This window comes from Cannabis sativa, chromosome 9 (genome assembly GCF_029168945.1).
Source record: "Cannabis sativa cultivar Pink pepper isolate KNU-18-1 chromosome 9, ASM2916894v1, whole genome shotgun sequence".
Taxonomy (NCBI): domain Eukaryota; kingdom Viridiplantae; phylum Streptophyta; class Magnoliopsida; order Rosales; family Cannabaceae; genus Cannabis; species Cannabis sativa.
In genome coordinates, this window is record NC_083609.1 from 27,695,847 (window position 1) to 27,767,935 (window position 72,089).

At 33.7% G+C, this 72,089-nt stretch overlaps 4 protein-coding genes across 6 annotated transcripts; 2 read left to right on the forward strand and 2 right to left on the reverse strand.

Moving 5' to 3' along the window:
* Positions 1-108: 108 nt before the first annotated feature.
* On the forward strand, positions 109-1,209 carry LOC115722907 (tetrapyrrole-binding protein, chloroplastic). Its single transcript, XM_030652277.2, has one exon. It carries the CDS (start codon positions 271-273, stop codon positions 1,123-1,125), a length of 855 nt encoding a protein of 284 aa, XP_030508137.2. The 5' UTR covers positions 109-270; the 3' UTR covers positions 1,126-1,209.
* A 26,543-nt stretch (positions 1,210-27,752) lies between these two features.
* LOC115722985 (probable anion transporter 4, chloroplastic) lies at positions 27,753-31,554 on the reverse strand. 3 transcript variants are annotated; one of them, XM_030652379.2, is made up of 9 exons: positions 30,867-31,554; positions 30,373-30,599; positions 29,903-30,269; positions 29,641-29,685; positions 29,404-29,550; positions 28,853-28,990; positions 28,735-28,768; positions 28,308-28,487; positions 27,753-28,038 (listed from the first exon to the last, which is right to left on the reverse strand). In XM_030652379.2, exons 1-9 carry the CDS (start codon positions 31,329-31,331, stop codon positions 28,031-28,033), a joined length of 1,611 nt encoding a protein of 536 aa, XP_030508239.2. In that variant the 5' UTR covers positions 31,332-31,554; the 3' UTR covers positions 27,753-28,030. The 3 variants fall into 3 exon arrangements, with proteins under 3 accessions (XP_030508239.2, XP_060959567.1, XP_060959568.1); XM_061103584.1 differs by lacking the exon at positions 27,753-28,038 and having other exon boundaries at positions 28,089-28,487; positions 30,867-31,536; XM_061103585.1 differs by lacking the exons at positions 27,753-28,038; positions 28,308-28,487; positions 28,735-28,768; positions 28,853-28,990 and adding an exon at positions 29,042-29,188 and having other exon boundaries at positions 30,867-31,540.
* A 3,193-nt stretch (positions 31,555-34,747) lies between these two features.
* On the forward strand, positions 34,748-35,699 carry LOC133031334 (uncharacterized). The gene is made up of 3 exons (XM_061104816.1): positions 34,748-35,058; positions 35,154-35,518; positions 35,633-35,699. Exons 1-3 carry the CDS (start codon positions 34,852-34,854, stop codon positions 35,697-35,699), a joined length of 639 nt encoding a protein of 212 aa, XP_060960799.1. The 5' UTR covers positions 34,748-34,851.
* A 775-nt stretch (positions 35,700-36,474) lies between these two features.
* Positions 36,475-41,904, reverse strand: LOC133030751 (uncharacterized). The gene is made up of 2 exons (XM_061103582.1): positions 40,224-41,904; positions 36,475-39,545 (listed from the first exon to the last, which is right to left on the reverse strand). The coding sequence occupies exons 1-2, from the start codon at positions 40,419-40,421 to the stop codon at positions 39,159-39,161; spliced, it is 585 nt and encodes a 194-aa protein (XP_060959565.1). The 5' UTR covers positions 40,422-41,904; the 3' UTR covers positions 36,475-39,158.
* Between the last annotated feature and the right edge of the window lie 30,185 nt (positions 41,905-72,089).

Consider the following 72,089-nt stretch of genomic DNA (forward strand, 5'->3'; position numbering starts at 1 on the left):
TTTTGTAAGTAAGTTAATGGATGAGATGCATACACGTGTATACATAAAGTAAATAGAGAATCATCGTATGAAAGAAACAAGAGGGGATAGAGAGAGAAAATCCAGCCTCACCCAGTGGTAACCAATCAGAATCCAGCATTGTATTTCAGCTGTTGATTCCCCCTTCTTTACTTCCTATCTTATCTCTCTCACTCTCTTAAATGTTAACTTAAGAGTAACAACAAACACCATCTCCTCTCTTCACTCCTCTCTCTCTTCTCTTTTCTTCTCATGGCAACGAATACAGCTCTCCATTACTCCATACCACCCAACAACCACTCTCTTCTCAAGCACACCCCTCCTCCTCACCCTCCTTCATCTCTTACCTTCCTCAAACCCACCACCACCACTAACACCACCACAACAGCACCACCTTCACTCTCTCTCTCCTCCACCTCATCATCATCATCGTCCTCCTCCACAATTACATTCTCCCTCTCCCCAAACACCACCGCATCAACAACAACCACCACTGCAACCTCCACATCCTCTCCCTCTTCCTCCTCCTTCGATGACCTCCAGCGCTACCTCGCCGCGGCTGATTTTCGGCAAGCAGACGAGGAGACACGGCGGCTTCTGATCGTACTAGCAGGCGAAGCGGCTCAGAAGCGAGGGTATGTGTTCTTCTCAGAGGTTCAGTTCATATCGAAATCGGACATGAAAACCATAGACGAGCTTTGGAGAAGTCACAGCAACGAGAGATTCGGGTACAGCGTGCAGAGGAAAATTTTCAAGAAGGTGAACAGAGATTTCACTCGATTCTTCATCAAACTCGGGTGGATGAAGAAGCTTGACACGGAGGTGGTTCAGTACAATTACAGAGCTTTTCCAGACGAATTCATTTGGGAACTGAAGGACGATACTCCCGAGGGGCATTTGCCATTGACGAATGCTCTGAGAGGTACTCAGTTGCTTAACAGTATTCTCACTCATCCGGCTTTCGTGGAGGATGATGATGAAGAGAGTGAGGGAGAAGAAGAAGAAGAAAGCGGCGGAAGAGTGGGGGGTTTGTTGAATGGAATTGGGAAATCCAAACCCTCTTCTGCTACTTCTAGTGCAGGTTTTAAACCAGATTACAGCTTTTGATTTTTATATTTATACCACACAAAATTGGTGATTTGGTTCTGTATTTAAGTATAATTAATTACATTGATTATTGTGCTTTTTCCATATATATTATTATTATTATTATTATTTCTATTACACAGAATGGTTTTCTATTTCTTTCTTTTTGGTTTATGCCTTTGTAATGTCATAATTATGTATATAATATAAATTGATACAAATGGGGACAAATATTAAAAAACATGGAAGACTGTGTCCAGTAGGGACACAAAAATGCATAGCCGTTTTGTACTTTTCGTTTCGAGAGGGAGAATCTTCTTCAATAAGAATAAGTCTTGCTTTGGTTTTTAAAGCCTTTTTGTAATTTTTGTTTTTTTGTTGTGTTTTTTGGGAATTTTATTTGCCCTTCATAAAATTATAAATACACCTTATTATTAAAAAAAATATAAATTTAAATAATTTTTAAAAATTACTCTTGATATTTTTTTTTAAATTTTTTCCTCACATTATTTTATATTAATTTCAATACTTATTTTGCTTTCATTTTCATAATTTTTTCTAACTTATGTATATTTTTTTTTATTTCTTTACTAAGAAAATCTCAAAAAAAATTTATTTTATTTTTTTGTTATAATATTTAAAATATAATTTAATTTTGTTTGATAGGTATATTTTTTAAGAATATGAATTGGAAGAAAAAAGTTGAAAAAATTTAGTACAATTAAAAATATAAATTTTAAATTAAATTAAAATTATTAAAATAGAGTGCTTTTAGAAAATTTTAGAGTGTAAATAAAATTTCCCTTGTTTTTTGTTTTCATAGATTGTAAATTAATCGAGGTTTGATTAACTATATGAAATGATGTCGGAGATGAAAACTGAAAAGTTAAGTGGGGTAAAAATTTTAAAATAAAAGTAAAATTTTTATTTTTAAAAAATAGAAATGTGCTCTATAACTACTTTTGTTTTTCAATTTTAAAAACAAAAAATAAAAATGTCTTCTGTAAATTTTATTTTCATTTTTATTTGTTGATTTTATTTAAGTCGAGTCCAAAGCGGCTCCGAGGTCGGGATCAGGGTGGGTCCAAGTCTGGGACCAGATCCGGGGTTCCGTTTTTAAGGTATAAGTTGGGGTCGCAGTCTAAAATATTGATTAAAAAACATTGTTTAAAAAAAATTTAAAAGTAATTTTTTTTGTTTTTACAATTTAGATTCTTGATTAAAAAATAAAAAAGTGAAAATAGTTATATAGAAATGATTTTAAAAAATATTTTTATTTTTCTAATTTAAAAAATAATAAATTAATTAAAAAAATATTACTAAATGCACCATATATATTTTGAGCCATACACACAATGGTAGAGCCAATCCACAAATTAAGAAATTACAATATATACTATCTTTTAATATTTTTTTTTTCAAATTTACGGTTTGTGTTTCTAAACGGTTGCAGCGCTAGTTGTAATAGGAACTGTAGAATTCCGTAAAAACACAAAAAAAAAAAAAAACTGTTTTGAAGTGTAAAAATAAAAAAATCTCTTATATTTATTCTTATAATTATTTTTTACCCATAAAAAAATTACAGAGATAATTATTTGGACACGTCAATTGTATTTTATTTATGTAAATAGGGATGACTTTTTAATTTAAGTAAATAGGGATGATCTTTTAATTCATAAAAATAGGAAAATATATTTTAAACAATATTTATATTAAATGGTTTACGATATAAATACTACGTTTAATTTTAATTGTAAATAAATATGTAAATTTAATTTTTAATGATAATAATACTTAATTTATATTTTTTTAACTCTGTAAGTACTGACCGTTAAATATCAAGAGTCGTGTCATATTTTTATTGGTATATTTAAATTATTTAAAAAAAAATTGAATGATTTAAACTAATTAAAAATTAACACATATCAATTTATTTAACATTTAACAAAGGGCATATACCATTTTGGACCCTGTGTTTTGCAAAAGTTACAGATTGGACTCTGTGTTTTGTTAAATGACAAAATGGACCCTGTATTTTTTAAAATAGTAAAAATAGGACCCTGAGCTTAATTTTTGACAACTTTTTTTTTAATACAACCAACTTGAAGACAATGTTTAATACGAACAGATACAAAAAATGTAAACAATTTTGTCATAGCACTTTTAGATCGGATTATAATTAAATTTTTTTTTGACAAAAAATCAATTCAGGGTCCTATTTGTACTATTTTAGAAAATACAGGGTCCATTTTGTCATTTAACAAAACACAGGGTCCAATTGGTAACTTTTGTAAAACAGATGGTCGAAAATGGTATTTACCCTTTAACAAATAACTACAAAAATTACAAAATTATAAGTTACTTATTATTATTGTTAAAAATTAAATTTAAATTAAATTTTATATTCATGCCTCAATTACAAATTTATATTCGGTATATATTAGATTCGATAGACAGCTTTTCTTCATGACTTTCTTTCACATGACACACGCACATCACTCTTTTTCTTTAAACAAAATAAAACTTGTGTATCATCACTTTGTTTTTATTAGTTTGTTTTGTTTTTTAATAAATACATACATATATTATATTTATTTTTTTAGATGAGAAAACTTTAATATTAGAAAAATAAAGAAAATATTTTCTCTCTTTTTATTTATTTATTTTATAAGACTTTTTTGGGAGCACATTTTGTTATTTGAGTTTATAAATTATAATATTACCATTTACTCTTTAAATTGATCCTTTTGACAATGAACTATGAAGCATACAATTTTTTATTGTCTTTGTAAATGATGACCAACTTGTAACATTTTTGTTTTGTTTTTTTTTTTTTTGTTTTGTTTTTTTTTTTTTTTTTTTTTTTAACAATGAACAAAATTTTATGGAGAAAAAATAAGTGTTGAGTACATCATAAAGAAGAGATCGAAGATCCTCCATTCAAATTAGCTCACCATCCACCTTAAGTACATGCACAACTAATTCATGCATAGTCATATTAGCCGAATGATTTGCATGAATAAGAGACGCCTTAAGAAAATTAGACAGTAAACTAAAAAAAAAAAATAGAGTCCCTAAATCATTACAGAAAGAAAATCTCTTAAAAAAGATAGAGATTAAATCTAAACAATCATGCTCCAAAGAAATGAGAGGGAGTCCAATTCTAGCAACCAATCCAATGCAACCATTATAAGAGCTATAACTTCTGCCTGAATAACTATGAGATTTCCTTGAGTCCATTTTAATCCAACTAAGAAAGCAAGAACTGCTGTTAGAAAAGTTGATACCTACACAAAAACATCAAATAAATAAATTTAGTAACTTCCTAAATAAACGATAAAATAACAATTTTAAAATTATGTCATATAAATTAATACTATAGTAAAATTTTGAAGAAAGAGAATTATAATGAAACTTATTTAATTAGTAAAATAAAAATATACCTATATAAAATATATATAATTTAATTAGTACACTACTTACTGGTAATATTCAAATAAGAATTTTTATTTAAACAAAAATATTATATTATGAAGAAAAATTTATCTTTACCGACTGCGGAACAAATCTTGTGTAACTGCTACTTCATGACATTCTTACGATAAACATAAAACAGTCACCGCCAAAAAAAATGATACCAAACAAAACACACTGAACACATACTACTAAACTTACAAAAAAAAAGTTACAACACAAAAATACATCACAAAACTTTATGGAAAACAATAATTTTCAATAAACGTTAAAAGGTAAAAAATTAATCAATTAATTTTTGAAAAGCAAGACACAAATTAATTGATTAAAAACTATACACAAAAAGAAAAATAATTAACTTTAATATTAAGAAAATTTAACCTTAACTACTATGAAGACTTCTTCTTTTGTTATTTTATATGTAAAAGTTACTAAATGGTATAATATATTGGATATATCTATAGTAGGCACTTTGGTTTTATCCTCTGGTGGGAAGTTTTTACAACTATAGATAATAAATCTAATGGTGATAAATAGATGACTCGATAACAATAGTTAATATTTTGACTACACTAGATTATTTGTAAATTTATTTTTTAATAATATTATAAAAATAAATAATAATTTAATAAATCAATCAAAAAATAAATTAATCTCTTTACTCTCTCTCTCACCTCTTCTCTTTCTAGTTTCTTCCATTGAAGCACTTGTATGGCTTCCGTTTTCAACTATATCATCCACATGTAAATCATTATCCAAATTTTCGATCAGAGCTCCCATAATTTTCCCATCCACCGACCGCATTGCTTCTCCCTATGGTTATCTTCTGGACTGCGTCGGTGGATTCGCCTCCTCCAACTGCCAAGAGTGGGAAGATTACTGATAAATTTTTTTCTCAGGCACTAATTTTAATTTTAATTTTTTATTATTCTATTTGTTTATCTAAAATTCTCAATCTACAAAAAGACAATACTTCAATAGAGAGCTAACTATGAGAAGAAAGAAATGTAATATTGTAAAAGAAAAAAAAAACTATGAAAATTAGAAAGTCTTTTTTATGGTTAAAAATTTTTACAAAAAAAGAAAATAAATCTATTTATTTTATTTTAATATTTGAAGAGACCCAATTATTTTTGTTTTCTGTTTTTTTTTAATAACAAAAGAGACTGAAAAAGTTTTTTCTTTTTACTGGTAGAGAGTTCATCTAAAATACCTTTAATGTTAAGTTATAAAAAAAATAAATAATTAATGTTGTAGTAAAACCTTAATGTGGTGAAGTTTGCAAAAATGAAATAGATTTGTGATATGAGTTCCCAATAAAAAAAAAATTATGAAAAACACTCATGATATATTTTTTTTTGGTGAAGGAAAAACCCAAAATGAAATATCAAATGTTAAATTTTTTTTTATTGTGTTTCATTTAAATTTAAAATTGGTATAAATTTGAAAAAATATGCATAAAATACCCTAATATTTTATGCCTAAACTAATACATATTAAAATTTAAAACATATGACCACTTTATCAAAAACCCAAAAATACCCCTCTCATAACTCAACCCCAACTCTCTCTCTTCCTCTATCTCTCTCGGTTCTCTCTCAATCGAACCACTCATGAAATCAAAACCCCCCTCACCACCGCCTACAACGCCGGCCCCCTCCCAAATCAAAACCGAGCACTTCTTACCGCCTACGGCTTACATCGCCGGTCCCATCAAAACTGAGATGTCCAAGGTAAGCTTAGGCCCCTTTTTTTTGTCATTATTATTTTTTTTTTTTTTGGGTGATGTATGATTTGGAGTATTGATAGGTATTGATTTTAGGGTTATAATATATAATGTATGTGTATATATGTGCACCGTGAGTTTTGTTAGATTTAAAGTTCGATTTAGGTTCAGATCTCCGATTTGGGGAAATCACGATTTGGGGAAGACGATGGCCCGATGGGGACCCTGATTGGGTCCGATGCATGTGCAAAAAATCATTTTTTGTTGGGTCCGACTAGTCCCATGTGTAACCCGATGGGGTCCGATGCATGCTTAAAAATCAATTTTTTGTGTGTCCGATGGGTCCGATATGCCTGATTTGCTATGTTAAAATTCAATTTTTTGTATTGTGTCAGATGGTTCCGATTTGGAACCCAATGGGTCCGATGGGTATGTTACATTTCAATTTTTTTGAAATATGTCTGATGGGTCTGTTGTGTAACCCGATGGGCCCGATTGCTGTGTCAAATTTCAAATTTTTTTGCATTGGGTCTGATGTGTCCGATGGTGATTCTGATAGGGTCCGATGCCTATGTGTTTTTTATTTTTTAGTGTTTGGGTCCGATGGACCCGATGGCATTGTTAAAATTTTAATTTTTAAATTTTTCTAACTTTCATTTTGTTGTTTTTTGCAGAGACCTGCACATCTAATAATTTCAGTGTCGGAGCATTACACAGGTCGTGTCACATGACGGGGCGGTAGTTATTACTACCCAAAGATTAAGGCCAAATTTGAAGAATTCAAACTATGGGATAGGGTGAGTGAATCCCCTTTCAAACAATTTATCGAGAGAGAGCCTTTACAATTTTCAAGAGCATTGATTCATCAGTTGATGTTGCACAAAATTAAATCTGACAAGCCGGACGAGGTAAATTTTTACGTGGGAAGGAAGAGATGTAGATTTGGTAGGGTGGAGTTTGGTTTGATGACCGGGTTAAACTTGTCGCCCGGACCTACTAAGGAAGAAATTAAAGAGAAAGGAAGTTCGGACTGGTTTATTATGGAATATTTTAACGGTAATCCTTCCATCAACTTTGGCCAACTGCGCAGAGTTTTTGAGAGCTCCAAGAAGTTGATGATGTCTACAAGTTGGGGATGGCCTTGTTTGTTATGGGCGTCCTCACTGGTAAGGAGGAGAAGACTGTCGTTCCTCCTTTTATCGTAAGAATGGTTGACAACCTTCCATTCTTCTACGAGTACCCGTGGGGAAAGATTTCGTACACCAAGCTGATGGAAACTTGTAATAAAGACTACTCGGATGTGAAGAATAAGATGCTTAAGAAGATTAAAAAGGGGAGTTACTCTGAAGGAGGAAAAATACTCATCTTATGGCTATATTGCAGCGTTGCAGTATTGGGCATACGAGGCCATCGTGGAGTTGAGCAACGAGTATGCAGTGAAGAAGTCGCATCGCTTTCCGAGAATGGTGAACTAGGAGAGTAAGCCAAAAACGTCACTCAGGAAGGACAAAGTGATACGATTATTTTCTAGAAATGTAAGTTTCTTACGCTTTATGTTTAATTCATGTTAATTTCTATCTATTAATATATTTGTTTTATTTTTCAGTTGACAGTGTACTCTATGTTATGTCCCCGAGCGAATGAGATTGAGTTTGTGAGTTACATCACTGGCGGTCAGGCGCCTTTATTTGTTGACTTGGAGGAGCTTGTGTTGGGTGAGGATGGGTAACCAACACAGGATGCTTTGCGAAGCCAAGCCGAAAAGCTTGCCTCGACATTAGAAGAACGAGCGGATGCAGCCCGAATATTTAGAGACTCTACACCACTTGCACCGTCTCCACCACGTGCACTGTCTCCACCACGTGCACCGTCTTCAGTACCAAATGAGTTTGGTGTTGCCCCATCTGCAGCATCACAGGATCCTCCTCTTCACCCATTAGCTTCTATTCCCAGCACCTCAGAGGCTCGCGAACCAGTATACCCTGCCATTTTGGCAAGGTTGGAGACTGTGGAGAGGGAGCAGATTGCTTTGAGGGAAGGGCAGACCGCTCTACTAAGAGGACAAACAACAATTGTGGATCAGTTGGAGACCATAATGAGACTCCTGCAAGATCCTGGAAGGCCGACACCAGATACACAGTCACAGCCACAGCCACAGCCACAACCAGAAGAAGAGGCTCAGTCACCGAAAAATGAAATCATTCTCCTAAATGATTATAGACCAGATTATGATGATATGTTCTGTACACCTGAGAACACGAATATCACCAGCATCGGGGATACTCAAGATTCTAAGGTACAGGTGTTAGAGACAGCTCCAAAATTAGTGGAGAACCGGAGGAAGAGAAAGCGGCCTAGGTGGTTCGATGAGTACACTGAAATGAAGAAGAAGTCCAGGGCATTGAAGACACTTGTGAATGTGGACCCACTTAGAGTCGTTGATCAGAAGCTGCTCACGACTTTTCACAATTGGATTCTCAGCTAGATTGGGAACAAGTACCCGAGAGAGTGCTTCTCTGGTAGACACGATTCATCTTGGTTCGTCGAACTACATACTCCAAAGACATGGCTTGGAGACGATGTAAGGTGTTAAGACTTTTTTACGTCTTTGGTTTTTAAAGACTTTATCTAACTTTTTTTATTTAATATGTGACATATTTAATTTTCATGTTTTAGCATTTGGATGCGGTATTTCATTTGATGAGGAGGCGACAATTTATCTGGAGGTGTACCCAAATAGATGTGTCATCATGCCGTGTATTTTTGATGGGTTTTGTGCCCTAAATAAAACCCATTTCAATATAATTAGATTTACTAATTATTAAAGATTAGAAATCACATTTTATGTTGCATGGTTCACATGATTTATTTCATGATTATATTTAATGTATAAATTTATTAAGTCCATAACATATGTATTTGTAAATGATTATAGTGTTGTCAGCACAGTGGAATATAATCATGATTATATGTTCAAAATTTTAATTCCCTGATTTGTCAGTTCGCTGGATTTAGACTGGCATGATAATCAACGATAGGTATGCTTAGACCTTGGATAAGTGTTATGTCCTTTCCAGGGCATTAGAAAAGTTTACCAGTATCGGATGTATGGAGTATACATTGGAAGGGACCGATATTGATCTTGTTTAAGATATTATAGTCTTACTGTTGTATCTTTCTAAGTCAATATCGCGGGTTGATCTTAGATCAAAAGATCTTAATCCTGACATGCTTAGGTTCAATCTCAGAAGTGCTATTCATGTTCTTTGATTTGTTAGTTAAGCCTACTTTCTGGTCAGGGTGATACGTACATTTTGGGAACATGGTAGTATGATTGAGTGGGAGCGCTAAACATAAATATGGAATTTATAGCTTCAATCAGGACATAGAAGTGAAACGATGATTTCCTTCGAGCTTGGCTAAATAGAGGTAAATGGAAGAGCTCTTGTTTCAGTGATTATATTTTAGTACAAAGAAACATCATTTACAGGAATCTAAGTTTTTTAACGATAAAATACATTGAGGAGTGAAACGGTAAATTTATTCCTACTCGATGTAAATCATCTATAGAGAATCTTTGATTATTGAGATTAGAACGATGGTTAAATGTATATAGCGTATCTATATCGTGGAACATATAGAGCTTTCTATATGACTGAGACTGCAATTCCAAGTTCTATGAGTGGATGCAATAAGGAATTAATAAGTTAGGGAATTTACTCGGTAAATTCTAGTTCGGCTTATTGGAAGCTCGGTTGTATAGGCCCATGGTCCCCATACTAGTTGAGACCATACTGCTTGTAAGACTCAGATAATTGATTTTAATTAATCAATTATAATTCTAAAATTAGACTATGGGTCCATTTGGCACAGCTTTTGAAAAAGCTAAAAGCTGCTTTTCAAAAAAGTTGTGACAAAAAAGTGTTTGGTAAGCAGTTAAAAAACAGCTTATTGAAGAATTTATGGAAAAACTACAGCTAAAAGCTAAAGCTGGTACAACCCAACTTTTAGAAAAAGCTGTTTTGATTAAAAGACTCTATAATCAATTATTTTTACTAAAAATTTATTTGATTATTTATTATATATTATAAAAAAATAAAAAAATAAATTTAAAAATAAATAATATTTAAATTTCTAATTTTTTATTTTATTTTAAAAAATATTTTACATTTATATTTTTATTATTAACAAACAATATCAATTTATGTTTCTTATAAACTACAATTTTATCTTTTGCAAGTGATAAAAATATAATTTAAAAATATTAAAAATTATTTTTATCAAATGCATATAAATTTATACTATAGAAAAAATAATTAAAAATATATAAAAAAAATTAAAAAATTTATATAACATATTTTTTAGATATATATATTTGTGATTATAATGAACTAAATTAAAATATTATCATTATTATAATAGAATCTTAACAACTCACAGCACTTTAAAAATTATAATTTACCAAACACTCAGCTCAGCTTTTTTCCACAGTTCTGCTACAGCTGCTTTTCCCCACAGCACAGCTGTGCCAAACTGGCCCTATGTCTAGTGTATGAATTTTCACTAAGCAAGGGCTTAATTGTGAAGAAAATAAATTCTAGGTTTTATTTATTAATTGAAAGAATTTATTATGTATAATTAATAAATATATTAAATGACAATTTTATTTGATAATTAATTTTAATTATTAAATAATTGGTTTTGGCATTTAAATGGTTAGATTGGAAAAATAGCATTTTTGAGAAAATAAGGAAAATTTGTCAAAAGTAGAAAATTCCCAAGTGGGGCCCACTAACTATGGCCGGCCACTTGATGAGTATTTTCCACTTAATATTTCTATTATTTTAATGCCTAATAAATCCTATCCTAAACCTAGATGGTTGCCTATAAATAGATAGTGATGGCTCACACTTAAAAAAAAATCACCTTCAGTCAAATTTTCCTGAGCCTTCTATTCTATTAATTTCGAACCAGCCACTTCTCTTTCCTTCTTCATAATTTCATACCTTGAGTGATAGAGTGAGTGCCCACACACATCAAGTGGTATCTCAATCATAGTGTGTAAGACTGTGAAGAATTCAATCAAAAAGAAGGAGAATCAGGCTCAGATCTTGGTGATACTCTGCTAAAGAAAGGATACAAGAGTTAGAGATCTAAGCAGAAAGAGCCATTAATATTCCGCTGCACTCAATGTAAGGTTTCCTAAACTTTATATGTGTTTATTTACATTGTTTTAGATATTCATATTGATGATGTAAAATAACATACTATTGGATTTTATGCCCTAAATAAAACTCCAATTCAATGTAATCTATTTTATTCAACATCAATAAAGAAACAGAAGTATTTTTCATTATTCATTTGTGTATGTTTTGGTTCATCTTATCAATTGCTTGTCTATTTGATTTATAAATTCATAAGAAACAATTTTCACATACTTGATCCTGTTTATTGTGTTGTCAACACAGTGGAAAGTAAACATGACTATGTGAATAAAGATTCCTAGATTTATCAGACACAGGGTTTTACTGATATGATAATCTACAACAGAGTTTACTTGCATTTGGTATAATGCTATGTTCTTTCCAGAGCATTGGTTAAAGTAAAGCTCAGGTTGGGTGCATGGAGTATGCATCGGAAGGGACCGATATTGAACTTTGACATAGATTTATTAAACTTACCGTAATATCTAGTCAAGTCAATATCGCCTAGTTGATCCTAGATCAATTGATCTAAATCCTGATATGATTAGGCTCAATCTCAAGAGTGTTATTCGTGTTCTTTGATTTGTTAGTTAAGTCTACTTTTGGGTCAGGGTGATACGTACATTTTGGGAACACGGTAGTGCAATTGAGTGGGAGCGCTAACATAAATATGGAATCTATAGCTTCTATCTGGCGAATAGAAAGTAAAGGATGATTTCCTTCGAGCTTGACCAAATGAAAATAAATGGTGGAGTACTCATTTCACATAGCTGAAATATCATTTATACGGGGTTAAGTGTTTTAAGGTAAAATACATTGTAGGGTGTTCCGGTAATCAAATCCCTTTACAGTGTAGATCATTCATATAGAGGATCATTGATCAAATTAGGATTATAACAATGGATAACTAATGACGTGTCTATATGGTGGAACATATAGAGCGTTCTATATACTGAGAGTGCAATTCTAAGTTCTATGCGTGGATTCAACGAAGAATTAATAAGTCAGTGAATTTAGGTTATAAATTCTTGATCTGCTTATTGGAAGCTCGGTTATATAGACCCATGGTCCCCCCACTAGTTGAGACAATATTACTTGCAAGACTCATTTAATTGGTTTTGATTAATCAATTATAATTCTCAAATTAGACTATGTCTATTTGTGAATTTTTCACTAAGTAAGGGCGAAATTGTAAAGAAAGAGTTTTTAGGGCATATTTGTTAATTAAGATACTTTGTATGGTTCAATTAATAAATATGATAAATGACAATATTATTTAATAATTATTTATAGTTATTAAATTGTTAGAATTGGCATTTAAATGGTTGAATTTGAAAATTGGCGTTTTTGAAAAAATGAGATGCAGAAATGATAAAACAGCAAAATTTGCAAAAGTGAGGCCCAAATCCATATAGCCTTGGCCGGCCACTTTAATAGGGTTTATCATCTGATATTTTCATTATTTTAATGCCAAATAATTCAAGCCTAACCCTATGTGGTATGCTATAAATAGATAGTGAAGGCTTCAGGAAATATACTCTTTCACATCTTATTTCCTTCAGAGAAAAACCTGAGCCTTCTCTCTCTATACTAGCCGCCACCTTCCTCTCTCTCTTTCTTCTTGAATAATTTCGAACCTCTTAGTGATAGAATAGTGCCCACACACAGCAAGTGATACCTCAATCATAGTGAGGAAGATCGTGAAGAAAGACATTCAACAAGAAGGAGATTCAGCATTACAGAAAGGAGAAAAAGAGATCCAGGTTCAGATCTTGATAATACTCTGCGACAGAAAGGATACAAGGATTAGAGATCTGAACGGAAGGAGACATATTATTCCGCTGCACCCAATGTAAGGTTTCTCATACTTTATATGTGTTTAATTTATAATTGTTTTAGAAGTTCATATTTAGGGTGTTAATCAATATACTTGTGAGTAGATCTAAGATCCTGGTAAAATAATTTCCAACACATACATGGTAGTAAATCTAGATCCTGGTAAAACATATTCCAACAACTGGCCTCAGAGCCATGGTAATAATTTACTTTCATGAAATATGAATTAAAACGATATTTTGTGTTGATTTTGATGGTTTCATGATGGTTTATGTGCTTATATGATGATAGTTTAGAAATTGCAATGTATGTTGTAAAAATATTTAAAGTAGACGAAAAATTAATGAATTTCGGCTTTAGAGAACCTAATTTGGATTTTTTATGAATTAGTTATGATTTTTTTGAATTTGAATGAAAATATCTGAAATTGGTTGCACATACGCGCGCGCGCATGGGGGACATGTGCGGCTCGCTCAGACAAAACCCCTTCAGACAAGGGCATGTTCGAAGCTTGCCCCCCCTCACGCCGAGGTTTCTCGGCCAGAGAGGCTACACGCAGCCTATTTCCCCGGTCAGATGCTTACTTCCGCGCGCCCAGGAGTATGCAATGCATACCCCTGTGCACCAATCTTGTTTTTGTTATAACTTTTGATTCAAAAATCGTTTTTCATTGAAACAAAAGTCAAATTTTGGTAGAATTTTGTGTAGAATCTGAATTTTCAATTAAAAATCTAATTTTCAGAATAAAATTAATTTTTATTAATTTTTTTAATTAATTAAAATTAGTTTTAGATATTAGTAGGTTTTGAATTTTGAAAATTTGATTTCTCACAAAAATAGCCTTATGGTTAATTTTAAAATTTTAGATTATTTTATTTTTTTTAATTATAAGTTCAGATATTACATTTTTTTTTATTAAATTTGAATGATCTTACTTTGATATCAAATTTTTTTTTAAAAAAAATAATCTTGCTCAAATTTCAAAATTTGCTAACCATGTCATTTTTTTTTCAAATTTGTTATTTTTGAAATATATTTTATTAATTAAAATTTGAAGATTAGCAATATGCTAGTTTTAACATTTTATCTTATGAGATATTTTTTTATTAAAATTATATTTTGGCAAAAATAACATGAAATTTTAAAAATTGGTTAGTTTAGGTTTGAATAGAAATTTTAAGGTTTCAAACCATAAAATTTTTCAAACTTATTTTATTTTATTATTTTTAATGAAATTGAAAATATTCTAACCATATAAAAATATCTTATTTTTCAAATAGTTTATTTTGTAATATTTAAATTTATTAAATTATAAGACTTAGAATATAATATTAGGAATATCTAAATTTAAAATTCAAGATATTATATTATATTATCTTATTAGAAATTTAAATAATTTAAATTTTTTGAATAAACTTGAAATTTGAAAAAATTGGTTAGATATTTGAATTTAAGTTAGAATTTAGGGTATTTAGGAGATTTGTTAGTTTTTTGAATTTTTTCAAATATTCTCTAACAACCTAAATTTAAATTCTAGTTAAGATATTTTTTAAAATTTTAAAATAGAGATATCTTAGCCTACTTTCCAGATTTCGAGATTATTTGTTACTTGGTTTGTATTATTTGATTATTTAATTAATTATTCAAAAAAAATTTACAAACCTATTATTTATTTGATCTAAATTGCTATGATTAACTTGTTGACAGATCCAATGATCTGATTTTAATCATAGTTCAATTTTTAATAGATCTTATAAATAATTTGTAACACGTAAATTTTGCAATTTCTTTCATCTGTGTAAACCTAGTAACATGATAGGGCCCATTCAAATCATTTGACCTGTGTGAACCTATATGTTTACTTTTGGGCTTAGATGCATATAGGAAGCCCATTTAAGTTTATTAATTAAATGGACTAGGTTGCTAAAATAAAATTTCACTTAGGTAATTTTATTTAGGCCCAATTAGAATTGGGCTTATTCAATTAATAATAATTATTTATTTAATAGTTAAATTCCTCTCCTTTGGGCCCTGTGTGAGAGTTAGGGGGTCAATAGTAGTGGGCACGACATACTGAATCCAGCCCTCCCTCACATAAACCAGCCCAATTGTGAATGCCCATTTGCCTTATTTAAACAATTGTATTAGGTTAATTATATTAGTCTAACCTAATTAAAATTGAATTAGCAACATAATTAACTTTTAAAATATATGAAATTTATTTTTCATTGAATATTTTAAAGTTAATTTTAGAAAAATACTTAGTTAATGAGATATATTCTAGATAGTAATTTCTAGTGACTAGTTATATTTTCTAATATTTAATCAGGAAAATATTTTAAGTTGAAAATTAATTATTTATTTTAATTAATTTTGGACCAACTTAAATTAAGAATATTTTTCCTAGTATTAAATTAGAATTAATAATTAAGTTTTTTATACTTGATTATTTAATTCTTGTATTTAATACAATTAATTAAATTGAAAATTAAATATTTAAGTTGATTTCATTCTTGATACTTAAATATTATTTTTTTCAGAATATTTAATTAAATAGAAAATTAAGTTGGAAATTTTAATTTCAGAACAACTTAAATTTGAATAATTTTCAAAATATATTTTCTTTTTATTTTATTAATCATTTTATTAAATAGAAAATTATTTTAAGTTGGAAATTTTTTTTATTAATTAAATGGACTAGGTTGCCTTTTTTTCTCTCTTTGAGTTGTGTCTTCCTCGAGGCAATTTAATTTTTTCCTTCACTAAATCTAACTATCATATCAGAAGCCAACCCAAAGATCCTTTTCTCTTCTTAAAACTGGCGGCGAGTCGAAATGATGGTGATGATGGAGCTTAGGAGAATGAAATCGTCATGATACCTATGGATTCTAGAGCAGGAGCTATGGTCAAAAGCAAACCAATAGACATCCTTCAAAGTCTTGTATTTTTTTCTTTATAAAGCTCGATTAAGATTTCATTTTCATGCACCTATTTATCTATGTTCTTCCTTATTTGCTCAGTTTGATATTTGCTATAGTTTTGAAATGGAAGATCTAGGTTTTCACTCCCCTCAACCCATGATCTTAACCTCTAATGAAAATACAGTATATACTCTCAATGATATACCTAAAGAAACTCCTAATGGCATTAATCTTCTTCTAAAACTTTTTACTGTCAAACATTTTAGTCATTCCTCTTTGATCAAAAATCACTCTCAAATTTGGACCTCCCATTGTCATTTTCTTGTGATTGTTTCTGAACACTCTGTGTTGGAATTATTTTACCAGGATCTTAGATTTACGAACAAGTATGTTATTTAACATCCTAAATATGAACTTCTAAAACGATATGAAATAAACACATATAAATTATAAGAAACCTTACAGTGGTTGCAGCGGAATATAATGTCTCCTTCCACTCAAATCTCTAACCCTTGTATCCTTTCTGTCGCAGAGTATCAGCAAGATCTGAGCCCGAATGTCCTTCTCTTGAATCTGGATTCTTCACAATCTACCACACTATGATTGAGATACCACTTGATGTGTGTGGGCACTCACTCACTCGCAATAGGGTTCGATTTTCAGAAGAGAGGAAGAGAGAGAAGGTTGCGGCTAGGTATAGGAAGAAGGCTTTGAGTTTTCTCTGAAGGAATGAGATGCATCATCTTTTTCCTGAAGCCATCACTACCTATTTATAGTAAACCACCTAGGGTTAGGTTAGATTTATTTGGCATTAAAATAATGAAAAAATAAATTATAAATAAGCTACATAAGTAGCCGGCCATGTATAGGATAATGGGCCCCACTTTGCAAATTTGCCATTTTATCATTTCTACATCTCATTTTCTCAAAAAAGCTAATTTTCTAATTTAACCACTTAAAAGCAAATTCCAATTATTTAATAACAAAAAATTAATTATTAAATAATATTGTCATTTAATATATTTATTAATTATACTAATCACAGTCTCTTAATTAACAAATAAACCCTAGAAACTCTTTCTTTACAATTTAGCCCTTGCTTAATTAGTGAAAATTCGTAAACCAGACATAGTCTAATTTAAGAATTATAATTGATTAATCAAAATCAAATAACTGACTCTTACAAGCAGTGTTGTCTCAACTAGTATGGGGACCATGTGCCTATATATTCGAGCTTCCAATAAGCAGACCAAGAACTTACCAGGTAAATTCACTGACTTATTAATTCCTTGTTGCATCCACGCATAGAACTTGGAATTGCACTCTCAGTTATATAGAACACTCTATATGTTCCACGATATAGATACACTATCAATTATCCTTTGTTATAATCCCAATAATCAATGATCCTCTATAGATGATTTACATTGTATAGGTATTAAATTACCGTTACACCCTTCAATGTATTTTATCCTTAAAACACTTAGCCACCTATAAATGATATTTCAGCGAACTGAAATGAGTACTCAACCAATTATCTATGTTTAGCTAAGCTCGAAGGAAATCATCATTTCACTTCTATTTGCTATATGGAAGTTATAGATTCCATATCTATGTTTAGCACTTCCACTCAATTGCACTACCATGTTCCCAAAATGTACGTATCACCCTGACAAAAAAGTAGGTTTAACTAACAAATCAAAGAACATGTATAATACTCTTGAGATCGAACCTAACCATATCAGGATTAAGATCATTTGATCTAGGATCAACTAGGTGATATTGAATTGAATAGATATTACGGTAAGTTTAATATATCTAAATCAAAGTTCAATATCGGTCCCTTCCGATGCATACTCCATGCATCCAACCAAAGCTTTACTTTAACCAATGCCCTGGAAAGAATATAGCACTTATCCAAGGTGCAAGTAAACTATGTTGTAGATTCACATATCAGTTAAACCCTGTGTACTGATAAATCTAGGAATATATTTTTAATCACATAATCTTGATTACTTTCCACTGTGTTGACGACACAATAAACAAGAACATAAATGTGATATGGGTTTGGATGAATTTATAAATTAAATAAACAAGTAAATGATAACATGAACCAAATGACACACAAATAAGTGATGAAAACACTTCTGTTTCTTTATTGATATTTAAAAGATAAAGATTACATTGAAATTGGAGTTTTGTTTAGGGCATAAAACCCAACACTCTGATGGTCTCTTTCTTGTTACGTTTGACTATGAAGGGGATAAGAGAAGAATCCTAGATGGGCAACCTTGGCATTACCATAGTCGATTTTGGCCTCTTTGATTTCTCTCAAGGAGGCCAAATGATGAATCCTTTCCTAACTCACTCCATTGGTTTTGGGCCTTTGCTCAATTCAAATATGGCCTCTATTTCTTATTTAATTGCTCCCAAAAATTCCCAAAGTATTATGATTCCCACCCCTATCAATCCTAACAATACTATGGATTATGTGCCTTTTGGTACAACTAGTAACAACTCTTATTCTATGTCCCACTCTTCATGCCTTACTTCGATCTCCACTGATTTAATCATTGTTAGTGATAGTCTGGCTTTCAACAATTCTGAATTAGTGCATGCGACCCACTCTCTTGCTGAAGCTCTGCCATCTCTGGCTTTGGTCCAGAATAATGCTAATAATCAAACCTTTAGGATGGATGCTCATCGACCTGATTCTCAGGTTAAAGGCAAGGGACTTGCTTGTGCCTCTGGAGTTAAAAGGCCATCCTTTCAAAATTTTCAAGCCAGTGTTAGAGGCTTCGTGCACTCTATGCTCAAGTGTGCTAGGGCTGGTGAAACAGACTCTGCTGCTCCTTCTTCTGCTGTTGAACCTGAATAGGCGGGTGAGGCTGAGCACATTCGCCCGCAAAAATGAGTCTCTTGAGTTGGAATGCTTAAGGTCTAGGGAATCCTCGAGCATTCAATTAGCTTTCCTTCCTGGTCAAAACTCATAAGCCAAGTCTTCTTTTTTTATGGAAACAAGCCCCACTCTGTTGTTGGGTTTAAAAGGACTTTAGGTTTTGAGGTTCCTAGGGAGCATTTCGGTGGGGGACTTCTTCTTTTGTGGGGGGCTGATGTTTATGTTAATATTTTGAACTATTCCTCTAATCATATAGATTGTAATGTTGGTTTTAATGTTAATGTATGTAGCACTTTACTTGCTTTTATGGTTCCCCTGTTAGTCACCAAAAATACTTTACTTGGAAATTATTGCATGATATCTATTATAATGCTCCTAATTTGTCGTGGTTGATCATTGGTGATTTTAATAGTTATCTTTTTAGTAGTGATAAGATTGGTGGGAATCTCCCTAATCAGCCTTCAATGTCTTTTTTTGCCAATTTCCTTATTGAATATGCTATATTTCCTCTTCCTTATGTTGATAATATGTACACTTGGACTAATAAAACTATTAGTGAAAGGTTAGATTAGGTCGTTGTTTTAGAGTCTTGGTGTGATCTCTATCGTGATAATACTCTTCACCATTTAGGTTATATGGTTCAGATCATCGTGGCTTAAAGCTTGTTTTAGCTAATACTAGCTCTAATCCTATTAATTTTGTGAATAAGAGATCTAAGTTTGAAAATAACTGGCTTGATCATCCCAATTTTTATAAGCTTGTTGACACTGCCCGAAATGTTTGTCCTGCTCTGAGTCAGCCTAAGAACCACTTCCATAGTTTCATTTCCAAGCAAAGCCACTGTATTTTTTCTCTTAAAACTTGGAATAAAAATAAAAATCACCTTTTTAAGACTAGGATTCAGCACCTTACTCATGATATAAACAATATTCAGAATAAGGTGGTTCTTAGTGATACTAATAAAAATTGCCTCACTCAGCTACAATATATGTTAGATGTGATGTTGTATAAGGAGGAATTTTATTGGAAACAAAGGGCTAGAATTGAATGGCTTAAGGTTGGGGATAAAAATACTAAATTTTCCCATAGATATGCTTCCTTTCATAAGAAAACCAATAGTATCAAGTACCTCAAGATTGAGGATGGGAATGTGGTCAATACTCAGGATGGTATTGTTGGTTTGATAACCTCTTACTTTGCTAATCTATTTTCTTCTTAGGGGAGTGATATTTAAGTTGTTGCTTCAATTTTTGCTTCTTAGGGACCTGGTCTTGAGGAACAGGATATAGGGATCTTAGCCCAGGATTTTACTGCTGATGAGGTGCGGAAAGCTATCTTTTAGCTTTCTAGGGACAAGGCTATAGATTTAGATGGTCTTAATGCATACTTTTACCAAAAAAAACTAGTCTGTTTTGGGTAGGGATTTTACTAATGCAATTCTAGATTGTCTTAATAAGAGAGTTGATTTCACTAATGTTAATTCTACCCATATTGTTATAATTCCTAAAAAATAGCATGCTAATATGTTGAAGGATTTTTGACCTATCGGCCTTTGTACTACGTTTTACAAAGTCATCTAAAAAAACCCTTGCAAATAGGCTCAAACTGATTCTCGATAAGATTATATCTCTCCCTTTTAGAGTACGTTTGTCTTGGGTCGTGTCATTTATGATAATATTATCATTGCTAATGAGCTTGTTCATGCTATTACTAATAGGAGAGTTGGTAAGAGAGGATGAGCTGCACTAAAGCTTGACATAGCTAAAGCTTTTGATCGAGTTGAGTGGGACTTTCTAACGAATCTCATGTTTCATTTTAACTTCGTTGTTCACTTTGTCTCTCTCATCTTCAAATTTATTTCTACAGCATCCATCTCTTTTTCCATTAATGGCCATGTTCAAGGAACTGTCAAACCCACTTGAGGTCTTAGACATGGAGATCATTTATCTCCCTATTTGTCCATTCTTTGTTCAGAAGGCCTTTTCACAATTCTTAGGAATTATCAAGGTAGGGGTCTCCTTCGAGGCATTGTCATTTCTAGAAATACCCCTCCCATAACTCATCTCCTTTTTGTTGATGATAACATCTTGTTCTGTTCTGCTGATCAAAGTTCCTGTGATGCTTTAAATCATGCACTTGCTATTTACTCTAAAGTTCCTGGGCAGGGTATCAACTTTGCTAAGTCCTCTATTTTGTTTTCACCTAACACTAGCACTGATATCAAGGACCTTTTCTTTCACACTTTTCAATTAGAAAATTGGCCTTTTATCACTAAATATCTTGGTCTGTCGCAGTGTCTCTCTCGTTCAAAATATCCTGCTTTCACCTTTCTCATGGATAAAATATCCTCAATCATTCACTCCTGGCGTCATAAATGGTTCTCTAAAGTAGGCAAAGAAACCCTTATCAAGGTTGTTCTTCAAGTTATCCCCTCTTACGATATAGCTTGCTTTCGTATACCCACAAACATATGTAAGGAAATTGAATCTCTTGTCTCCAAATTCTAGTGGGGGTCCTCGGTTGAAACTCGTAAAGTCCACTGGAAAAATTGGAGGGTTGTTTGCCAATCCAAGTTTGTGGGAGATCTAGGGTTTAGCTCTTTAATTCATTTCAATCAGGCCATGCTTGCTAAACAAGCTTGGAGAATCCTTAAGTGTCCTGATTCTTTGCTTAGTTTAACCTTCAAAGCTCGATATTTTACTAATACCTCAATTCTTAAGGCTGCTCTTGGCCATAGTCCCTCGCTCTCCTGGCGAAGCATTCTTTGGTGTCATGACTAAATGAAACAGGGCTTATTTAGAAGGTGAGTGATGGTAAGGGCATTAAAACTATAAAGGATCATTGACTCCCTAATGTTACATTCAAATCATACTCCTTTCTTTCACCCGAGCCCAACTTGTCTTATTGGGATTTCGCTAAGCTCCATCAATATTTTGATGATCCAATTGTAGATAATATCCTCAGTGTTTCAATTTCAGGCAATAATTGCAAGGATGATTTAATTTGAGACCAGGATCTTTTAGGTATTTTTGATGTCAAAACAACTTACCACCTGGCTCTCAAATCTAGGGATTTGCCTTCTTCTTCCTCAATCGAAGGACGTAAACAATTCTAGTCAAAAATTTGGTCGTCCATTGCTCCACCTAAAGTTAAGCATTTGATGTGGTGTGTGCTTGCTCACTCCATCCCAATCGCCTTTTCCTTATTCTCTCAACATATCATTCCCTCCCCTATGTGCCCCCTTTGCCAACTGAAATCGGAGACAATGAAAGACGCTATCTTGGAATGTCATAATGCAAATAAAAAAAAAAAAAAACGCTTGGAAATACTTTACTTTTTATACTAAACATAAGGATTATGATATTGATATGAACATTACTAAAGCATTTGAATTGTATGATAAGCATACTTTGGCTGTGTTGTTTTGTCTAATTTGGATGCTATGGAATTAACGAAATAATCTTTTTATAATAAAAGAGGTCTCCCTCCTATGAAGATTTTTGATCATGGTGTTAACTATTTGTCTGAATATGATACTGCTTACCATCTAAACTTTCAGTTGCAATCACAAGGGAAAGAAATAAGCGAACAGGTACCTCAATTTGCTTCTGGTCGTTAGTGAGTCAATACAGATGCTGCCATTGATGTTGTATCAAAAAAGCACAATTTTGGAGTTGTGGCCAGGGATGATTATGATAACATAAAGGTTGGATTAGTTGTTCCAGTTGAAGGAGTGGTTCCTCCTGAAGTGGCTGAAGCTAAAGCAATTCTTGCTGCTATTTCTTGGATCCATGCAGCCAAGCTCCCAATCTCTATTCTTGCTTCAGATTGCAAGAGTGTTGTGGATAAAATTAATAACTTTTATTGCAGTAATTCAGTTCTTAGTGATATTATCAATTGTATTAATAATTCATTGTTTAGTCCAGACCTGCTTATAATCCATGTTCCGAGAGAAAATAACAAATTAGCACATAGTCATGCTAGAGTAGGTTTAAAGTTAAATAGTGGGTGTGTTTGGAATGGTTCTTTACCTTCAATTTTGACCTGATTACTTTGCATTTGTTTTTTCTTAATTAAATTTTCAAGTTTCTCAAAAAAAAGAAATCCATATAAATTAAAAATATATATATGGATGATTTCTTAATGGGTAATACCCATTAATGGGTATTAAAAAAAGTTAATGAGGTGGCAATTTAGTGACTTGCTAGAATAGGTTACCAACAAGTTTTAAAAAAAATTAGATTTCCTTTTTTAATTATAGAGAATGATGATTTTGAGAAATTATTTTTAGAAATTAATTTATTTTACTTAAATTATTATATTATCCTTACATTAATATTAAAATGTATAATGCAATATTAAAGATCTATCTCGGTTGAAAGGTTTTTAGAAATTAATTTATTTTACTTAAATTATTATATTATCCTTACATTAATATTAAAATGTATAATGCAATATTAAAGATCTATGGGTTATGCATTATTATTATTATCTAATTTTATTTTTATTTTTTTATTCTTTTTTCCTCCCTTCCTATCCATTGGACTTTGTGTTTTAAAGTGTTTTTTTTTTTTTTTTGCATTTAGGTCCAATTAACTGTTGAATCAACTTTTGAATAGCCATTGATGGGTATTAAAAAAAGAATGATGTGGTGATATGTTGACTTTTTATAGCAGGTTGCCAATAATTATTTTTTTGGGAAATTACCCTATTTACTATTTTTTAAACTTTTTTTTCAAATTTACGGTTTGGATTTCTAAAGTGGTTGCAGCGCTAGTTGCAATAGGGGTTTCTATACGATTTTTTGTTGCAATTTAAGTTGCAGCGCTAGTTGCAATAGAGATTTCTATGTAGAATTCCGCAAAAAATACAAAAAATACAAAAAAAAAAAAAAGTTTTGAAGTATAAAAATGAAAAAGACCAATTTTTTTTAAAAATATATATTTATTTTATTTAACAATAAGGTATAATAATTCTAACTAATAGTATTAAAGAATTAAAAGTTATTTTTAGAAACTCACTTATTTTATTTAAATTACTACTTTATCCTTACACCAACAATAGAAATTTATTAAATTATGAGGGTCATTAGTGATATTTCACTCTAACACTCTTTGATAAGTTTTTTTTTTTTTTGAAGTTAAAGAAAAAAAAATTAAGTTGTTTTGATTTTATGGTTGGACAAAGAAAAAAAATGAGTAGCTTTGTTTTTCTGCTCTTTGTTCTTATTCTAAGAATTATATTGTTACATTTAGTGCTTGAATTTCTTGTTTGGTGCTGACGGGTGATTAGTAAAAAAAATTAAATTGGAAATGGTTTTCTTCAATATTTATTTCTACAAATTTTACATAAACTTTTGTACTATATTTACTTGTTTGCTTGTTGAGAGAGAAGAAGATCGAGATGTGTATTATTTCTTTACTCCATTAGTTCATGCTCTCTAATTGTATATGGATCAGGAAAATAAAATAGTGTGTATAAAATATGATTTTGAAAAAATAGAGGAATTGACAATAACTAAAATAAGTAATTGTTATGTTCTAGTATAACAACTATTTTGAAGATTTCTTCTAGATGTTATTATTATATTTTATTATTTGCTCTTTAATTAATTATAAAATTATTATTACAACAAAAAATCATACTTTTAGTCACAACAAAACTTATGACTAAAAGTAAAAAAGTTGTGACTAATTATAAATTGTCATTTCTACGTTGTGACTAAAAAGTTCGTGGCTAAAAGTATTAGTCACAAAAATCACAATTTGTTGTGACTAAATATATTTTTAGTCACAATACTTGTTGTGGCTAAAACTAAATTAGTGACAACTTATAATTAAATACTATGTTTAGTCACAAGTAACTTTTTTGTTGCGACTAAAAGTCATATTTAGTCACAAATTTTTTTTTATTGTGACTAAAAAGCTGTCACTAAAGATGGTCTTTTTTGTAGTGATTGTATTTGGGACTTCGTTGTTGGCTAAAAATTGAGTTAGCAAACATCATATTTTATGAGAGAGAAAAAAGTTAGCTACTAATGTCAAACTCTATGAAACCAAATAAGAAAAGTTAAATAAAAAAGTAAAAGACATCTGTTGCTATTACAAATATCATGATCCAAATTTTATAGCACTACGAATTTTATTTTATTCCTCTCTTTTGTACTATTTTTTTTTATATATAAATTCTCTTTTTTATAGTTTACCTAATGCAATAATTAATATAGATTAACAAATAATGATGTAAGACTAACCACCACAAAAATTACAAACTTTTAAAATTTTCATTTAATACAAGAATTACTTAATTATAAAAATAAGAATAAGAAAAAAAAAATTGTTTTCGTATCTTATAAAACAAAATTAATTATAATATTATTATAGAAACTCAAATTTTTAAAATTTAAACTAAAAAATTATAAGAAAAATATATTATTACAATATAAGCTAAATAATTGATTATAATTAATATTTTTTTTATATTGATAAATTATTATGTATTTTATAATATATGTTACGCCTTTTTAAAAAAATATATATATTTTAAAATGAAAATATTTGTCGTAGTGAGGTTTAAAAGTGTAATTAACGGTTATTGAAGTTTTTAAATTACCATAATTAAATTATAAGGTACAAATGTATTAATATATATATGGAATGGGGAAAAAATAGAAAGAATGGATATAAAAAATGACTTCCATGTCATCAGGTAATAGGTTAAAATAGAAAATATTTAATTTAAAATTTTAATTAATAGTTATAAATATCAACCATTAGATTTGATCCAATGGCTAATAATAGAATACCTATTCATAGGTAATACCCATTAAGAGCATGCACATATATATATGTACGGAACACTTCTTAATGGTATTATCCATGAATAACTACTAAACAAATTTAATTATAAATATTAATTTTAAAAATATCAAACTATCGAATTTTGATCACGAATAATGAAATTACAAATTTGAATTTCTATGCTTAATTTAACTACTTAATTAAAAAAAAATATCAAAAAATATTTCTTTTTATACTATATCAAAAATATGTTCATACAAAAATATTTAACTCAAACTCAATTTTTTCTTTTCTTATTTTTCTTGCTAAAAAACTTTTTTTAAATTTTTTTTTTTACCGATGGAACAATCTTAGTCCATATGATATAAAAATGAGAGATTTTTTTTAATTAGATAAAAAAATTAAGCATAAAAACTCAAAATTTCTAATTTTACCCATTCATGGATAATAACCATTAAAATTGCACCCATATATATACATACTTAAACATTAAATTACACACTACAACAAATACTATTTTCCATACATGATTATTAGCTTAATGAAAAAAATATTATAATAAAAGTTTGAAATTAAAAAGCAGAATAAAAATTTTTTAAGTGACAAACTTAAGGAGCTGTTTGGCTTCATAACTTAAAAATTGTTTTTAATTTTAAAAAATAAAAAACAATTTTTAAAAACTAATAGGGGTTGCTTGGCAAAAAAATTTAAAAACTGTTTTAAAAAATTAAAAAGCGGAAAACATCAAAATGTTGTTTTCAATTTTCAAAAATATTTTTTTTTTGTCTAGCATATTATATTTTACATTTTTACTCACATACTCGGACCCTAGACCCGAACCAAACCCGAACCCGAACCCAAATGGTTCATGTTGGTTTAAAATATTGATTTTTTTTTTTTTTGTAAGAAAAAATCTAAAAATAGTTTTAAAAAACTTGTGTCAAATACCATTAAAATTTTAAAATGACAAAAAACTAATTTTAATTCTCACTTTTAGAAACATAATTTTAAAAACTAAAAACTACAAACACAACCAGTTTGGCTATAAGTGTTCTACTTTTCCAAACCAAGCTTTCCCTTTTCTTTTTAAGCAAAAAAAAAAAAGGCTAATTAGTAATTTTTCCCCCTGAACTTTGACATGTAGTAAATCGTGCCCCTGAATTTTTTTGGCCGTTAAAAATTCTCCTCAAACTATTGAGATTCTTAAATTTAAGGACTTTTGTCTAATTTCATTCAATTTTACTGTTTAAGTGATTGTTTGTGTATTAAACCATGCTCCCCAAACTTTGATATTTACCAAATAATGCCCCTCAAACTTTGATATGTACTAAATCATATTCCTTGAACTTTCATCCATGTTAGAATTTTTTTACTAAAATTAGATAAAAGTCCTTAAATTTAACAATCTCAATAGTTTAGGGAGAATTTTTAACGGCCAAAAAAGTTCAAGGGGCACGATTTAGTACATGTCAAAGTTCAGGGGAAAAATTACTAATTAGCCAAAAAAAAAACAGCTTTCTATCTCGAATCTTCAATATTCATTCAGAGATGATTCTCTTGTATCATTCTACACTTTTCCTTCCCGATTCAAGCTCTCTCCTCTCACACGGTCCTCTTTTCACGCTCTGTTCATCGAGAACTTTGAAAAATCATAATAGCCATGACGGAGTGACACTTAAAAAAGATCTTCAAAATTCTTTAATCTAGTATTAACTTAATTAATGGTTAATTTTGATATTATCGATTCTATTCTTGGCCATTATTTAACACAAAGCAAGCAACCAAAAAGATTTGAACAGAATCCTTCATATACATACCTCACTAGTCTTTACAACACATTATTTATCATATTAACAAAATTTTCTAGGCAAAATTTCCAACTATAATTGACATGCAATCACTGATATGCATAATAAGGCTTGGGGCATTAGGAAGGAGAAGAATGCATTGAATGAAATGATATGGACGAGAGTCCCTTCTTCAAGCATTATGTAGTTATACATCAGTTCTGGTCCACTAATACATCATCTTCAGGTAGGTGACCAGTAGTTGTCTACATATTTCTTTTATATCACTGTCAAGCAAAAGATTTGAATGCTGTCCATTAGGGAAACACAAGGGTGAATACTAGATAGGTACAATAAAATGAATTCAAATTCTGAGCAGGTACACTCATAATTCTAAACAGCATAGGTCCAGAAAACTGAAACTATGGGTTTAGTGTTGGTAATAATACTACTTCATGCTTTAGATATCATGATGATAGTTCCGAACAGCCAAGTAGCAGTTCAATTTACAGAAAATGAACCAGCAATTACAAGATAAACATAAAAAGACACTTACCAGGTTCATCAAAATTTACCCTCTCTCCAGTAGAAAACAAGTTGTAGAAAATGGCAGCGACAAAATACATGAGTGATGTAAGCAACAAAAATCCTTGAAAAGAACCCACTAATTCTACAAAGAAACCAGCTCCAACTGTTCCCACGATTGCGGCAAATGTTCCGGCAGTATTTGACAGTCCTAAGGGGAAAAGAAAAGGTTGTTGCTAGTTAAAAACTTTAGTTTTGTCATCAAGTTTGGTATTAAAATCAAGAAAAAGATTTGTTGCTGTTATGTATACTTGCATTTACTGCTATCCAGCATAGTTATTGCATAGAAACGTTAATGCAAAACCTATGCTGTTCAAATGTAATTACAAGGTTATAAAAACAAAAAGAAAACAATTTTTTTTTACACAATCTTGTTAATATGCTGTCATGAATACTACCATGCAAAACACCAGAATATTGTGGAGCGATCTCCTGAAAACAGAAACAAATAAAAAAAATTGGTCAGACAAAGAAGAACTAATACAAACAGTCAAATTTAAGGTAATTGGGTCAAACCTGGAGATTCACAAGAAATCCTGAATGACTAAAAGATTTCAATCCAACAGCTAATGTAAGCCATGCAGATGCAATCACTGGACTTTTTGCTGTAGTCAATCCCACAAGTGCAACTCCCGGACCAAAAAAACCAATTGACTGCAGAGAAAGCAATTGGATGTTTTGAATATTCTATGCATGATGAGATTAATGTTCTGATGACTAAAAACGATACGGTAGTGTGCTAGTCCTCAAGTTTTACCTTAGTTGTTTACTGATGCACCAAAGGAAAAAGAAGAAAAATATCCCTTGGGGTTTCTATTTTTGGCCTTTTGGATAGAAGAACCGAAATTCAACCTATATTGTCCAAACAATTTAATATGATTTTCTCTCTTTGGAAGATAAATATCTTCAGATTTCTAGATAACTAAGTCTTTTTTTAAGGGTGTAGGGCAGTATAGTGAACACTAATTGTCTTGTCAAAAACCAAAGAAACGAAACAGCTCACGAATAAAACTATAAATGGTGGTCCTTGCACAAAACATAGTTGTTAATGAATAAGAACTCCGTACCTGCATGATCTTCCGTGTTAAAGTGATAGATGTACCACCACGGATCAACATGTCTGACCACAAACCAGCAAGATATCCCATGACTGCCATCACACTCCATGGAACAGCACTAAACCAAGCTGCATGTCTGAGGTCAACATGAAACACCTGTAGTATGAAGTAGCTTGCTTGAGTTTCAAAATTCTTCTAGATACCACTAGCAAATGTCACAAAATAAGGATAAGTATTAATTCTCACAAAGTTAAAGTAAACAGGCATCCAGGAAAGAATAACGAAGAAACCCTGCAATATTTGAGAAGAACAATGAGTTTTCGTAAATAGAAAATATCAAGAATCTATATAAAGGTCTAACACAACCATGAAAGTAAACAAAAACACTTCAGTAGTGTTTTGCATTCAAATAATAATTCCACCCTGTAAGAGAGAAGTTTCAGCACAGAGTAAGCAGTTAGAAACGCGTTGCTTATGGAGAAACTAGTTGTAGAAGAGTGTGACATACCCAGCTGTGCATGGAATTTGCAACGATTAGGGACCATGTTGGCATTTTAGAAAGTAAGCGCCTGAATGGAGGTATCACTTTAGTTGCTTTAGTTTTATTGTCCACAAGAAATGATGTTTGCCTCTTATTCATTATGTAATCTAATTCATACTTCGATATCTGATTATTTTGGTCAGGAGTACTTGATGTAGCAGACAACCATACCAACACCCAAAGAAACCCAGATAACCCAAAAATCACAAACGGTCCAAAGATACCACTCTTTGACATGAGGATTGGAGACAGTGTAAGTCCAATAGCACTTCCAAACTGAAATCCAGCCATTGCAATTCCAACAGCCCTCGCCCTTTCAGTTGGAGGAAACCACCTAAAAGAAAACAACAGTTTAGCTTTCGGTACTTGTAAAGTATAAACAACCAGCCTTTCAGGTTCAATCTCACGTTTCCATTATAACCATAAACCACCAATACCTTGCTACCATGTTGTTCATGCAAGGAAGAGCTACTCCTTCTGCCACACCAACCATAGCTCTCATAGCAAGGAGAGCCCATAAGGAAGTTTCAGCAGCCCAAGGTGTAAGAAAGGTAGCCAGAGACCATAAAGCCACTCCCCAAGCCATGACTATCCTTCCACCGTAATAATCCACAAGAGTCCCTCCAGCTATTGGAGATACCAGGTATCCCCATAGGAAAGATGACTGTTCATGAGTTTTTCACATGAGTTCCAAGTAATTTCAACATTTGCTAAAACTATATTTTCTAGAAACCCATTAAGGAAAATGCTAACTTTACTTAATTTTAGCCCATAACTCGGAGGCAGAGGTTAGACCTTTAACCTCCAACTAACCATGTTACTTCATTCTCTATGTAATTTCTTTTTCCTTTCCAAATTATTACATATAACAAACTCAATATCCAATTAAGTGAAAATTTAACATATACGAAAGTTTAGTAGCCAAGCCCACCTGAACAATACCAGCAAATGATTTGGTCCAGCCATGGGAAAGCGACAAAGGTACAATCGCCACTGACATCACAACCCGGTCAGCGTTACAAAGGGCTAAGGCCAAAGCAAGCATCGCCGCAACTTTAACCCTTTCCGAGGTGATGAACTCAGCGAAACTCGGTGCCTGAAGCTCCTTCTTCTCCGTAAACGCACTGAAATGAGCGTCGTTTGAAGAAGCCTTGACCGAGTGGTTAAGCGGGGACCTACCATCCTCATCAGTCGAGCCGTGGCGGAGTCGAATTCTGAGCAGAGAACTCCGCCTAGAAACGTTTATGGGTAAACAACGTGGTTTTGGCTTCAGACGCTCGAAGGAAAACGGCGAGGTTTGAAATTTAAGCAATTGGGAATTAAGGAATTTCGTGGTTTGGAAGAGTTTGGAAGAAGAGATTGAGGATGGTTGGCGGAGAGCGATGGCAGAGTCCATGGATGGTGAGCTAAGCTCTGAGTAAGAAAATGGTGGAGAGAAAGATTCATAACAGTGGCGCCGGAATAAGATTGTGTAGTTTACCGTAAATGCCCTCCTATTTTCTGTCCGAAGTTTGGATTAAGTGGGAGTTTAAAGGGTTAATATGGCCTCATGAGGGGCCACCCACCCCTCAGGCCGTCACTGTGTCACACACTACTGCATAATTTCCCCTAATTTCCTTTTATCTAGGGAACTACGGAACTAAAGACTGTAATTTTAATTATTTTGAGGTTATTCCCCTAATTTCTTTTTATCTCAAAAAAAATATTTTGGGATTTTTTCTTTTTTATACTTGAAAATTGCTTTTTTTTTTCTAGATGTTTACAAAATTGTACACAAAAATTTATATAGCAACTAATTGAGTAACTTAAATTGCAATCGAAATTCGTATAGCAACTCACATAGAAACTACCTGAGCAACCTATATCATAAATTTAAAAAAAAATAATACATAGGATATTTTCTATAATATTTTTATCAAATTATTAATATAATATAAAATTAAAAAAATTATAGGTAAAATATTTAAGAAAGCAATCTATTTGTAAGAAAGAATATAAAAACTAAACATTAATCTAACACTATCATTTAAATAAATAATATCTTACAACTCTTACTTGAAATTTCTTAAAGCCAATAAATTAATCACACAATAAAAAAAAGGGAAAAGAACAGGAATATTCTAAAAAGGGAAAAATATTACAACAATACTGTGGGCCGGCCCAATGAACATTTGTACAGCCCAAAATGAAAATATTACAAAAATACCACTTGCCCTTACCTTCAGCCGCACGTCACAAACGGAGAGGATGAATGAAGCTCCATCGATGCAGTCGGCCACGCAACCAGAATGAAACCAGATCGAACGTAAAACAACTGTAAATCCCGTCGAATTTCAATAGGAAACGAACAAATCCAACGATCTAAACAGAAATTTAAAAAAAAAAAAAGAGCAGGACAACCGTGGAGAAACTGAAATTCAACATTTGATTTCGGTTTTTATAGTGCAATATCACTCAAACGAGCGTCGAAAATTCAGATTGAAGCAATGTAAATCTGTATTGAACAGATCTGGAGCTCCCCCTCAAATCCAAAAAAAAAAGGTATGAACTGAAATTTTTTTTCAACAATGATACACGGCATTTTTAGTTGCATTCTGGTTGATTCACTGGTGTGCAACAGGAAATTCATATGGTAAAACCAATAAACAAGAACTGATTCTGATTAAGGAACCAAGGGATACTAATAAGGTATTTTAATTTTTTTGCGTTGGCTTACAGTTGCATTATCGTTTGAAAATGGTTTAGAAATCATGAAGAATTGTCAAATGACAAGTACCAAGATCTAGCATATATACAAGGTAAGATTTATGTTAATGGTAGCAAATTAGTTTTATAATAGTTGTAAATCGATCTGATTCGAATAAACATGATGAAAAATGATAATGAGTAAGAACTATGTAATTTTGGGGATAGAATTGTGGTTTTTAAGTTGGTTTACAGTTGCATAATCATTTAATAATAGTTTCATTACGTTTTTTTGCAGGAATTTATTGTGGAAAAGATAGAGGACAGAACAGTTTGAGAAATGGTTAGTTTCCCAAAATTTAAATGAAGTTTCTTAATAGTTTTATTCTCGTTTCTTTGTAGTTTATTAACAACCAAAAAATGGCAAAATCAGGAATCAGGACAGGAAATACAATGCTTGAACAAAGGAACAGAGATAGAAGTAAGTTTGTACTCTATTTCATAACAGAATCAAACCAGTTTTAAAATTCGTTGCCTCGGACTAATAACCATTGCAAAAACACAGGAAAGGAAAGACATTCCATTCCTAGTCTTCTACAATGGACAATTCGATGATCGAATGAATTATGAAAATTATGAAGCCAGTGGACACTACATTTCTGCCAATTGTAACTATGAAGATTTGCAACAGAAACTCAAAGATGTCCTGGAGTGCAACCAAGAAAACACTGTTTTGCAACTGAAATATCAAGTGAAGGAAGGATACCAACCATTGAGGATAAAGGATGATCAAAGCCTGCATTTCTACATACAACTCAAACTGAAAGACCCCGACTTCACAACATACCCAATGTGTGTGAATGTCATCAACAACCCAACAACAACCATCGATGCATCATTCTTTGGAAATGACAATTCATTAATTACACATACAAGCGCCTTCCAACCAATCGAATACAATGCAGCAACAACAGAAGACTCAACAAATCAACAACATATAATTGAAGCTACGATGCGGAATTTGGGGGAGAAAGTTTTGACTTCATGGACTATGCAAAACTTGTGGCAGAGGAAATGGTTGAGCAACTGGAAAACAACAGAAAAAAGGAACCAGAAATCACAGATTATGACGAACTACTAATCACAGATCCGCATCATCCTGAAATAGAAGAAGCACAAATATACAAAGACAAAGAAACACTGCAGAGTGTGCTTGGTTTCTATGCAATTAGGAACAACTTCCAATTCAGAGTTAAAAAATCATGTGCAAGAACATACAAGATTTGTTGTTTGGATCCAAAATGCAAGTGGGCACTAACAGCATCTAGAAACGGGCCAACAAAGTCATTCATCATTCGAAAATACGACAGAAAGGTGATACACACTTGTGATCTAAACATCAGATTTGCCGACAAGAGACAAGCTACAACGAAATTGATTGGAAACTACATCAAGCCACGGTTCACCAACATAAAAACAACTCAAACGCCACAAGACATCAGAGGAGAAATGAAACACAAGTATGGGGTGAGAATGAACTACATGAAAGCATGGAGAAGCAAAGAGCACGCGCAAGAAGAATTACGAGGAAAAGCCAACGAATCATACGGAGTTCCGCCGGTTTTTTGCACATGTTGCAAAAAACTAATCTCGGAACAATAGTGCACATGGAAACAGAGGATGACAACAGCTTCAAGTACTTGTTTGTCGCACTGGATGCATCAATAAAAGGATGGAAGAAATGAAAACCTATAATAGTTGTTGACGGAACTTTCCTTAAATCAACATATGGAGGTACATTGCTCTCTGCTTGTACACAGGATGCAAATGGGCACATTTTTCCACTAGCTTTTTCTGTTGTGGATTCAGAAAACAACAACTCATGGCAATGGTTTTTCATAAAAGTGAGAGAAACATATGGGATTAGAGAGGAACAGTGCTTGATCTCAGATAGACATGAGAGCATAAGTAAGGCAGCTTGTCAAGTATTTCCAGAAATCACACATTGCTATTGTGTATACCACCTGTTAAGCAACCTAAAAGCAACCTTCAAGAAGAATGCAAGCAAGCTGGATAAACCATTCTTAGCTGCACGAGCATACACAGAGAGGAAATTTAAATACCATATGAGCGAGTTGGACAGCTTGGACATCCGTGTAAGACCATATTTACAACAAGTTGGATACCACAAATGGTCAAGATACCACTGCAAAAACAACAGGTATTCAACTATGACTTCAAACATTGCTGAATCTCTAAATGCAGCAAACTTGACAGCTAGAGAGCTACCAATCACAACACTGATGGAGTCATTGAGAGCATTGATTCAACAATGGACATACACAAACAGGAAAAAAGCACAGAAAACAACAACATTTTTAACACCTACAGCAGAGAAGAAATTAGTCGACAACTTTGTGGACTCATTGACAGAAAATGTAATGAAATGTTTAATATTTTAGTTGCATTATAGTTTCTTAATAGTTTGTTTGTCGTTGTTATACATATTAACAGTTTTACACTTAATCCGCAGGTAAAACCAATAAACGAGACCATGTTCGAAGTCGTTGAACTAACCAGATCATGGGTCATCAACCTCAAGGAGAAAACATGCAGTTGCAACAGATTCCAACTTGATGAGTTACCGTGTGCTCATGCGCTTGCTGTTATAAAAGAGATGAACTTGAATGTTTACAACTACTGTTCGGGTTATTACACCACGCGAACATGGCTTGAAACATACAGCGGCTCAACATATCCGGTACACAATCACACAACTTGGGATGTGCCACAAAACATAAAAGATATCATTGTTCTGCCACCAAACCAAAAAATAAGATCTGGAAGACCAAGGAAACGAAGGTTTTTATCTGAATGGGATACAAAAAAACATAACAGGTGTAGCAAATGTGGACAACACGGACACAATCGAAAGACATGCAACAATCAAGCAATAAAATAGATACATATGAAATATTTGAATTGTTTAATTTTGTGTGCAAATTCAAACAGGTTGACCTGTGATGTTCTAAATACATGGGATTTCATTTTTATGAAATTTGAAACAGTTTTTTATTAGTTTCAAAATCGTTTTGTTACAGTTGCGACCCTTTGTAAAATATTAAGTACCGGAATGACTTCTTCTTTACAGTTTTAAAGGCAGTCAGTCAATAATTGATAAAACATAACTTAAATAAAGGGAAAAGGATTAATGGAATACGAAGAATAAAAATACATTCATAGCACAATTTAGGAAAAATAAAAACATAGTTTGTATTCAGTTGGTTAATAGTTTCTCCATAGTTGTGCGACCGTATATAAGAACTTGAACAATTAAAAAAAAACAAACAACTTTGGGAAATACAAACCTATACAATAAAGATATTAGTAAGGAGTAAATGTCAAATATCCTAAAAGTTTTAAACCAGGTACATAGTATAAAATCAAATATAATACCTACATTGAAACAACAGCACTAAAAATTGTCTGGTAATAGATTCAACAAATAACAGAAAAGAGCCACCAAATTAAAAGATCCTATTTCTTCAATTTAGATGCCTTAGAAGACTTGCTTTGCTTCTCATCCTCACTGTCAATGCTTTCGTCAATTTTCCTTTGTCCGTACGAGAAGAAAAGTGAAGCAAGTCGGGTACGATAAACTTCGATGTCAAAGTCTGCAGGGACATCCTTTCCGTGGATAAAGAATTCAGCAAAGGCAGCAACATATGCCCCGCAATCACTATAAAAAACAGAAAGAAAAAGTAAACAGTTTAGAAACTAAAAAACAACATAAAAGAAACTTAAAAGAAACACTCACTTCTTCTTTCGAGACCTTGAAGACCACTAAGCTCCACGATTCTGAATGGAGCTGTAGGGTCAGAAACTGAGGCAGGAGCTTGTGCTCTATTCTTCCAGAACCCAAGTAAATCAAAAAACAAAGGCAGCAACACGGAATAAGCCTTCATCGCTTTCCTAGCTGCGGCATTCATCTTCGCGGTCCTCAAAGAATTGTACAGAAACAACGTCCCTTCGTTCAAGTCAAGACGCCCAAAAACCCAATGACTTTCCCTCTTAAATTGATGATGAATAGCACATGATCGGCTTCATACCAAGGCTTGGAAACGGGAATGCGCATACCTCGGATGTAATGCGCTATTGGGTGGGCAGCGTGAATGTGTGACATCTTAGTCTTCATTGACTTGGCCTTGTTATATTTGTGGTACAATGCTTGGATGGAATCATCAAACAGACAATCAGTAGTTGCGAAATTCAACGTCACAGCGGAAGAATATTTACCTTTTTTCTGAAGGTAATAGAATATGGTGTTCATATGCTGAGCAAAAAAACAACACAGAAATACAAATGAAAAGGTTGAACAACTGTAAAAAAAACTGAAATGCAGTATCAAAACTAAAAAACATTTATAAAGCAACTGAAAACAAACTATCATAACTACAATATAAATTGGAAACTTTACCGAGTCGTTCATAAACATGTCGCATGTGGCCAAATGATAAAACCAAGTTTTATCCTCAACATAATCAACACCTAGCCTAAAACCCGGGGTAAATTTCTTTGCGTCGTCTTCATAACAATTATAATGCCTACAACAACAAAAAAATAGCAAAAAAATAGCATTAAAACAGGAATAAAACTGAAAAAAAAAACATAATACAAAAACAGATTTAATAAAAACAGTCACCTAGGATGTTTAAGCAATCCTTCACCAATCCAAGCGTCAAATTTTGCCTCAATCTCGGTAGATACGGGATCAGCAAAATCATCATTAAGAGCATAAAGGCCCTTCACATAAGTTACCATTTTGAAATCCCTATCATCCCCAGCTGATTGAGAACCTTAGGACATAAGCTCCATTGGAGTGCTCCCGACATCAGCAGACCCGAAATCAACAAATGGAGATTTCAAGGCCGGAGCACGCTTCCTCTTATCCAACAGAGGTGTATCAGAGACAGTGTCCTCAGTTTCTTCATCAGTATGAAGGGCATCTGACTTTTCACCAACAACATCTGGATTGGGTGCGGGGACCTAAAAAAGAAAGAATGCATTAAAACAGTTGCAAAACATACTAGAAACTAATGAGCAACCAAAAAGAAACCTAGTTTTCTTGAAAACAATTAAAAGTAAACTTACATGGATTTTACCAACAGCCTCCAAGCCAGCCAACACAACTTGATCATCATCTATTTCAAGCTGGCTCAACCCATCAAAGAAATCGTCCCCCTTCAATCGAGACTCATCACCCTTCGGCTTCTCAACATCCTTAACATTTTTATCACTCCCTCCAACAGCCTCAGATGGATTCACATCAGCAGAAGGAACAACAGTAACAACCTTGTCAGCATCATCAGCATCCCCACCAACTTTAACCAACTCACCACCATCGTCGGAGTCAGAATCAATGTTTTCTGGATCAGGCAATTGCTTCTCATCATCCTCGGCATCATCATCATCATCATCATCAGCATCATCATCAGAATCTTGAGTTACTAATTCATCTGATGACTTTCCCTATATCAACCAACATAAATGAAACTTTAATAAAACAGTAAAGAAACTTTAAAAAAAAAGTATGAAAAAACCTAAACAATAAAATAAGAATAAATACCTCATCAGAAGGACGACGATGAATGGCATTAACCTTCTCCTGGATATCCTTAATTACAGTCATTACGGACTTGAAATTAAAATCAACAAAACACCTCAATGAAATGAAGTCCTCGGCCAATGATGATTGATTCGAAATGACCATCTCCAGATTAGATTTCGTCCAATCAATATCTGCTGAATCAGACTTCTTTGAAGATGACCCACCCTCGAAGGATTGCTTCGCTACACCACGGTCATCAATAGATTCATCGAGAAATAAACCGTCAAGTTGAAGTTGCTGCCTCTCTTCATCAGTAGGACGCATGTTTTTTATCTTCAACTGAACAGCATAATCAAACATAATATGAAAAAAATTAAAACAATTGGAAAAACCAAAAATTAACAACATAAATAAAACTGAAAAGAAACAGTAAAGAAACTGTAAATTACCTTCTCCAAAGGTAAATCAAAAATCTTGCCCTTCAAGTCTCGAAGGGTTGGATTTTTGGTGACGATGGTGTTGCTCCAGTTCAGAATCCTTGGAATAGAAGATGAAACTCTCTTACAGAAAGAGTTCACCATTGCAGGATAGCATTCATAAAACCAAACCGTGAAAACCCAAGGACATCCCAATGCCCTATACCAGCCATCATATTGACCTCCCTTCTCTGCATTTCTATTTTTCATAATGATCCCATGCTGGATCCTACCTTTGAATGAGTCAATTGTCAATTCAAATGATTCCCTACCCCAACAATACTCATCCCACCGACCGCTATCAACTACATCTAGAACAAACCTAGACACTTCTTTGTCAGGAGTATTGCTAAGAAGAAAACACTGAATGAAATACAAAACAGCCATTTTCAAACCAATAGACTCATCCAAACCCCACCGACTACCCAAAAAAGCATCCTCGATGGCTTTGTGGTCAATAGTTTTTACACCACGGAAAACATGTTTCTACCAATTGATTTGTTTCCTGTGAAAACAACAACTTGTTGCAATCACCGAAACAATCTAAACCAGAAATCAGGTAAAATTCTTCGGCAGTAAACCGTATGCAACGGCCAGCAACCTTAGCCCAAAACTCTTTAGGATTGGGCTGGAAAACTTCCCTTAGTAATAAACTATGTACGACTTGCGGATGAAAAACAAACTCAGGCATATCCAGAAAATGCCCAAACTGAGTTTGACGAAACAAAGAAAGCAAATTAACAGATAAAGTGTTCTTAATATTATCTATCACGGAATAAACACTGGTGCATACACACTTAGATCTGTAAAAATCAGAAGGACTAAATTTACAGTCCCAAACCTGCAACATAACGAAAATGGCCACAATAAATTATAAATCCTGAATAAAACAGTATGAAAACTGTAATACAACTACAAACAAACTATCAATGACAAACAACTACACAGAAAAAAACAGTAAAGACCTGAAATCGTTTGGAAACATAAAAAAAACAGTAAACAACTAACCCTAAAGGAAATTGAAAAATACAGTATAAAAAGAACAATAAAACTATATAAAAACAACAAACAAACTACAAAACATATACAACTATAGAAAAATATAGAGCAAAGATTTGAAAATCGTTTTGAAACCTAAAATATAACAGCAAACAACTAAACCTAATGAAAATCGAAAACACATCAAAACATACCATTAACAAACTATTAAAAAACTGATAAGAAACTACAGACGATTGATTGAAAACACTAAAAACGAAAACAAAACACATAACCTGTAAGCACAAAAAAACACTGAAAATAAAGAAAACAAAACCAAATTAAAGAACAACACCCAGACTAGAATCAAATGAAATGTTCAAAACTAACAATAAATAACTAAAAAATTTAAAAACATGAAACAAAATGCGCAAATGAAACCCTAAAATTACACAAAGCAGAATGAACATAAAAAACGCCAAAATCTGGGTAAAGTATAAATGAAGGAAAGGGGGAAACGAAAATAAAACTAAAAACCAACCTGAGTCCGATCTTCAGCATGTGCAATAGTTTTTTTCCCAGAAATTTCTGGAACCGTGTGCTCCTCCAAGTTGAGCTTCGTTTTCTTCGAAGAATGGGGTCTCCCACGCTTGGGCATTGGAGCTTCAAAATCAGAATCATAATCTTCAATGATTGGGCGTTTACCCTTGGATTTGTTGGCCAACGATTTCTTGCCCATTTTTTATTTCTGTTTGAGAACTAGAGAAGGGGATGATGATGAACGAGTGATTGCCATCTTATAAATAAGATTGAAAAAAACTGAAACAGAGAGGGAAAAACAGTTGCTAAATCGTGGGCTAAGAGGAAGTTGAAAATTCGTGGATGAACCAAAAAGAAGAGGGAAAAACGTGATAAATTATGGGTGGTTAATGGAGGTTACTTGAATTCAAATGAACTTAGAAAACAGAAATGAAGAATCGAAAATGAAATGAAAAGAAAATGAAAAAAGAGAGGGAAGAGAGTAGGATTTGATTGATGATGGATGGGGAAAGCACACGTGTATGCATGGAATGACGACTAAGTGGTATTTGTGTAATAAAGGCAACTTTGTAAGTAAAAATGTAGTCATAGGCGTGTGTGAGTAATTTTGTAATAAATTGTGTAAAATGGATTTTTCATGTAAAAATTTCTAAAAAAAAATACTAATATTTGGACAAATACAATAAACAATTTTTTTTTTATTTTTATTTTATAGTATTTATGTAGAAATGTCACATTTTATAAACTATGCCATATTTTTTTCAAAAGTAAAGTAATTAAGGAATCAAATAACCTTTTTCTATTGGGACAAAATATAAAACTTTACAATTTTTTTAAAACAAAATAAAAAATAATATAAAAAAGGGAAATTTGACAATACTTGCTTAAAAATAGCATGTGTTGTTTTAATATGCTAGCCAAAAAATAGTTCAAAAAATAACCTCCAATTAAGATTAATCCCAATAATACCCTCCCCATTTCAAATTACCACTCTCTCTCTAACTCTCTCTTTTCTCTCTCTCTCTGTCTCTCGTTCTCACGCAACCCAAACGACACCCACCCTCCCCTAACCGGACCACCACCTCAAGTCACCGGACCACCAACGACAACCCACCAAGCCTGCTACGAAACCCCACCCGACCCCAACAAAACCACCACCTCCAGACGACATCGCGACATCGCGAAAACTTTGAAGACCGAATCGTGGAAGCCCGTAACATATCGTGAAACACAGAGAGACGAGCACCAGACCATTGGAGACGATATCGTGAAACCCCAAACTCGCGACACCCCTACACAAAACCCAGATCCGAAACAATAAAAAAGGTATTTGTCTAAACTTTTTTATTGTTTTGATTAGTTTTTATTTGTTTGTGCTTCATTTTAAAGAAATGTATTTACTTTATTTTGAAAATTTTTTGATTTCGTTTGAATTTCATTGATGCCGATCTGTGTTCTGGTTTTTGCACAATTTGCGACGTGTCGCGACTATGTTCACGACATAGCGCGACATCGTCTTGGGAAAGTTCAAAATTTATAAGAAACCGTTTGTTTATCGACATTTTAGCGATACATTAGCGAGCCACTTCGCGATATATAGTGTTGAGTGTGTAGGTTTCATGATTTTATCGACTTGTATGTGTTTGGCGACATGTTTGCGATTTGGTTAGCGATATATGACAGTCGTACCTAGGATTCATGTGTTTTTATCGTCCTATTTGTTGTTAGCGATATGGTAGCGACATAATAGCGACATAGTTAGCGATATGATTAGCAGTAACCTGTATTATGTTTCACGATAATTAGCGACATAGTGCGACATCTTTAACGACATACTTCTAACAAATTTGTTGACAATTTCGCAGATGGCACCTGAACTTAAACTTCCAATTTCCTCTCATTTCACGGGACGTCTTACCTATCGGGGTACAGATAGGTTCAGATATATCAAGGCCAAGTTTACTGAGATGGATTTGGTTGAGACGATGAGAAGGCTAGTCCTTTCGGACACTTTTGGGAAGCTGGAGAGTTGACTTTCTCCGGCGCGTTGGTCCACAGCCTCCTCTTAAGAAAAATGAAAGTGGACACAGAGAAGGAGGATGAGGTTTGGTTTCATGTAGGGAGAAATGACATGAGATTCGGACGGATAGAGTTTGGACTCATTACTGGCTTACCTATGGGTAGTGCCCCTACAGACGAGGAAATACACGCCAAGTCCAACGACCATCTAGTTCGGACTTATTTTGAAGGGAAGAGTTCCCCGTTCGGTTGGACTCCCTTATGCTCCAACTTGAGAGGTGCGAAGATAAAGATGATGCCTACAAGCTTGGACTGATCGCTTTCATTGAAGGTGTATTAGTATCAAAGGAGGGCAATGTCCAAGTTTGGCCTGAGATGTTGAAGTTTGTTAACGATCTCGAATTCTTCTTTAAGTATCCGTGGGGCGAGCGCGCTTTCCGTAAGCTGATGGAGACATTAGGAAAGAATATGCAACATTACAAGGATAATGTTGACAAGAAGAAGGGGAAAAAGATTGCTCAGGAGGCAAAGTACACTGTTAGTGGCTATGTGCCTGCCTTTCAGTACTGGGCATACGAAGCAATTGAGAAGTTGGGGAAGAAGTATGCCCACTGCAACGGGACCAAGTTCCCCAGAATGTTGAGCCGGAAAACACCGGAGGGCCAAATTAAAACAAGATGTGAAGGCAACGAGACATTGCACTGTTATTCAACAGTCGGGTATGTTTCTTAACTGTTCAGTATTTTATTTAAATTTATTGAAAATGAACATTCGCGACATTATTCGCGATGTGTTAGCGACATTATGCGATATCGCAAAAGAAATTGCTACATCGCTTATCGCGACATATGTCGCGACATGTTAGCGACATGTAGCGACATTGTGCTGCATGTTTACAATTATCATAATATTTGACTTCTGTGTTCCTTTTTTGTTTCAGTTGGTGGTGAAGAAGTGCTTGTTTCCCCGGCCCAGTGAAGAGGCATACTTTAAGAGTATTAATGAGGGTAAAGCCCCTCTTTGCTTTGAGATGGACGTAGAACAAACGGTAGACGTTGATGGTACACAGGAGTCCGTGTTTGAAACTCAAGCGAAGACCATCAACGAGGCCGTGACAAAGGCAAATTTAGTTCCACCACCACCGGCACCTGAAGTACACGAGCCATCTACTTCCGGCGGGTCATCGCTCCAACCAGTACAACTGTGGACACTGACCTTGTAAAGAGGTTGGATAGTATTGAGGCCTGGCTGGAGAAGCTTGAGTCCCAACAGGAAGCCGTCATGTTGGCACAGACGAGGTTAGTAAATAGCCATCTCAGCATGAGGCGGTCCTTCACAGATAGTCAGAAAGATCTGAAGGAGACTCTACTGGCTAAGATGGACGAGTTGATGACTATGGTAAAAGGAGCGGCCACACCTGGAGAGCCCACACCTGCACCGCAAAATGAGGAAGAACCGGCGAGTGATAACGAAGATGTCTTCCCAGAAGATTGGGAAGCAGATGATAACGAGGCACCGTCAACTCCATTGGAAGCAATTATCACGGCCATTGGGGATACACAATCACAGGACGAAGTCCTACTTCTACCTGGACCCCCAGAAAATGTGCCATTTGTGAGGAAGAGGAAGCCGCCAAAGTACTTGAACGACTACACTGCGGAAAAGAAAAAGAGGCGAGTTCTTCCGGAGAACGTAGACCTGGAGAGACCAGCAGACCGTAGATTGTTTCGTACGTTCAAGAGGTGGTTGATTGGAGACATTCCCAATGCTCGACCTAGGAATGTGCACACCGGTGTTGGCGATGTGAAGTTCTTCACAGTTTTATTTCTTAGGTCGGAGTGGCTTCACGATGATGTAAGTATTGTTGGAATTTATTTTACCAGGATCTTAGATCTACTCACAAGTATGTTTATAAACATCCTAAATATGAACTTTCTAAAACGATAAAATAAACACATATAAAGTTTAAGAAACCTTACATTGGGTGCAGCGGAATTATAATGACTCCTTCCGTTCAGATCTCTAACCCTTGATTCCTTTCTGTAGCAGAGTATTATCAAGATCTGAACCTGGATCTTCTTCTCTGAATCCTTGATGCTGAATCTCCTTTGCTGTTGATCTTTCTTCACAATCTTCCTCACTATGATTGAGGTATTGCTTGATGTGTGTGGGCACTACTCTAATCACTAAGAGAGATTCGAAATATTGAGGAAGAAAAGAGAGAGAGAGTGGCGGCTAGAGAAGAGAGTGGAGGCTCAGGTTTTTCTGATTCAGAAAGTGTTATTTTCCTGAAGCCTTCACTATCTATTTATAGCATTCCTCTAGGGCTTGATTTGAATTATATGGCATTAAAATAATGAAAAAATCATTTAAAAAAGATAACACAAGTGGCCGGCCCTAGGCTAGGTGGACTGGGCCTTGATTTTTACAATTTTGCAATTTTACCACTTTTGTATCTGATTTTCTCAAAAATGCCAATTTCCTAATTCAATCATTTAAATGCCAATTCTAACTATTTAATAACTATAAATAATTATTAAATAATATTGTCATTTATCATATTTATTAATTGAACCATACAAAGTATCATAATTAACAAATATGCCCCTATAAACTCTTTCTTTACAATTTTGCCCTTACTTAGTGAAAATTTCACAAATAGACATAGTCTAATTCGTGAATTATAATTGATTAATCAAAACCAATTACATGAGTCTTACAAGCAATATTATCTCAACTAGTGGGGGGACCATGGGTCTATATAACCGAGCTTCCAATAAGTAGATCAAGAATTTAGCACTAAAATTCACTAACTTATTAATTCTTCGTTGAATCCACGCATAGAACTTAGAATTGCACTCTCAGTTATATAGAATGCTCTATATGTTCCACCATATAGACACATCATTAGTTATCCATTGTTATAATCCTAATGTGATCAATGATCCTCTATATGAATGATCTACACTGTAAAGGGATTAAATTACCGTTACACCCTACAATGTATTTATTCCTTAAAACACTTGACCCCGTATAAATGATATTTCAACTTATGTGAAATGAGTACTCCACCATTTATATTCGTTTGGTCAAGCTCGAAGGAGATCATCCTTTGCTTACTATTCGCCAGATAGAAGCTATAGATTCCATGTTTATGATAGCGCTCCCACTCAATTGCACTACCGTGTTCCCAAAATGTACGTATCACCCTGACCTAAAAGTAGGCTTAACTAACAAATCAAAGAACACGAATAGCCTTTCAAGATTGAGCCTAATCATATCTGGATTAAGATCATTTGATCTAGGATCAACTAGGCGATATTGACTTGAATAGATTTTACGGTAAGTTTAATTAAATCTAAGTCAAAGTTCAATATCGGTCCCTTCCGATGCATACTCCATGCATCCAACCTGAGCTTTACTTTAACCAATGTTGGGAAAGAACATAGTATTTCTCCAAATACAAGTAAACTCTTGTTGTAGATTATCATATCAATAAAACCCTGTGTCTGATAAATCTAGGAAACTTTATTCACATAGTCATGTTTACTTTCCAATGTGTTGACGCACAATAAAACGAGATCAAGTATGTGAAAAGGATTTCGAGATGAATTTATACATTATGTACATATAATCATGAAATAAATCATGTGAACCATGCAACATTAAATGTTATTTACGATCTATATTAATAAGTAAATCTGATTATATTGAAATGAGTTTTATTTAGGGCATAAAACCCAACAAACTCCCACTTGCACTAATATAAAACAAAAAATGCGTTTCAAATAATCTCAACACCTTGATATACAAATCAAGTGTAGTAGTAGTAAACTGCTTGTAATAGGATCTGAAAGGTTGAATTAACCACAACCTTTTCTCCACCATTACTCTTCCTTAATCACAAAATCATTGATAATGTGAAATTCCTCTCTATATGTTTACTCTCTTGGGATCTTTTGGATTCTATATCTTTGGCAACTACTTTTGGTTAATCAGGAAATTAACACTAGTAGTTTAAGGCAATTTGGAATGGTGCCAAAGATGTATAGAACTTTCCTTAGACTGAATAAGTACCTTTCCTGCAGCTTTAACATTCAGTCTCTCTCTGGTAGACCTAGAGACTTCAGATAGGTTTTTACACTTCTCCAAAATCACTATTCCACCCCCAGAGTAACCACCATCTTATCAGAAATATTTACTAGCACATAGGCAAATTTCGAAATCTGATATGGTGTAGTCTAAGAGTTTTAAACACACCCTTATAGACTAACATATAGTTCCTCTTCTTAATCTTAAAATTTACTTGATTGTCTTCCAATGTTCTTCTCCTGGATTAATCTGATACCTACTCATTACTCCCACTCAACAGCAGATGTCTGGTCTAAGGCATACAAAAGCATATCTAAGACCTCTCACTGTTGATATAAGAAATTCTTTCATGGCTTTATCTTTTCTGGAATAGTTAAGACTTTTCCTTAGATAAATAAAATCTATAACTAAGAAGTTGTGAAGCTTCTATAGATTGCCATTAGAAAGAAAATGCTTCAGCATTTTACTAAAGTAAGTTGCTTGCATTAGAGTAAGTAATTACCAGGTATACCACAAGCCATAGGTTTAGATAAACTCAAACCTGTAATACTAGGAACAGGAAGTTTTGTTAAGTCCATTGAATAGACTTATAAACGAAAATTTCCTTTTATGTCCTTGTAATAGAAAACTTTAGGTTATTCCATGTGAATGGATTAAAACATAGTTCTATAGGCTTTCTTCTTAGTTTCTTATCTTGACAATCCATTACTTGTTTAAACTCACAATAGAGTTTAATCACTAGTGTCTCCCGAGTTCATAAGAAGGTGAGTTCCTAGAAACTCTCCCACTACGACAAGGTACCGCGAATTATGTCGAAGAAAACTAAATGGTATTAACCTCTTTGGTTGTGACAAGACAACAGAGGCAATGGGATCATCATATGTCATATAAGATGATAGAACACTTTTGGAATCAAGAATTAAATATCTCCTTTATTTGCTACTTGTTTTTCAGACTTAGTCATTTTCTTAGAAAAGTAGTATTTGTTTGAACAAACACTTTCTTATCTATTGACAATGGGATGGTCCACCCCTAATCATTTAGAATAGCTAACAAACCATGGTTAACAGTTCTAGCTTTTCTTAAGATTTTGATTAGGTCATCCATGAATCTAGTAATGATTTACATTAAGTATACAACCATTACATCATTCTGAAATTGTATTACCATAGAAGGAATTAGGCAACGACTAGTAACTTATCATCAACATGCAACTCGAAATTTCTGGGGAGGTAAGTTTGGATATAATTCAAAAATCAAATTAATGATCTTTGAACTGCATATCTACTAACTATTTCTCCACCCCTATCAGTTCGCAAGATCTTTAACCACTTACCTTAATGGTTTTAACCATTGCTAGAAATTAATAAAATTTTTCAAACATTTCAAATTTCTTTGCTAAAAGGTATAATCTAGAGTTATCGTTTTAAGAATACAACGAAAAACTCATATCCACCCCTGAATGTACATCCATCTGCGAATGAGATGAACTACTTTCAGTGGATATAGGCATATTAACTATTTGCAGAGATTGATCTTGTCAAATCCACTATGAACAAGATACAAATGCCATAGATTAAAAGAAAGTGGTAGTGTCTATGATGACATAGGTTTAGTTACATCAAAGAGTTCTTAGAATACTTCAAGTGGATCCTGGTCACAGAATACCTAACTCACATTCCATACAGTTTTAATCCATTAATAAAAGATGGATATTAAACACTTGAGAAAGTGTAACTGTATTGTATTCTGGAATTAGAAATTTAAGAAAATTTCTATTTGGAATCTAAAATTAAAGTCAAAGACTTAAATTTATACCAAATATAATGAGTAATTCTATCTTGGACCAGCACTACTAATACAAACTCTAAGTAGATTTGCCCATACAAGTAGGAAATTTCTAAGATTGAGGATTTATATCAATTGGGAATAGAATTTCGGGATTATAATCATATGCGTCATATAAAATGACAAGAAATGATTTATAGACCATTCGTCCAATGATATGTTTTTAAAGCTAATTCGAAATGAATAAGCTAAGAGGAATTAGGATAATTTCGTTTAAAATAAGAATCCAACGATGCTTCGATTAGCGAAAGTCAAAGTAATCTTATTTATACAATCTTCTTGTTTCATATCGTAAAAATACTAGTCTAAGGTGTCATCAATTGATGAACGGCTTAGATGTCGCATATACAATATTTATCTTTCGAGATCTAACACTATTATGTATGTCTAATGGTGAAAATCCACTAGTGGATTTATCTCATTAGATAAACAAGCCAAGTTAGACCAACAATGAAGATTCGAAATTAAACTACAACTTAATAACAGAAAATAACATGGTTCAATATAAATTCATACACAATTCAGAAATTATAAGCATATAGCAAGTAGGAATGACAAGTGAAAATACTAAAACTTACAATCCTAAATAATTTCCAAGGTTTTTCAACAAACTGATACAGTGTCCCGTTTAGGCGAGAGTCAAAGCATCATCCATTGAATAGAGTTGTCAGCTCATCTAAAATGATAACCATTCTAGCAACCTTTTATTCGATCAAGATTGGAATTCAGCGTTGTCCCGTTTTAGGCGAGAGTCAAGGCAATTCGATCTTATGAGCTTCCACCATTGTTTCATAATTTGCAAGTCAAGTAGGGTCGCCACCATTAGGGTGATCCATACCATACAAAACACTTACAAACTACTTATCATGCGAGGTTAAACCTGCGAAAATTGCTAATGAACGTTCCTCCATTAAAGGAGGATTACTCACTAAAACAAACGCGGTGTAAAACCCACAATGGAGATCGAATGTCTCTATAATAAAGCTCATTATTTGAAAAGAGTTGTATTTTCTTTTATTCTCTTTATTTATTCTATTTATTTTAAATATATATTTATTTAATTAAAATTTCCAATTTAGAATGAAAAATTCTAAATTTAAATTTTAATTTAATATTTATAAATTTTACTTAGATGGATATGAAAATAATATGAATTATTTCCATCTTAGTAATAATTTCCAATAAATATTTAGAAAAAATATTTAAGTTGTTACAAAATTAATTTAAATTAATTTACAACTCAAATTTAATTTTCTATAAATATATATTGCATTTCGAAAAATTAAAGTATATAAGAATACAATTTTCGAAAAATGCATATTAAAATAAAAAATAAATCCTGGAAAAATTATTCTAATTTAATGTTGGCCCAAAATTAATTAATAAAATTAATTTACAACAAAAAATATAATTTTCCTATTTAATTAAATATATAAGAAAAATTTCAAATATTTAAGTATGATGATGAAAATCAACTTAAATATTAATTTTCTATTTAATTAAATACACTAGAAAAATACTTCAAGCAAAAATATCACCTATCTAGATTTTCCTTTGACTAATTAATTCAATTTCTAATAATATACTTTAATTCAATTTATTTTAAATTAATCAATAAATGAAAAAATCATTGATTTAAGTTGATTCAAGAATTAATTAAAATAAATAATTAATTTACAACTTAATCTATTTTTCAAGATAAAATTCGAAATTCTAGCATTTAAGAAATGCAATTTCGAAAATTGATTAATAAAATAAAGAAAAAAAAATATATTTTGAAAATTATTTAAATTTAGTTGAAAAATTAAATTTCAACTAAAAATAATTTTCTATTTAATTAAATGTCATGAAAAAGAAATATTTAAGTATGATGATAAAAATCAACTTAGATATTTAATTTTCAAATTAATTAAATGTATTAAATTCAAGAAATAAATAATTAAGTGTAGAGAAGACTTAATTATTAATCTCTAGTTTAATACTAGGAAAAATATACTTAAAGTAAATTGTACCAAAATTAATTAATAAATAATTAATTTCGCAATGTATAATATTTCCTATTTAATATTAGAAATAATAAGTAGTCTAGAAATAACTATCTAGAAAATATCTTATTTGACTAAGTATCTTTTCCACAAAATTTGAAAAAATATCTAATTTAAGTTGACTAGAAAAAATCTAGAACTTAAATATTTTTCAAATTTAAATTTAATTAAATATCAAAAATTAAGTTGTAACCACTTAATTTGAAAATATTCCATTTTAAGTTAATATTCGAAAAGATATTAACTTAAAAAAATATCTAAAGAATCTTAATAACCAATGCCTAAAATTCCTCAACTTAATTTTGAAATTTGAAATTCAAAAGATATTCAGATTTAAGTTGGTTAGTTGAAGATAACTAAATATCAACTTAAATAGGAATATTTAATGAAAAATTTAAATTAAGTTCCAGAAAGAATCTAGATGGTTATAATTCTATATTTAATTAAATACACGAAAATACATATAGTTTAGCTTAGAATATAAAATTCCTTAAACTATATTTTTCTTAAATTAATTTCAAAATAAATGAAATTAATTATGTTGCTAATCAATTTTATTAGGTTAACTAGTTTAATTAACCTAGTACAGTCATTCAAATCAGGCAAATGGGCCTTCACAATTGGGGTAGTTTGTGTGAGGGTGTCTTGGGTTGATATGTCGTACCCACTTCTATGGCTCCCAACTCTCACACAAGGCCCAAAAGAGAGGAATTTAACCTTAATAAGAACAACTGTTATTAATTGAATAGGCCCAAAAGCTAAATGGGCCTAAATAAATCCTATCAATAATTATGATAATTTATTTTAGCAACATTAACCTATATGCATCTATAATAAAATTAAACACATAGGCTCACACAGGCACACTTTGGATGGGTCCTATCATGTTGCTAGGTCATACACAGATGAAAGAAGATTGTAAATTATACCTGTTACAAATTATTATCTTGACCAAGGGAGCCATCAGATCATTAGATCTGGCAAAAGGTAACCATGGCTATTTGCAATCAAGTAATAATAGGTTTTGAAAAACTTACACATAAGTTAAAACACATACTCCTGCAATGGTTAATGGATAGTTGGAAGTAGGATTTATTTAATTTTTTTTTTTTTTTTATAATAAATTTCGAATAAATAAATAATTAAATAAAAATTTAATATTCGAAAAAAAATAATTTCGGAATTAAAAAAAATAAATTTCGAAAATTTAAAAAAAATTTAAAAAATTAAACCTACTTTTTATCTTATATCTATTTAAAATTACATGATTATAAATATCTTATTTTAAATAAGGTCAAAATATCATTTAAAATATTTATAAAATCTGACCTTAAATTTAAAAAAAAATATAATCAAATTTAAAAATAAGATAGGTTTTTAAGCAAAAAGATAAATACTAATTCTATTCGAATTCAAATTACACTAATATCTTGAATTAATTTAAAAAAAATAAAATTAATTCAAAATGATAATTAGAATTGAATTAGGAATAGTATTAGTATATATACAAAACCATACAAAAATTTGGAAGTTAATTCCATGAAAAGGTATGAAAAATTGAAGAAAAAGGGAAAAAACCGAAACTGTACGGACAGTTAACGATCATGAAAAATATCAAGACCCCCGATTTTGTCAAATCTTCAAAAAATCATAACTAATTCAAATAAAATCCAAATTGAGTTCTGTAAAAGGCTAACTTGCTTAATTTTTTCCATACTATCCAATAAAAATAATGCCAGAACCGAAATAACAATTATTTTTCACGAAAATTTCACAATCATCAATCAGTCATCAAATAACACTCAATACAACATGATATCATCCAAAGAACATACAAACAATCGTTTTAAAGTCCAAATTTCATGTAAGTAAATCAATTACCATGGCTCTGAGGCCAGTTGTTGGAATTTATTTTACCAGGATCTTAGATCTACTCACAAGTATGTTTATAAACATCCTAAATATGAACTTTCTAAAACGATAAAATAAACACATATAAAGTTTAAGAAACCTTACATTGGGTGCAGCGGAATTATAATGACTCCTTCCGTTCAGATCTCTAACCCTTGATTCCTTTCTGTAGCAGAGTATTATCAAGATGCGAACCCGGATCTTCTTCTCTCGAATCCTTGATGCCGAATCTCCTTTCGTCGTTGATCTTTCTTCACAATCTTCCTCACTATGATTGAGGTATTGCTTGATGTGTGTGGGCACTACTCTAATCACTAAGAGAGGTTCGAAATATTGAGGAAGAAAAGAGAGAGAGAGTGGCGGCTAGAGAAGAGAGTGGAGGCTCAGGTTTTTCTGATTCAGAAAGTGTTATTTTCCTGAAGCCTTCACTATCTATTTATAGCATTCCTCTAGGGCTTGATTTGAATTATATGGCATTAAAATAATGAAAAAATCATTTAAAAAAGATAACACAAGTGGCCGGCCCTAGGCTAGGCGGACTGGGCCTTGATTTTTACAATTTTGCAATTTTACCACTTTTGTATCTGATTTTCTCAAAAATGCCAATTTCCTAATTCAATCATTTAAATGCCAATTCTAACTATTTAATAACTATAAATAATTATTAAATAATATTGTCATTTATCATATTTATTAATTGAACCATACAAAGTATCATAATTAACAAATATGCCCCTATAAACTCTTTCTTTACAATTTCGCCCTTACTTAGTGAAAATTTCACAAATAGACATAGTCTAATTCGTGAATTATAATTGATTAATCAAAACCAATTACATGAGTCTTACAAGCAATATTATCTCAACTAGTGGGGGGACCATGAGTCTATATAACCGAGCTTCCAATAAGTAGATCAAGAATTTAGCACTAAAATTCACTAACTTATTAATTCTTCGTTGAATCCACGCATAGAACTTAGAATTGCACTCTCAGTTATATAGAATGCTCTATATGTTCCACCATATAGACACATCATTAGTTATCCATTGTTATAATCCTAATGTGATCAATGATCCTCTATATGAATGATCTACACTGTAAAGGGATTAAATTACCGTTACACCCTACAATGTATTTATTCCTTAAAACACTTGACCCCGTATAAATGATATTTCAACTTATGTGAAATGAGTACTCCACCATTTATATTCGTTTGGTCAAGCTCGAAGGAGATCATCCTTTGCTTACTATTCGCCAGATAGAAGCTATAGATTCCATGTTTATGATAGCGCTCCCACTCAATTGCACTACCGTGTTCCCAAAATGTACGTATCACCCTGACCTAAAAGTAGGCTTAACTAACAAATCAAAGAACACGAATAGCCTTTCAAGATTGAGCCTAATCATATCAGGATTAAGATCATTTGATCTAGGATCAACTAGGCGATATTGACTTGAATAGATTTTACGGTAAGTTTAATTAAATCTAAGTCAAAGTTCAATATCGGTCCCTTCCGATGCATACTCCATGCATCCAACCTGAGCTTTACTTTAACCAATGTTCTGGAAAGAACATAGTATTTCTCCAAATACAAGTAAACTCTTGTTGTAGATTATCATATCAGTAAAACCCTGTGTCTGATAAATCTAGGAAACTTTATTCACATAGTCATGTTTACTTTCCAATGTGTTGACGGCACAATAAACAGGATCAAGTATGTGAAAAGGATTTCAGATGAATTTATACATTATGTACATATAATCATGAAATAAATCATGTGAACCATGCAACATTAAATGTTATTTCTGATCTATATTAATAAGTAAATCTGATTATATTGAAATGAGTTTTATTTAGGGCATAAAACCCAACAAGTATTTAATCATTAATTAGTTTTTTTTTTCTGATTTTGCAACATATATGTTATTGTCGATGTGTTGGCGACATTGTCGCGACATTTTCGCGACATTGCTGCTGATACTGATGTTTTTTTGCTTTCTGTTTTATTTGTCGACATGTCGCGACATTGTGACGACATTATCGCGACATGGGGTACTTTTTTATTGCTTCTGTTTAACGACATGTCGCGACATTGTCACGACATTGTCGCGACATTAGGCAAATTTTTCTGGCGACATTGTTCGCGACGTTTCGCGACTTTATTTACGACATTGATTAATCTTCTCTTTTTTTTATGCAGCACATAGATGCCATATCACACTTGATGAGGAGGAGACGCCATCATTTTCCAGAGTTGTACCCTCGGTGTGTGATTTTGGACACAACACTTCCACAATTCCTCATGGGCATTTGAGCCGTGACCGGGTGACGAAGTACGTTCGAATGGCCAGATGCGGTGAACCAGTATTATCTGGGTATGGAGAGCAGATACATGCCATGTTGGAAGGATTTGAACTTCATATACTTCGTCCTGTACTTCGATCATCAAAAACATTGGGTTGCTGTTGAGGTAGATATTGATATGTTGCAGATTCGGGTGTACGATAATGATTTATCATGCACCACCGACGCACAGTTTGATGCCATCATGCTACCTTAGACTGAGTTGTTTCCACATCTGCTGAGGTCTACTGGCTATTATGATCAAGTCAACAACAACATTCTCAATGTGGACTTAGGGGACAGTAGCCAACTCAAATCAATGCATGCTAGACGCATGCCAAGTGAGGTGGTTCCCCAAAGTAAAACAAGGTATTTGTTAATATAGTATATTATTATTTAATTTGCCATTACTCTTTAAATGCGGTTTCCGTCTGCAAATGTGTTTGTTGTTAATTTTTCAGTGGTGATTGCGGGGTGTATGCACTTGAGTACATCGAACATCTCATGCTGAATCGGTCCTTGGACAACATTACAGACGATAGCATGAGAATGTTCAGAGATCGGTGGTGTGTAGACTTGTTTTATCAGAACTTAACTTGGTGAAATATAATTTAAAAGGGTTGTAATTTTTTTGTATTATAGACGATAGTTGTTTTTAGTACTGTACAGTTTTTATACATGGAAAAGTGTTCAATTTTAAAACTTTTACTTACATGTCGCTACAAAATCGTTAACATGTCGTTGAATGTCGAAAATTTTTAGTTTCTGAGTGTTTGTTTTCATGTCGCTAAAGCATCGCGAACATGTCGCTAAAAATGTCGATAGTACAATCATGTTTTGACTCTTCAGTTGCTGTCGTTAACATGTCGCATGTATGTCGCAAAACGTCGGTACAAAAGACTTTCCCACATTAAATGGTAATTAATGTGACATTTATTATCCCGCCTAACCAACTACTTGACTATGTCGACAACATGTCGCTCTGTGTCGCGACATGTCGCGAAAATTGCCCAGATTGCTTTGTGCATGACAAACATGTGTACAATTGTGTAATTCAATTTTTACATTTATTATCCCACCTTCCCAACTACTAGTTTTCTCTATAAAAGCCAATTGTCTATCTCATAAGTTACATATTTTCTTAATTTTTTCCCTCTTAAGATAATTCTCTTAGCAATGTCTACTAGAAGGAACAAGGGCAAATATCCGATTCTTACTCCTGAAGAGATCAAGCAGGAGCCTGATTGTGGGGAAATTACGCCTCAAATGCAAAAAGTGCTTGATGACATGAATCGTTTTGAAGATGAACGGCTTATGAACGAGTGGAGGTTTCTAAAACTTGAAAAAAAATTTAACAAAACAGGTGTATGGCCGCTCCACCACCGGGGTTCCCAGAAGGCCGCCGTCATTTGCAAGTTAGGTTATTTAAATGGTAAACAGGTGAAGCCTGGATCTCTATGCAAATATTGCAAGGCTACATGTCGCTTCATGTCGCAAATGTAATCGTTAAACGTCGCTAAATATCGACTTTTCATTGAATAAATAAAAGTTCCATTAATGTCGCTAAATGTCGCTAACTTAATCGTGAAACGTCGCTATTTTTTATTTTTTCCAGAATTGATAAAAGTTCTTCCTACATCGCACCATGTCGCTAGTGTAATCGTGGAATGTCGCAGTTTTTAAATTTTTCCATAATTGATAAAAGTTCTTCCTATATCGCGACATGTCGCTAGTGTAGTCGTGGAAAGTCGCATTTTCAGGACCTTCTCCAGAATAAAATAAATTTCCAAACATGTCGTGAAAGTGTCGCTACATATCGCAAAATGTCGTGAAATACACAATTATATACAAAAATCTGAGATAGTGAGAGTAAACAACCACATACACAGAAAATAATGTCCATAAAACATAGTCATACATAAAAAAATACAAGTAACATGTCATAAACCATAATAATAATAATGCATGCAATTTCAAAACGAAAATGCTGCTCAAACCCTGGCCTTGCAAGTAGCTTTGTTGTGTCCCAATGCGCCACAGTTTGAACATTTGCGTGGTTCCTTGACTTTTTGACCGTTCGATGGAAATCGGTTAGTCCGTAGTCTTCCTGCATTGCTCTTTCTTGGACGACCTACAAGTTTCTTCTCCACTGGTACACCGATTCTCATCTTCTGCATGTGTTCTGGAAGCACCCATTCATCCTCCTCGCCCACAACATTAATTGTTGCATCGTAAGTATTCTTCCACGTCTCCTTTGTGTAATAGGGGGATGACAGAGCGTAGACAACCGACATTCGAGTAAGCGCCGGCAAAGACATGCATGGGGACAAGGAATTTTAAACAATTGGAACATGCCGCAAGTGCAAGTTCTCTCAACTAAGTTCACATCTCTGCCTTTTTCAAAGTCAGAACCGTCAGCACCTCTTCCAACATTAAACAATTGTGCACCGTTACGTAGGACACTTCTACGTCTACCATCCTCGTGTTGCTTTATCAAATCTTCCTCAAAATGAGTTGCCAAAGGGGTAACACACTTACTTGCCTTCTCCAGACGGTTAGCAAACTGCAAACCAATTTTGTAGTGTGAACCTTATGAACTCAACTAGAGTAGTTATTGGATATGCCCGGAATTCTTCAGTCACGTTGTTAAGGCTTTCTGCAGCGTTGTTTGTCATGATGTTGTACCTGTCTCCTAGACAATAAGGACGAGCCCATTTTTCTAATCCTATATTGTCAACATAAGCAGTGATGGGAGGATCCATCTCGTCGGAGCACACCTGCAAATGTCTATCACATTCCCTCTTCGACCATGCGTAAGCGGCCAACCATATTTGCGTGTTACATACATCAGTCTTGAACTTGTGGGTGACATTCATAGAAATATGTTTGTAGCATGCACAGTGGCATGCTTCGGGGAAAATAACCTCGACAGCATGTTCAATGCTTTGATGCCTATCCGATACAAACACTAAGTTTTCAACCTCCCCAATCGCTTCCTTTAAGCACGCAAGAAATACTTCCAAGAGTCATGATTCTCGCTGTCAACAATTGCAAAAGGCAATCGGAAACGATTGGTTATTTGCATCGTACGCTACAAAGACAGCTAGCATTGTGCCCCCAAACCTTGTCTTCAAGAACGTGCGTCGATACTAATCACGGGACGACAAAACTTAAATCCCCTCCTACAAGCGGCCGGTGACGAAACAAGGTACTTGAACCTGTTATCCTCCGTGATAATGTACGTAATAGTACTGGATTCTTCGTTCCAAAGGCACGTAAAAGTAAATCCGGTAATCGACTATAAGTATGGCCGGGCGTACCCCTCGAATACATAAGTCCCTTCTCTCGGCACCTCCAAGCCTTCTCATAGCTCATCTTGATCCCATACTCCGAAACATATCCCTTTGTATGTCTTTAGCTTTGTACTTAGTTCCATCTGATTTGAACTTGTTCTTAATGAGGTGGCCAACAACCCACGTGGCAAGCGGTTATGCGACGCATGTCTAGAATCCGAGGCTACATGTGTGTTCGTTGTGGAATACGATAACCTCAAACATGTCACAACGTGCCCTCTTCCTCCCCTCACTCTCCATTTGCAATGCGAACCCCTGCAAGTTGCATAAAAACATCGGTCCCAGACTTTCACCACCATGAACTCAAAATTCATTTTCAATGCAAACCTTCCAACCACATTTTTCAATTCAGTCTTATTTGTATACAGCTTGCCAACATATATTTCCCCTGAATGTGTACCAGTAAAAGAAGTTGTATAAACATTATTTTCCTCTATGTCTTCCCTTGTCCACACAATAGGTTTGAATTTTGTACAAACTTCAAAATCAGATGGTACAGTACTACGAGGAGGACACAGGCGGTACACTGCGGGTGCCGTGGTGTTTTGTGATTTTCACTCCGAGGGGTTCTTCTTTCTTGGTCTTTCCTTTGCTCCCTTGGACGTGGTGGAGATGGTGGAGGTAGTTCTAACCTTAAAGAAGGTACTTCTATAGGTTCATGAACTTCCAACTCCGCATCACCATCCTCGTTCAAATCTACTATAGGATCATTGTTGTAAAATGCACCATCAAACTCATTGAACTGGTCAAATCCATAGTCAACCCTATTATCCTCCTCTATATTAGTAGGGGCCTGCTCATTCATCCCTACGGCCGGGATCTCGTTACGGGACAAAAACTCCAACAACACTTCTTGGGAGGACAGTTGGCGGAGTAGGCCCCAAAAGCGCATGCCTTTTAACCTTAGTCACAAACAGTGGCAGCAAGTTCTCCACACTCATTTTTGCCTTCATTCTTAAGAACAATCTTACTTGACTATCTTTCACTAAAACTTCTGGCGGTATCATATTGCCTTTCATGTACATATAACACACCTCTATTTTCAGTTCATACACAATAGGGTCTATATCCAATTCTTCAAACAAAATATCATTCATCTTTTCTAAAGTAGTGTCAACCTCAAACATTAACATCTTACTTTTGGGATTATTGAAAATCCAGTTGAAACCTTCAACTGCCCAAGCCCCATCATATAGTACAACTACAAACACATTCGAATCTGCAAAACAAAATGACCACAAATTATAACAAACCAATATGTCGCAAGATATCGCGAACCTATCGCTACTTATCGCGAAATAATTGCAAAATACAGTAAGTCGACAAACGTCGCGAACATGTCGAGAAAAATAAAAAATATCCACAATATAACACAATAATTCTATGTGTCGCGACTTGTGTCGCGACATGTCGATACATGTCGCTAAATGTCATCCCTAACCTCTTGTCAGCTCTTAATCGCTAAATGTCGCTAACCATGTCGAAAAATATCGCTAAAATTGCAAAAAAACCAGTAAACTCGCAGACTTGCTGCATTTCGTGTTTCATTGACAAAGGGTGTCAAAAGGGTACATAAAAACCACGGATATGTGTAGATCTATTACTTTCAACATAAATACATCTAAATCAAACAATAATTACTAAAGAAATTACATACCCATTATTGTTTAAAGGAATGACTTTCTTAGAGCTTTGGTTGGGTTTCAAGTTCCCTTTGAGTAAGTCGGCCGAACACTAGCTCCGGTGGTGGCAATGTGTGTATTGTAGAGAGAGAGAGAGAGAGAGAGAGAGAGAGAGAGAGAGAGAGAGAGAGAGAGAGAGAGAGAGAGAGAGAGAGAGAGAGAGAGAGAGAGAGAGAGAGAGAGAAATCCGAGAGATAGAGAGAGAGAGAGAAAGTGTTATGAATATTTTTTGGTTTGTTTGAGGGGTAAAATTGTAAGGGAAAAATGTTTTAAGAATAGTTTCCATAATGTAAAAAATGCTAGCATAGTTTTAGTGTATTATATATTTTTAAGCATATATTGTCAAATTTCCCTATAAAAAATTATTTAAACTCGTTTACACTTTCTTTTATAAACTATAGAATAGATGTGTTTCAATAATTATAACTAATTAATTAAGACAAATAAAAAAATAATTTATTTATAATACATATGTGAAGACTCGCAATTATGAGATTATCATAAAAATTAACTTATAAAAGAATCATTTAATTATTTTTTTTTTAAAAAAATAATTCTCTCACAAAATTAAAAAAATAGAATGAAAAAATTATATATTTTTATAATAATTATAATAATACAAATTATAGATTATATAAATTTAAAAAATTACAACTAATTAATTGGGTAAGATTGATTATTAGCAAAACTAAGATTAGTGACTAATCATGCTTTTCACATTAACATGAAATTCTCACAAAATTAGAAAAATAGAAAGAGAAAATTATAAAGAGCCACCTACACACTTGTGTGTTTTCCTTTATATAAATATATAGATATAGATAGATTGTATAAAAAATAATAAATAATGTAAAAATGAAATGACATTCTCACAAAATTTAAAAATAAATAAAAAAAATAAATTATTTTTTATCAAAAAGAAAAATGCTTCATTAATCAATAAACAAACCAAATACAATCTAAGCCACCTTAAATCAGGCAGCTCCAAAAACAAACAGTCAGTTAATAATTACATTGTAATCTTCAAAAAAAAAAAAAAACTCTCTCTATACAATTAATCTTCTTATTACTAACAATTTGCAATCTATACATTGTAGTGTTCCTTATATCCGAAATAATATGAGCTATAGTGCTTGAACATCCATCAAACACACAACGATTCATGTTCAGCCATATATTGTAAGCAGTTGCAGCCAACACAGTAACATGCATAAAATGAATGAAAACTTTTGTTCTTGAAGCCAACCAAATGTTCCAACTGATGTAGTCTAAAGGCCACACTCTAACACCCAACCAATTAAAAATTTTCTCCATCACTCTTTGGGAAAAATCATAAGAAAAAAAAATAAATATTCATGTGATTCCAAAGACGCACCACAAACTGGACAGTCAAGAATTTCCAAAACAATCTGAAACCTTAACATTTTACCAGAATTTCACATATCTCGAATTTCCTCCTCAAGTTGCAAATCTTGGGCCAATACCAGCTAGTGTCTTGTTTGAGATCATAGGACCAAAACGAATCATTCTTTAGGTAAATGGCATTGATCCATTTAACCCAAAGTAAGTCTCTTTTAGTGCAAATGGCCCACACATACTTTGCGAGAATAATATGATTCCATCTAACACTATCATTAAAACCAAGCCCTCCATACGCTTTCTGGGAGACAAAATACTCATCAAGTAATTTCTAAGACCAAACAACACTGAGTGAATCAATTGAACTCTCTCAGCAAAAGATAGGTGTCTACTAGTCCAAGTTTGAATCCTCTGTTTAATTTTTTTGAGCACAATTCCACAGTCCTCCGCTTTCCACTTTGTTGGTCTCAAAGGATTACCCAGATAAGTCAGGGGATAAGAGCCTTCAGTTAGGCGGATGATATTGCATAACTCAATTCTAACTTCAGGATCAACTCCACCAAAATATATCTGAGATTTGGCATTGTTTACATGTAACCCTGAAGCACTACTAAACTCATCAAGAATCATTTTAGGACTTGTATTGATTGCTTTGATCCCTTACTAAAAAAAATCAAATCATCAATAAAATAAAGGTTAATAAGCTTCAAGCTCTTGCATAAAAGATGGAACCTATACTCACTATTTCGAGCAGCCACTTGCAGACATCGAGTGAGGTATTCCATCACAAGGACAAAATGCAATGCAGATAGGGGTCACCTTGCCTAAGCCCCTTCTCTTCTTTGAAATTCCCTTGAATTCTCCCATTCATGACAATCGAATAAGAGGTTGATCTAAGACAACCCATTACTCAAGAGACAAACCTCTGTGGCAGATTATATGCATTTAGCAAAGCTTCAAGGAAGTCCCAACTCACTATATCATAGGCTTTGCTTATGTCTATTTTGATAGCACACCGGGAGAAACATTTTTCCTTTTGTAATTCTTCAAAAGATCTTGAAGAATCATGACATTATGAGCTAAGGATCTCCCTTGAACAAATGCTCCCTGATTCTCACTCACCAAACTCGGAAGCACTTTAGCAAGTCTTGAGCATAAAAATTTAGAAACACACTTGTAAATTGTTGAACAGCAAGCTATAGGCCTGTAGTCTACTGCAGTTGTTGGATTATCATGCTTAGGAATGAGGGATATAAGTGTTGAATGAAGTTCTTGAGGCATGGTACGTGTTATGAAAAAATCAGTAATAACATTGCAAAAATCGGATCCTATATCAGACCAGACATCTTTAAAGAAGCTTGATCTGAATCCATCAGGTCCAGGAGATTTTGTCTCTGGAAAACTACACAACGCCTTCTTGATTTCCCTCTTTGTGAAAGGCTTAAGCATCATAACTTGTTGATCCATGTCAAGCATGTTGTCATTGGATGAACCACCCACAAATAGCTTCCAAATTTCCTGGTATGAGTTCTTTTTCATAACTTCTTCGAAATTTATTTCTTCCACCAAGAAATTAGCTAAGGCCTTACTCTTATTGTAGCTTGGGGGTGATAAGTTATTTTATATTGACCCAACTCAATTGACCATTTTATCAGTCTTCATGATGCATTAGATTTGGATAGAACTTGTCTCAGTGGTTGATTGATTAATAATTAAATAGGTGCACTTAAAAATATGGTCGAAGTTTTTGTGAGGCATGTAATAGGTCAAGACGAGTTTTTCAAGAGGGGGATATTTAGATTTTTCCCCAGTAAACGTTCGCTCACATAATATACTGATTTTTGGGCCTTTCCCTCTTCTCGGACTAAAGCTGCACTTATAGCATTTTCTGAGATAACCAAGTGTATGTATAATACTTCACCCATTATTGCTTTTGAGAATACGAGTGATGTTATTAAATGTTGCTTTATTTCTTAAAAGGCCTGGTCACATTCCTCGTTCCATTCTAATCTTCTATTGTCTCGCAATACATTAAAAAATAGAAAACATTTGTCAGTGGATTTCCAAATGAATCTATTTTAGGTAGCCATTTTCCCAGCTAGAGACTGGACTTCTTTTATCTTTCTGGGTGAAAGCATCTCGAGCAAAGCTTTTATATTTTGGGGTTAGCCTCGATTCCCCTCGCAAATACAATTATAATTGAGAAATTTCTCTAAAGAAATCCCAAATGAACATTTCTTTAGATTCAACTTCATCTTAAACTTTTTCAAAATCATGAAGCATTCCACGAGGTCCTTTACATGGTCCTCAGTCTTAGCTGACTTTACCAACATATCATCCAAATAAACTTCCATGTTTCGTCCTATATGATTTTTAAACATACCATTTACGAAGCATTAGTATGTTTTCTCAACATTTTTTAATCCAAATGGCATTACCTCGTAGCAATAGAGCCCCATATTTGTGACAAAAAGTTTATGCTCCTAATCAGAGATGTGCCTTTTTATGTGGTTATATCCAGAATACGCATCCATAAAGGTCACGAGTTCATGCCCTGCCATTACATCAACTAATTGGTCGATTCTTGGTAAAGGAAAACAATCTTTTAGGCATGATTTATAATGGCAAGACAAATCTATGCACATTCTCCATGTGCCATTTGGTTTTAGGACTAAAACAAGAATTGATATCCAAGTTGGATAAAAAAGCCTCTCTAATGAAGTTGTTGGTCAAAATCTTGTTTATGTTGAGATGGTGAAGGTCTATGTTGAGATGGTGACAAATTACATTCGGATCAATCCCAACCATGCCTAAATGGCTCCAGGAAAATTGGTCCTGGTTTGCCTTTAGAAAGATGATTAATTACTATTTTAATTCTACCCCTAATCCCTTACCAATTTTTACACTTTTTGGTTGGGTCACCAGGGTCTAGAATTACCTTTTCCAAACCCTCTACTGGCTCTAGTTGTCTATGTTCCTCTTTGATTCTTGGGTCCAAGTCTTCTACATTCTTTTCACTATCTCCCTTAGTTATAACAACCAATGACAGATGAGCATCCATTCTTCATTTTAGCTCAATACTGTAACATTATCTCGCCATTAGCTGGTCTCCTTTCAAAGTACTAGCCCCAGTTTGAGTTGCGAACTTTAAAGATAAATGTGTTATCGAGTTGACTATCCCCATTCCAATCAGTGTTGGGCAACCCATTAGCATATTACAAAATGAAAGAAGATCTACCATGAGGAACTCTTGAATCTGGGTTACAGATAATGGGAATTCCCCCCATTGTAAGTAGGAGTTCAATAGTTCCAAGGCTTGCTACACTATCTTCTCTAAACACACATAAATTTTCCATGCAAGGTTAAAGCTTTACATCTTCCAAACCCATCTTTCTTAATTTTTCCGTATAAAGGATGTTTACCAAGCTCCCACTATCTACCATAACCCTTTTTATCCTTTTATTGGCGAGATAAAATGTGATGACCAAGGGATCAGTATGTGGAAATTGGACATGAGATGCATCTTCCTCGGTAAATGTTATTGGTGGATCCTCATGTCTTATACACTTGAGAAGTTCAGGCGCAAAAGCCAAGTTTTGATTTTTTACCTAGTTTATGTATTTTTTTTTTGCGCATTGCTTCTGGTTCTGACGAGATTTGGCCCTCAAAAAATCACCAAAATATCCTCGCCATCTATTGGGGGAGGTTGCACATTTTAATTTTGGTTGTTGGGTTGATTTTGCTCATTTCCTCTATTTTCGACATATTATCTGAAATAGCCTCAAGAAATAAGACTTTTAATCTTGTCTTTCAGCTATCGACATGTCCTATGTCTTTATGGAATCAATAATAATTTTTTTAGATCCTGCTTGTTCCTCGCATTTCTGATTGGTTCTAGTTTGGGAAATGCAACCTTGTTTTCGTTTGCAAGGAATATTTTTTCATGAATTTTGTTTAACTTTGTATACACAGAATAAATCGGTATGTACTTCTCATGTTTCTTCTATTTTTCTTTTCTTTTGACGAATCTTTTGACTCATCCTTCCTTTTTCCATTGGCTTGTTTCCCTTGCTTATGTCACCTGTTGTCACTGTTATAGTGCTATTGTTAGCTTTACTTGAGCTGAGTTTTTTGGGCCGAATCGTGTTCGGGGCCTAAAATACATTTTTTGGGATTTTATTTTGGCATTTTATAAATAATTGAATAATCTAAAATTTATTTAAGTTTGGTGTGTGATGAAATGACAATTTTTCCCTTGTTGTATGCATATGTGGTTTATTAGCCCTAGGGGCATTTTGGTCATTTGACCATTTGACTTTATTTTCAACAAAATGGATTTTTAGGAAAATGAAAAACACATTTCTGGTTTTATTGCCCATAACCGAACCCTTACTCTCTCTCTCTCTCTCCATTTTCATACTTTCCTAATCTTATTCAAATTGAATGTTGATGATTGTTGCTTGGTGATTGAAGGTTGTGGTGCTAGAATTTGTGAAGAACTTGAGGTAGTTTTTCCATCTCTTTACTTTGAGTTTTGTTGCTGAATATTATGATGATTTTAGGTATTTTAGTGTTTTTGGTAGTTAAATACATGTTTGTAAGAATTGAGGTGATATGGGTGGTTTTTATGTTGATTAAGCTTGAAAGTTTTGTGATTTGCATCTGGATTTTCTTGTGTGATTATTAGTTTGAAAATTGGGGTTTTAAAATACTGAAATTGAAGCTTGATTCTTTGAGTAATATTCTGAAATTTTGAGTTTGTAATTGAGATTTTGGTGTGAGTTTTCATGCTTGAGAAGTGGAATTTGATGCATGATGAGTTGTGTAATTGCATATTTGGATGTTGTTCAAAGCTTCATTTTTGTGCTTTAATTTTTGGATATTGATGGCTTTAACATGTGATAATGAGTTTGCGTTTGAGCATGTTTTTGTTGAGTTTGGTATGTTTGGGCTTGAATTTCGGTTGTTAAAAAGTGGTATTTTTTAGGTTTGGAACCTAGGTGTCGTGGCCCACTCTATGAGCATCGCGGCCAACCCACTTAAAATCTTGAGATTTTCAACCCATGTTCCACGACATGCCTGGGGAGTGTCGCGGCCCGCCTAGGGGTTTTTGGGAAGTTTTGAATGTTAGATTTGATTATTCACAACTTTTCAATCCGAACTCCGTTTAGGGTGTTTCATATATCGTTGAAAATCTCGTTCCGAGCTCTATATGTTTATCTGTATTTGGATGCCAATTGTATGATTATGTGAAAGTGGATTTAAGGATTAACCCTATTTGTGAATTCTGGAAATTGTGACTATGATTACTGGCACTTGTTCAGGAGCACCTGGGAATTTGGAATCTCCACACACTTGGAACATCAGGTAAGACATTTGTTAGCACGTAGAGTTAAGCATGGTGGCGCTCATGTTCAATATTATAATTGTTATTAATTGAGAATTGGGATTAGGGTTATTACCCTAAAGTGAGCGGTTATATGGCCTAGGGTTATTACCCTAGTGATTAAATGATGTTAAACGCTATGCCATGCTATATATGTTGAAGTAAAGAATTATCCGTTCAAGGAATAATTTAGTTAGACTCGATAATTAGAACCGAGATAAACTATTTTAAAGCCTTAATGTAATTAGACATGTGAGCATAACATGTGGGTTTATGCCACATAGACATAAGTATACGTCTGGGCGTAACACGCAGGTCTATGTCAAATAAAAAATAAGTGTAATGGCATTAATATATATGTGATATGCTTTATAGTGTATATTGATATTTATATTGTTTTACTGGGCTTGGCTCACGGGTGCTCTACTGTGCAGATAAGGGTAAATCTGTCTCTAATCAGCCATGAGTTTGAGAGCTTGGCGATGGATTGTACATGTTCAAGCCATACTAAACCAAGCAGGTTGGGTCTACCAGTGAATGTATTTTATAATCTCGGATTTTGCCACTTAGGTCGGCATGTAAATTAACTTGTAATATTTTGTGAAAAGTTTTGTGGGATCTCGAGACATGTTGTCTTTTTGGTTTGTTTGTAAAGTTAAATTATTACAAGTTATATCTTCATTCCATTCTAATACGAGTTTAAATTTTTCCCGCTCTTACTTGTTAGTAATCTTAGTTTAACTTGATTAGGTTATATTACTGGTTGACGTAGCGTGCATAATTGTTAGGGCATTACAAAGGCTCTGTCATTAAACTCATTTATTGATCTAACTAGTCGACCTTGCAAGTCTTCCCATAATTCACCACGTGCAGTGATCTCGGCCTGGAGTGTATTTAAGTGAATGCTACTATTCAAGTTCCCAACCTTTGCCACGTTGTATTAAAGCGACTTAAGAAAGCCTACAGTGATCTCGGTTTAGCGGGATTAGGTTATATTATTGGTTGGCGTAGCGTGCCTAATTATTAGGGCGTTACTGTTTGGTATCAGAGCACCAAGGTTTTTAAACTTCCTGTAGACCGGCTGAACATGTACAATCATTGTTAGAGACAAGCTTAGCTCGTGGTGCAGTAAATGTTGAGAGTAAATGCTTAACTGCTTATGTGATTATTTATTTACAGCTTTCTATTTTAGGCAGTATGTGAGTATCTAGTATTCGTGATATGAAAGCCATGATGAGTGTATTAATTGATAAATTTTTATTTAATAAAAAATAAAATAGCCGAGTTAGGATTTAAGGAAATAAGTGCATAAGTGTGGTATTGGTGCCTAACTCGCTGGGGTTGTTGATTACAGAGTTATTTGTAAAATGGACCCTCCGCAATCATCTAGAACACATGGTGAGCATGTAGAGTCTGGTGTTGACCAAACCAATCCACCGACACCGCCTGTGCCTCCGCAGAATCTAAGGAATGATTTGGGGGTTGATAATGCTAATCTGCCTGCTGATTGGTTGCAAATGTTTCTAGAAATACGAAGTATCATACTTCGTCAAGAAGATGAATTGCGACGATTGAGGCAACCGACATCGGTAGCTCCTATACAACAAGTGTTACCACCAGCTCTTGTGCCAGTGGTGGGTAACTCGAGATTTATACTACCGCATAGAGATTCTGTATTAGAGCGCTTTGTGAAGCTGCAACCTCTAACGTTTCTAGGAGGTACCGATATAATTAAGGATGAATAATGGATGAGCACTATCACCCGCATCCTAGATTTTATGGGGGTGACAGGAACAAAAAGAGTAAATTGTGCTGCATTTATGTTACAAGATCATACCTGTGTCTAGTGGGACATTGTGGGTAGACTTGAGACGTTAGTACTATGACTTGGGATGAGTTTAAGAGTCTATTTGAGGAAAAATTTTATAACATTGATGTAAGGACTTCACATATGGAAGTCTTTGTGAAGTTGACTCAAGGGATTATGACTGTGGCCGAGTATACCATGGAATTCAATCGGCTATCTATGTTTGTTGGTGATCTGGTACCAACAGACTTTACCTGGAAACAAAAGTATGTGAGGGGACTGAATGCCACAATAAGTTGGGACTTGAAAATTACACTTGCTAATGACACTTTATATAAGAAAGTGGTCAAATTAGCCTTGATAGCTGAAGAGGTAGAGCAACATGTGATGAAAGAGCAGACCGTAAAGTATGTTGCCACGACATCGAATCCTCTTGTGGATGGTAATGTCAGTAAGGGGACCGATGGTAGTAACCCTAATCACAAACGGAAGGCTAAAGCTTCCAGAACATCGGGGAGTAATAGGAAGTTTTGGGGGAGTAGAGGTGGTCGTCAGGGTCGCAGGTCCTCATTCAGATCATATCAAGAGTGTCCAAAATGCAAGAAACACCATCAGGGTGAGTGCCGGGCCAAGAATTGCTTTCAGTGTGGCATGGTGGGCCACTTTATCAAAGATTTTCCACGAGCTAAGAAAGAAGAGTCAAGGAAGAATACCAACCAGAACCTGGGACGTCTATTTACTATGACTCAGGCTGACATTGATGCTAGTTTGTCAGTGGTGATAGGTCAGTTATCCACTAACAGTTGTTCTTATTCTGTGTTATTTGATTTGGGAGCGACTCACTCTTATGTATGGAGTAGAGTAATTGAAAGTTTTCATAAACCATGTGATATGTATGCTTCGGGTTTTGGTACCCTGTTACCCTCGGGAGACCTAATTGTATCCACTCGGTGGATTCGGTCCTTGTCTTTTTGGATTGACGATTATGAGTTAACCGCCAATCTAATTGAGTTACAACTGTCTAATTTTGACATAATCTTGGGAATGGATTTCCTATCTAAGTATGGGGCAACGATCGACTGTAAGCGAAAGATGGTGTTGTTTGAGCCCGACAGTGCCAACCCAGCAGTGTTTGTGGGTAAAGTTTAGGGGACACGCATACCTAGAATAAAACTTTCAAGAGCTAAAGATTTGATGTGTAGAGGCTGTCTGGGATTCCTAGTCACTGCAGTGGATACCAGCCAACCTGTGTCATCTGGACCTGAGAATTGGTGTGCGAATTCCTTGATGTATTTCTTAAAGACCTATTGGGATTACCATCTTCCCAAGAAATTTAATTTGTGATAGAGTTAGTTCCGAGAGAGGAACCAGTATCAAAGTCACCGTACCGAATGGCTCCAGCAAAATATAAAGAATTAAAGATCCAACTCCAGGAGTTAGTTAACTTGGGATTCATAAGACCAAGTTATTCTCCTTGGGGTGCTCCAGTGTTGTTCGTGAAAATTAAAGATGGGTCGTTGCGGATGTGTATCAATTACTGGGAATTAAACAAGCTCACTATTAAGAACAAGTATCCTCTACCCCGAATTGACGACCTATTTGATCAACTAAAGGGTAAGACGATCTTCTCAAAGATTGACCTTCACTCAGGTTACCATCAACTGATAATTCGAGAAGAATATTTCCTGAAGACTGCGTTTCGTTCTCGGTATGGATATTATGAATTTCTAGTGATGTCTTTCGGACTCACCAATGCCCCAACGACATTTATGGATCTTATGAATCGGGTATTCAAGGATTACCTGGACAAATGCGTGATAGTGTTTATTGATGATATTCTGGTTTATTCTGAGTCAAAAGAAGAACATGAACTACATCTCAAATCAGTATTACAACGGTTACGAGATCACAAGCTGTACGCTAAGTTCAAGAAGTGTGAGTTATGGTTACCACGTGTCTCTTTCCTAGGGAACATAGTGGATAAATATGGGATCATGGTTGATCCGGCCAAGATCGAAGTTGTTCGGGATTGGCCAACACCAAAATCGGCTACTGAAGTTAGAAGATTTTTGGGTTTAGCTGGTTATTATCATCGGTTTGTTGAGGGTTTCTCGAAAATTGCAACACCCCTAACGGAACTTAGCCAAAAGAATTTGGAATTTGTTTGGACTGATCAGTGTGAGAAAAGTTTTCAGGAGTTAAAGTAGCACTTGATTACCGCTCCAGTATTAACTCTTCCTTCAGATAAGGAAAAGTTTGTTGTTTATTGTGATACCTCGAGATAGGGTCTAGGCTGTGTTCTTCAGTAAACTGGAAGGGTAATAGCTTATGCTTCTCGACAGTTAAAGGAGTACGAGCAGAGGTACCCTACTCATGACTTAGAACTCGCAATAGTAGTATTTGTGCTGAAAATTTGGCGGCATTACTTATATGGAGAGAAATGTGAGATATACACTGATCATAAAAGTTTGAAATACTTCTTTACCCAGAAAGACCTAAACATGAGACAAAGATGTTGGCTAGAATTGGTAAAGGATTATGACTGTGAGATTCTTTATCATCCTGGGAAGGCCAACGTTGTAGCTGACACTCTGAGTAGGAAAGGATAGAGCCAAATGAATATAGTAAAGCAGATCTCCAGGCAATTAGTAGATGAGATGACCCGAGTTAAGATTGAGTTCGTTGTGGGGCAGTTGGCTAACATTACCCTGCAATCTGCTCTTTTGGAACGAATCAAAGAAGCACAATTGCAAGATCTGAATTTAGTGAAGTCCCGAGATAGTGTTTTGGCTGGAAAGGGTAGTGACTTTATAGTGGATGATATGGGAATGCTACGGTTTATGAACCGTGTTTGTGTGCCTATGGATGATGACAGTTAAAAGGGAAATTCTGAATGAGTCTCATACGACTCCTCACTCAGTTCATCCAGGAACAACGAAGATGTACCAATATCTTAAGGCCATGTTTTGGTGGCTTGGAATGAAAATGATATAGCTGAATATTTTTCAAAGTGTTTAACTTGTCAGCAAGTGAAGGCTGAACACCAAAGGCTTGCAGGTTTGCTGCAGCCACTGAATCTTCGAGAATGGAAATGGGAGGACATTGCCATGGACTTCGTGGTTGGATTGCCTAGGACTACAGGACAGTACGACTCTGTGTGGGTCATAGTTGACAGGTTTACAAAGTCAATGCATTTTTTACCCTGTTCGGACGAATTTCTCCATTAATCAGTATGCAGAACTGTATGTTAGAGAAATAGATCGTCTTCACGGTGTCCCAAAGTCTATTATTTCTTATAGGGATCCAAAGTTCACATCAAGATTTTGGGAGAGCCTACATCGAGCTATGGGTACTCAATTTAGATTCAGTACAGCATTCCATTCTCAGACGGATGGGAAGTTCGAAAGGACTATCCAAATCTTAAAAGACATCCTACAGACGTGTGTGTTAGATTTGAAGGATCATGGGTAAAGTACCTTCCCCTGATCGAGTTCTCATACAACAACAGTTATCAAGCGACAATCAAGATGGCTCCTTATGAACTATTATATGGAAGAAAATGCAGATAACTTATTCACTGGGATGAAGTAGGTGAAAGAAAGTTCTTGAGACCTGAAGTTGTTCAGAGAACAAGTGAGACAGTTGACAAAATCAGAGCGCTAATGCTCGCAGCTCAGAGCAGACAGAAGAGTTATGACGATCCGAAGTGTCGGGATATTGATTTTTAGTTCAAAGGTATGGTATTTCTCTGAGTATCACCTATGAAAGACATAAAACGCTTTGGTAAGAAAGGAAAACTTAGCTAGAGGTTCATCGGACCTTTTAAAATCCTTGAGAGGATAGGGCAAGTGGCGTACATGTTGGCTATGCCATTACACTAGCAGTTGTACATGATGTGTTCCATGTTTCAATGCTTCAGAAGTATGTCTCGGACCCGTCCCATATTCTGAGTTATGAAGCATTAGAACTTCAGCCAGATATGTCTTACGAGGAACAACCAGTGCAAGTACTAGACAGAAGA

Excerpts from the sequence above, each read along its gene's own strand:
- LOC115722907 (XM_030652277.2), top strand. The coding sequence starts at position 271 with ATGGCAACGAATACAGCTCTCCATTACTCCATACCACCCAACAACCAC.
- LOC115722985 (XM_061103584.1), bottom strand. The coding sequence starts at position 31,331 with ATGGACTCTGCCATCGCTCTCCGCCAACCATCCTCAATCTCTTCTTCC. Across the intron at positions 29,551-29,640 it reads TGCCTGTTTACTTTAACTTT|GTGTTTCATGTTGACCTCAG; the intron begins GTGAGAATTAAT and ends TTCATACTACAG. Across the intron at positions 28,769-28,852 it reads GATTTCTTGTGAATCTCCAG|GAGATCGCTCCACAATATTC; the intron begins GTTTGACCCAAT and ends TTCTGTTTTCAG.
- LOC133031334 (XM_061104816.1), top strand. The coding sequence starts at position 34,852 with ATGACTTCAAACATTGCTGAATCTCTAAATGCAGCAAACTTGACAGCT. Across the intron at positions 35,059-35,153 it reads TGGACTCATTGACAGAAAAT|GTAAAACCAATAAACGAGAC; the intron begins GTAATGAAATGT and ends CTTAATCCGCAG. Across the intron at positions 35,519-35,632 it reads GATACAAAAAAACATAACAG|GTTGACCTGTGATGTTCTAA; the intron begins GTGTAGCAAATG and ends AAATTCAAACAG.
- LOC133030751 (XM_061103582.1), bottom strand. The coding sequence starts at position 40,421 with ATGGGCAAGAAATCGTTGGCCAACAAATCCAAGGGTAAACGCCCAATC. Across the intron at positions 39,546-40,223 it reads ATGCTGAAGATCGGACTCAG|GTTTGGGACTGTAAATTTAG; the intron begins GTTGGTTTTTAG and ends GTTATGTTGCAG.